The 72,089-nt window shown below is 36.0% G+C and overlaps 5 protein-coding genes across 5 annotated transcripts in view; all 5 read right to left on the minus strand.

Moving 5' to 3' along the window:
• Positions 1–712: 712 nt before the first annotated feature.
• LOC105443028 lies at positions 713–7,868 on the minus strand. Its single transcript, XM_030974485.1, has 5 exons — positions 7,828–7,868; positions 7,207–7,300; positions 6,107–6,310; positions 5,498–5,662; positions 713–2,388 (listed from the first exon to the last, which is right to left on the minus strand). The coding sequence occupies exons 1-5, from the start codon at positions 7,866–7,868 to the stop codon at positions 2,065–2,067; spliced, it is 828 nt and encodes a 275-aa protein (XP_030830345.1). The 3' UTR covers positions 713–2,064.
• A 3,894-nt stretch (positions 7,869–11,762) lies between these two features.
• Positions 11,763–25,676, minus strand: LOC105444971. Its single transcript, XM_030974486.1, has 9 exons — positions 25,305–25,676; positions 19,723–19,874; positions 18,994–19,047; positions 18,372–18,511; positions 17,739–17,832; positions 15,116–15,286; positions 14,146–14,293; positions 13,476–13,561; positions 11,763–13,065 (listed from the first exon to the last, which is right to left on the minus strand). Exons 1-9 carry the CDS (start codon positions 25,378–25,380, stop codon positions 12,742–12,744), a joined length of 1,245 nt encoding a protein of 414 aa, XP_030830346.1. The 5' UTR covers positions 25,381–25,676; the 3' UTR covers positions 11,763–12,741.
• Positions 25,677–35,873: 10,197 nt separating this feature from the next.
• Positions 35,874–42,232, minus strand: LOC115919989. The gene is made up of 6 exons (XM_030974774.1): positions 42,118–42,232; positions 41,835–41,954; positions 41,547–41,666; positions 40,849–40,962; positions 40,475–40,552; positions 35,874–36,595 (listed from the first exon to the last, which is right to left on the minus strand). The coding sequence occupies exons 1-6, from the start codon at positions 42,122–42,124 to the stop codon at positions 36,552–36,554; spliced, it is 483 nt and encodes a 160-aa protein (XP_030830634.1). The 5' UTR covers positions 42,125–42,232; the 3' UTR covers positions 35,874–36,551.
• An 8,814-nt stretch (positions 42,233–51,046) lies between these two features.
• LOC105438264 (jerky protein homolog-like) lies at positions 51,047–51,808 on the minus strand. The gene has a single exon (XM_011665873.1). It carries the CDS (start codon positions 51,806–51,808, stop codon positions 51,047–51,049), a length of 762 nt encoding a protein of 253 aa, XP_011664175.1.
• Positions 51,809–64,308: 12,500 nt separating this feature from the next.
• Positions 64,309–72,089, minus strand: part of LOC586157 (dipeptidyl peptidase 1) — a 16,991-nt gene continuing 9,210 nt past the window's right edge. Inside the window, exons 5-6 of the mRNA XM_785950.5 lie at positions 67,692–67,934; positions 64,309–67,377 (exon numbers count right to left, since the gene is read on the minus strand). Of these exons, the coding sequence (XP_791043.2) occupies positions 66,905–67,377; positions 67,692–67,934 (716 nt within the window). The 3' untranslated portion in view covers positions 64,309–66,904. The remainder of the gene's footprint in view (positions 67,378–67,691; positions 67,935–72,089) is intronic.

Here is a 72,089-nt window from a genome sequence, read left to right on the forward strand (position 1 = left end):
TTTGATTGCAGCTCCATAACAATCACATTAAATGACATTCAAACATAATATCATAATAATTGCAAGTGTCAAATGCAGAAATAGAAACCTTATTAAGGTGTATGGTTGATTCCAACTCAAAATGTGCAATTTATTCAGGCAAACATTAATTTATTTGATTGCAGCTCCATAACAATCACATTAAATGACATTCAAACATAATATCATAATAATTGCAAGTGTCAAATGTAGAAATAGAAACCTTATTAAGGTGTATGGTTGATTCCTACTCAAAATGTGCAATTTATTCAGGCAAACATTAATCTATTTGATTGCAGCTCCATAACAAACACATTAAATGACATTCAACAATAATATCATAATAATTGCAAGTGTCAAATGCAGAAATAGAAACCTTATTAAGGTGTATACATGGTTGATTCCAACGAATAGTGTATACACGGCAATGTCCCAGCTTATGTGAAAAACACTAATCATCTGGCTCGATGCAGTTATGTGTCGTGATAGACGCTTCACACCATATAGACGCCACCCTGTGAAATCATGATGTAGAGAACATGAAACTTTTTATCTATTTCAGGGGAAAAAAACCCTTATTTCTTGAAAGCAGTGGTGTAGCTGTCTATACATTCAATGGGTAAAGGAAAACAAATCAGGCATTTTTCACCTAAAAAAAAAATCACTTCTCGCTGGAATCAACATCGATACAGTGTTAGTAATCCATTAGTTACAAACATTCTACAATATTTTTCCCTAAATGCGGGTGGCACATGTATTGCAACACATTACACACCATTTATTCATTGCCATTTTGCAATTTACTAAAATTGACCAATTTATAATGAGGTCATCTAGGGAGCTAGGTACTCCCAAACTATACCAATAAGTTTGAAGTGAATGCGATTTGTGTTTCGCCTGCAGAGTGGATTACTCGTGTTCCCGGCAGATATAGTCAGTTGGTCAACTGCACCATAACATAAGCATCCACAACATGTTTTGTGAGGGATACCAAAAATTATGGATCTTTAAATATCAAAATACATGCTATAAGGCTTTAAAAAAAAATGTATATGTCTCAAAGCTGCCGCACGCATTTGTTTTACCGTGCACATTTGATTCTGTAAAAGTCAGACTTTTATTTTTTCCAGTTGTTTATTTTTTTCATTTTCATTTTTAAAAGAAAGTTTGCTGTTTTGAACGAATTGAAGCAGTGGGAGGTCAAAAAACCTATGGAATGCTATGTGGTTTCCAAAAAATATGAACATGGAAGCTTTTCAGTCATTTTTGGTTACGGATGTGTGTGGAGGCGGAACTCAGTTGAAATTTGAAGAGTAAAAAAAGAAATCGCATTCTGCATCAGATCTAAAAATTCTCACAAGCTTTGAGACAGTATTTTTATTTTTTTTTAGCCTAATACCACCACTTTACAGGACATTTTACATTCACAATAACTTTACAATGCATCCATTTCAATTCAATATGCAATTAACTGCCACATTTCAGAGATATCTATTATCACAAAACAATGTGCTTACAGTTCAAGTAAAAAGTGTCCCAAGAACAATGTAAACTTTACATTGTTGAAACAATTAACACAGCAAAATTGGGAAAACACCAACACAACCAGAGTGTCAAATTTAAATTACAGAATGGGTCAAATATTTTGTGTTCTAGTTTTTGCATTATTTTGGCTTACTATACTGACAGAATTTTGAGAATGAGAGATGCATAGGTTTTGTAAAATGTTTTTCCCTGCATTCATGATTAGATCAGAAGTATGTCCACATGGTGTCCAAGAATGATCTATATCCTCAGAAAAATGTGAGTATCTAAGGGTCCAAGAAGTCAAATTTTTTAAAATAAAAAAGGCACACAAAGCTGATAAAGTACACTTTCATATTAGCTGCTTGTATCTACATCTACAGGTATATTATAATGAAATGTATTGTATTTTATCGGGAAGGTACATGGCCTAAATCTTAAGGTTCAACTACACTGAAATGTATTTTAACATGTCAAGTACATTCCAAGGATAAAGTTTACCCTTGTCTATAATGCTTAGTTTCAGATCTCTCCCATATTTCTTATGTTTGCTGCCAACGATCTAATACTAGCTGCCACCTGGGATGGCGGCAAGACCGCGTAGACAAATGCAGCCATGAAAGTGTAAAACGGCATCAATGGGGAAGCATACTCTACTTTAAAAGCAAAGTGGGACTTGAAGACCATATCAAAACTTTCCACTGTAGTTGTTGCTGCTGGTATTGGAATTTTGTCCACAACCAAGAAGTACTGACTTGGCTTCATCTCTTCCCCCAGGCTTAACAGAAACGGTTGCCGATATATGGACTCTTTGCCCTGTACTGCAGCTTCCACATCAGTTCCAACCTGAAAAAGGATAACACAAAATAAAGTTGAAAAGGCGATATGCCATACATTACCACTTCCTTCAGCACAAATTTTCTTCTGAATTGTGTTAATTAATTATGTATGAAGCATAAATTGCCTTAAAATGGGCTCAAAATACAGAGTTTTAAGGTTCAATGTAAAAAATTATACTATCCCCTCCTTTCCCCTTGGATAGATAATTTTGATGACAAAGTTTGACAAAATGCATGGAGTGTGCAGGTCGATATTCCGACGTGTCATTTCTCCGACCAGTTTTTATTCTGAATATACGTGTCATTTCTCTAAACAGTTTTTATTTCAAATGGTTTTCTAACCCTAACCCTAACCCAGAAACAACCTTTCGGGATAAAAACCGTTCGGAGAAATGACACGTATATTCGGAATAAAAACATTTGGAATAAAAACCATTCAGAGAAATAACACCTCGAAATATAGGACTGTTCCCATGCATGCATGCGTCCCTTTTGAGTAGATGCCGAAAAATACCTCCACATCAAACCAGCCTTGCAAAGAAAAAGTGTTTAACACGCAATGGTGAGGAATAAACCTCAAAACTTCCATCTAAAAAGTAAATGCGAGGCTTCAAAATTTACCTAGGGGCAAATACAACTGGAAGGGGCTGCAATTTCATCCAATTTTAGGAATTAAATCAATAATGCAGCACACATCTTCCAGTTTATGAATATAAATAAAATTAAGACCAGAATTAAAACCCACAATTAGAGCTCCATTGCTAACACAGCCATAACACCAGGCAGTATGAGTTTTGGAATCTCTGGTTTGTCTATACATGAACATAAGCAGATAAATGCAATGCACATTAATCAGCTATTGGCCCGACTGCTAACTTGAGGCAGTGTGAAATATACTTACCGGCAGATTTTGAATCAGATACATCAGTGCACCTGGCCTTGAACAGGCCATCTCTTTACCCTTCCTTCGAGACGTTGGTCGATGAAGCATGAACAGGAGGGCAGTTAGGCCACACACATCCACTGCAGAAATTTTTAAAAAATGGAGATAATTTGATAAATTTATATTTATTCATTTTTTGTTTGTTTTATTTCTTCCTTTGAATTAAAACCTGTTGGACAAACATTGCAGAAGGAATTTAGCCATATTCATGTCACATGATTGCATCTTGCATCTCTCAGGTCAAAACGCCAGCCTTTTTCTCCATCAACTTCTGTCTGATATGGTTACGATCATGTTGCAATACAGCCTGCTGTCTTGCATGCTTGCTAGCCTCATACATAAATGAGTTGACATAAACCCATGCACCCCATGTATTTTGAAGTAAGGAAGGACCAAGGAAGTTTAAAGGGGAAATCTGGTCTCTTTTTGACCACTGTGTAACGCTATATAGCTGCGGTCGCCATTTTGACGGTCCCGCATAGAGGGCGAGTTTCTGTACCTCCGCATTGTTTTGGCGCAAATTTCCATTGCTGTGCATTTTCCGCACGATAACATAAATGTGTGCGTGATGTAAATTTGCGCATGCGTGATTTAAGTTCTCGCGAAGAAAGGAACACACGCAGAAAAAAAATTGTAATTGCCGAACCCAGAAACCAAAAAAAATGCGGAGGTACAGAAACTCCCCTCCATGTGTGACGGCAAAATGACGGGAGGAACAGATTTCCCATTTTAACTTCCTTGGGAAGGACTTACTGTCTCCATTGGATTCTTCAATTAAAGTCTGCAATAACCTGCTGAACTGTTGGGAAGTCTCGTTTAGCCAGTGCTATGATGCGAGGACGATAAAACGTTCCCCACTTCTTTACAAAGTTGTCACACACATCACCATAAAGCAAACTAAACTCGATGCCGATCTGGGGAAGAAGGAAAAACAAAGAGTGAATTGTATTAAGTTCTCACGTATTAAGTTCTTTTTCTGAGCCTACACTGTAGGGGTCAATAGCCAGGTAAATTCCAAAATGCAGAAATGTGCACGATCAATTGAAGAACATGTGTTAGAAGAATACAGGTACGGATTTAGGGGGGGCACCCGGCACGCACCCCCTCTATTTTTGCAGAGATAGGGCACCTGACTTCGTGGGCAGGCAAAAAGAATGCACCAAATCATGCGAATTGACTTTGGAAACTAGAGCACTCAGGGTACCTGTCCGAGCACATGTATCTCCCGAACCCGTCCCACAACCCAAACCAAAAATGATAGGTGTCTTCCTTTATCATAACGCACCTTCATGCCAAATTTGAAGATGATCCGAGAAGAACTGCAGCCAGTAGAGTGCGCAAGAAAATGTGTGGTTGCCATAGCAATGCTTGGCGTGGCAGTTCCAAAAATTCCATTTTTAACAACCCCATGTTATATCGGTCCTGTTTGCCAAATTTCATGACAATCGGGTAAAAACAGGAGAAGTTACATGTTGTAGAATATTTCCACACAAAAATGTTGTCACCATGGTAAGGATGACTCCACCGACACCAAAAATGATAGGCGTTTTCCCTTTATCATAACGCACCTTCATGCCAAATTTTACAATGATCCAAAAAGAACTGCAGCCGGTAGAGCGCTCACAAGAAAATCTCTCTGGCGGCGGACGGACAAGACCAAATCCATAGTATCCTCCCAACTCTGTTCGGGGGATACAATTACAATTTTTATCTGATTCTGAGGGGGCACATCCCCCTCAGACACCCACTGTGCCCACAAGTGCTACAGCTCTATCAGTCCTTAATTTTGGCACCCCCTCTTTTAAAAAATCTTTGATCCACCCTTGGAATAAGTGTAACAATAACAAGAGCAGTTTCACTTAACTTTATCAGCACTTGATAGTCTAGTAAAAAAGCAAACTGTGACAGTAAAAATTGCTTAAAACAAGAACTTCTGAACCTTGTGTTATTTTGATCTCACAAGCAGACCCGTCAATGTCAATTCAGTGTACAACAATTTAAGTGCTGCATGAAGTGCACTGTAATATTTTCGCCTTTGAGGCAAAATCAGAAGAAACTAGAGGGGGAAAAAGGGAAGAAAGAAAGAAGAAAAAAGAAAAATCATGCTGTCAAAAGAATGTTAAGGCCACAATGGTTTAACTTTTCTCATTGTAAGACAACAAGAAATACTTACCAACTGGGGCATATCTCTATAACGAGGAAACTGATTTACAATATCAGTAATGGTCATTTCTTGTTGAGTGATCAGGGCCTGTCTGTATTTATGTGTATCCACAAAGACTTCTGTTAATTGGGCTTTTGTTTGCTGTCTGGGGGCTGTATACTTCATCCACTCAACCTGTAAATGGTCACATTTAATATAATGGTCTGTTAAATATGGTGGAGCTGTTACTTTTTAGGTTTTTTTTCATGTTTCATGTAAAATATTTTTAGGAAGAATCAAACATTTTTGTGTAAGTTTAGCATTTGCTGTAAGCTTAATTTCATCCTCTTTCTAATGCAAAAAGTCCCATATTATTTGAGTAATAATGAAGTTATGACTTAATTTCCAAGTACGTCAGGGTCGGGAGCCGGAGGCGGAGGAGCCCCATAGACTTACACATAACAAATTGAAAATATGCCCAACTTCTGACCTTTGTATCTGAAAAAGTACAAGTTTGCAAAAGGAAATTGTTCTTTCTCATAGGCAATGTTAAATACTTAAAGATCAATTTAAACCATCCTGGGGTTGGCGGTTTAAATTTTTTGAACTCAGGCATACAAACATGATATAATGGTTTACCTTTTCAAGTGTTTGTTGATTTACTACACCATCTAGTTCTGGCTCGTCTTCCTCCCCATCTTGCAAATGCTCTTCATGATCATCAGGAAGGCTTGGTCTCTTGCTACCATCATGACCACGCTTTCTCACCTTCTGGGAGCTTCTGATGTTTTTCAGTCTTGACTGGATAAAACTTGACCCATTACCTTCACTATAAAAGTGTTCCTGGGAAAAGGGTAATATACAGAGTAAAATTCCATGCGTTTACCTTGTCTGGAATTTTTTTTTATTTTCCCTGTTTTACAGAGTGGCTGGGAACCCTGCAAATTACATACAAAGTTATTTCTATAACCACCAAACAATATATGGCATGTTTCATGAGAGTAGGTCCAAATTATCCCATTTTTTTCCACAAAAATGGCAATATGAAGTGTCAGATATGATTCAGGGGGTTATGTTACCTCGTACATTAATAGGTTCATGGAAAAACAAACTCCAAAATCAAGTTTTTCCCAAGAAATCTTAATATTTGGTAAAATATTCACTGTTTTTCATTGAAAACGTCACATAAAATTTATAGACATAGACTACTTTGCATTTTTTGATTATTTTCACTGATATCAATGATATCCAGTGATCATTATTGTATAGAATATAGCAAATGTCCAAAATAGCGAAAATCCTTAATCCTTCCAAACCAAAGACCGCTTAAATTCACATCGACGATGGCCTTTGCCTTAACGTCGCCGACGGTGGATGAGGTTATTGTTAAATATTCAACACTGGTTCATTGACCAATAGAATTCCAAGAATCTTGATGATGTAGGAATGTATTTTTTGTGGGACTCTTTCACTTAACATAGGGAACACAAAGCACACAAATAAATGTCATATTGCTCTATTTTTGTCTATAAATGTTTTAATTGAAATATGAAAATTAGTTTATTAGAAAATTCACTTTCAAAAGTTGCAGATACAGGACTCTTCACCATGTTCTCACTTTATTAAAATAATTCACTGCCATGCATAGCCCATACCACGCGCAAAACGCAGTGCACTCATTGGATCTGCAACTTTTTGAAGTGAATTAAAAAATCTTTTATATAATTTTCTGTACTTACATGGCCCTGTAACCCTGGTGTTGCATCTTTTGTTGCAGGCCAAGTTTGTACAATCTCCTTGGCAAGTGCAGTTTTTTCGTCAGTTCTTGGATACCTGAAGTATTACACGCAAAAAAAAACCCCATAAAGATACAATATCAGGGAATGTGCAGTGTATAAGCAGTGTAACCATGCAGCTCAACAAATCATTATAGGTAATGAATAAAATCTTTCCAATCCTTAATTTCATGTAGTCCCCCAGGGCTTCTTCATAAATTGTGTATTTTTGTTCTTCCTGCTGATCACCTGTTCCCCCCCCCTCCCCCCCCAAATAACCACATTTTCTTCCTGGGTTTTTTAAAGAATAAGATCAAACTTTACCCACTAGACCCTCCACACGCCCACACCCACCCACACATGCATGAAAAAATATTGTAACATGCATCATACCAATATTTTTCAAGGTGCAGTATTTAGGTTTGTAATGATTATGTTATCTACTCCAAATACACCAAAAGACTTGAAGTTACAATACGCCTACCCCCAAAGAATTTTGTTGTTACAATTGTTGCTACTCTTACAATTATATCATACTTACAAGTCACCACAATTCTCTGTCAGATGAGAAACGCTCAGCCGTACCAATAACTGCCTTTGAGGTATTGATAGTGTCCCACCCGCATTTAGATTTATTTATTTATGCAAATCAAATTCATGAATAATGATTTTTATTAACAATTACATAAATAAAGCTTTTACAGAGTTGATTTTGTGGCAAAAAGTTTCTAAAAAGCCTATCGGGCATTATCACATAAAAAAATTGTCCATGTCTATTTCAATTCTTATGTATTTCATTGTTTTATGAACTTCTTTTGTATTCTATTGTTATTCATTCTTAATCTTATGTATTGTATTGTTTTAGGACTTCTGATACTTGAGGTTGTTACGTATCAATATTTTGCTTGAATAAATGATAACTAAACTCTAAAGAGTAAAATTATGCTGATTTATAGACCAAACTAGAAACTTCACTTTGCCATTCATTTTGTACACAAAATGACAAATTTCTCAATTTTCGGCTTGACCTTAGGTCACAATAGGTCAAGTAACTCTCTAGCTGAATGTCTGATTTTCAAAAACTTGGTGTCAAAAGATCCGTAAGACTTGAAAGAAAAAACTCATGAAGCAGCATCGCCGAAAACATGGCGGTTCATGCGCAACAAAATTTGTTTGGGGGGGGGGGCCTCCGAGGCTCCCTCCTCCCTCCCCCCCCCCCCAGTTAAGTAAGGGTTAAAAACTTTTTTAAAATATGATAGTGTGTATCACCTTAGGAAGATCATCTGATTTAATTTTGAAGTGTCTAGGTCAGAGGTCAACTGACAAAATTTTAGGTACATATAGCTTTTTTAATGCAAAACCTCAAGAACTGTTTGATATATTTCCTTCAAACGTGATGATAGTGTGTATACCCATAGGAATACAATCCGATTTAATTTTGTAGTAACTTGCTCAGGGGTCATAGGTCACAGAAGTCGACTCATAGAATGAATTTCCAGGTGTTGGCTTTTTTAAAGTTAAAATCTCTCTAACCACCTACACTCTAAATTACAGGGATTTAAATTTAAATCTATAGGATTTATTTTTAAATATTTCATGTACTGTAGGTAGGGACCAATCGATGTGGATTTAAAATTAATCTTCGCTAGGATTAAAAAGTTTTAATCTGTAAAGGATTAAAAAATAACTTCAAAAGATTTATATTATAAATCTTTCTAGATTAAAATTAACCCTGATAAAGATTTAAAAGCAATACTTTTTGGGACTTCTTTTTTTTAAATCCTCATAAGGATTTAAATTATAGTATCTCCATTCTAGATATGCTGAAGCAATGAAATTGAATACTAAACACTCCAAAATCAAAGTTTGGTAAGTTTGATTTATTAATATCATTGAATCTCAAATATATACATAACAAAACGTTTCAAAATGAAAAATACACAATTTGCTTAACATTTTTTTGGCAAACGTGGTCTCAAAAAATGCGAGACATTACCGTTATACGGCAGTCGTGGATTTTGTACAGGGGGTTTAAAATGACCCCCCTCCCCCAGTCAGACAAGGGTTAAAGCTCAATTCTAGTTCTGGTAGTGAAAGGTAAATGGGAATGAATGTTATCATATATGTCCTCATATTATTCCATTCATATATAAATATACCTGTGCGAAATATTGTTATGGTCTATGCATGATTGCCAACGAATTTAGTGTAAATATCTGGTGGGTTTGATGAAACCAAGGTTACTATTGGTAAGCTATTCAGCAAGTGCTGTGGGCAAGGCAAATCACTGCGGTTCGGTGCGAATAGCGGGCATGCAGCTCGTTCATTTGTTTTGCGTGTGGTCGGCGCCAAGTGGTAAAAGGCACTGGCCCAGATCGAAATGATTTCTCAGTGCTATTGCTGATCAAATTCGGTCTTAGAATATATTTGATGGCAAATCCTTTTGTTCACTGGGGTTTATTGAGAAAATCTTCCATATCATTGTAAAATGGAAGCAAAATACAACATTTTTTTTTCTGTTTCCCAAAACTTGAATTGAGCTTTAAAGAGATGAATGGCTTGAAAAATTGTACAGTGTATATACATGAAATATCATGGTAAATAGAGACCTAAAGAAGCAACCAGATACAGGTATGTTTAGATTTACTAGTATACATTGGCAGAAATATTACAAATAAGTATACAGAGGCAAAACAGGTACCATTTCTAATACAACACTGCAAAAAGACAGAACACTTTAACATTTTAAAGCATTTTACCCACATTTTGTGGTTTGGCTCAATAACTTTTGATACAGAGCCCTGAAAAATATATCAGATGCATGACCAGAAAGAGCAAAAATTTCGGCTCACAGTGTATCTGTGTTTAATGCGTTACCACAAGGTGTTTTACACCAGGAATTTAAAATGGAAATTAAGCATGAAAACCCTTGAATTGGCAATGTTTTGAAAAGTTCAAAATCAGTGTTTTTCAATGCAAATTGGTAATATTTTTACTGTGAAACATAGTATTAATCTTTGTACATTTATTTCAGATACATGATTTTTTGTTTCAAGTATATAGTAATAAAAGAAAAATACCAGTGTTGCCAATTTGAAGAAGAAAAGCTGATCAATTTAGCCCTTAAATAATTCCTGTCCTGAATGAGTTAAACCAGCAATGCTTTTCATGGAAAGTTCAATGACCTTTAGACCTCTGTCGAAAGTGACCCATATTGGAATATTCTTCTTTCTTTTTTTGTTGTTGCAAAATAGAGAATTAAACATGCACATACAGTATAACGCTTCTGCAAACTAGAAAATTAAGCACACACATACATTTTTGTTGGTTGCTTTTATCACTGACCATCACAAACGTGTATAGGCTTTTATAACTGACCATCACGTACATCTATAGGCTATGTTGAAAACCCACTTTGCACAGACTGTACACTGGAAGAAAAGGGAATTAGGCAGTTGAACCTACCCTGCCTGAGATCGGTGAATTAAATAAGACCATGCTCAAATTGTGGTCATAAGATTTAATAACAATGACTGCAACAATGTACATTGAGAAAAAAGTTATTATACCCAAAATTATGGTTTGTTTTCCAATTTCCTGTATTCAACCTGTATTCCCGACAATTTCAAGCATAGTTAACAAGTTACCAACAACACCTTTTCTACTGTTATTCACAATACAATCTTTTAAAATCAATATTCTAGGTTTTCTTTTTTCGGTTTTGGAAATAGAACAAGGCAATAGCCATAATGTGTTTCGCAATCATTCTAGTAAATTGATTCTGATTATTAGTGAAATACCAAGAATAGCTTATTTGTGTGAATAGAGAGGGGAAAAAAATGGTTGCAGTTATTCAAGACCATATTTGACCTTTGATCTACATACATGACCTTTGAACCCCAAATAACGGACGGACGGACGCCGCCAAGGATCCCTTAGTCTCGTTCCACCTCGGTGGCTCAACAAGAACTAAATTATTTGCATATACCTCGATTCATATTAGTCTAGTCAAAATATGAAACAAGTCAACGCAAAGCGTAGCATCCCCTCGCAGGGTACAAATGGCCTATATACGTCAGAACAAGTTACCTCCATTAGACTATACTATTATATTACTAGGGAAGGTAGTTAACCACATTTAATGAGCTATGACCTTTTACCTTTGACCTACATACCCGGAAATCGAACTTAGGCTGTATTTTGATACCATGTACCTTCATATTAAATTTCATTAAAATTCATCAAACATTACTAAAGTTATCGATCAGAAACCAGATTCGCATATTTAATAAGCTATGACCTTTGACCTACATACTCCGAAATCGAACTTAGGCTGTGTTTTGATACCATGTACCTTCATATCAAATTTCATTAAAATCCGTCAAACATTACTAAAGTTATCGATCGGAAACCAGATGTGTATTTTTTCGCATATTTAATGAGCTATGACCTTTGACCTTTGACCTACATACTCCGAAATCGAACTTGGCCTGTATTTTGATACAATGTACCTTCATATCAAACTTCATTAAAATTCGTCAAATATTACTAAAGTTATTGATCGGAAACCAAATTTGTTACGGACGCACGGACGCACGCACAGACGCACGGAAGGACGGACAGCAGCGTTTCTATATCCCCTCTGACTTTGTCGGCGAGGGGATAATAACCCAAAACAAATCGCAACAGAAACGATTTTACCACCATTTACTTAAAATAGCTACCAGAACAACGTACTCTAAAAGTTTAGGAAACTTGAAGAAGTGGAAAGTAGTAAAATTTGCATAATATGCAAATAATGATCACACTATTGGTTCGAAAATATGTCTATCATTTTCACAGACATTGAACACACTGGCTTTAACACATTTAATAGGCAACTGAGATCCAAATTAAAGATGAAAATCAAAATTATGATGAAAATATGAATTTGTTCATTTCTATTGTTGGAAGCCTATTTGCATATTCAACAAAAAAATGAATTATTTTCAAAATGTGTTTGTCGTGTTTTGTCGTGTTTGCTGAACTTCAAAACAGATCGGACAAATTATTTGTTCTAATAAAAAAATAAATGCAATTTTACAGAGAAAATAATAATTTCAACAAAGGAATCTTATTTGAATATTTAAAAATGTTCCCATCATGTTTATTCGCATATTTTTTTTACACTTGAATTATTTTAATATGGTACCCATATGCAAATATATGAAAAATATGAATATCCTTTGTTCGCTGATGTTAATTTGAATATTGGGCAAATAATTTTCATGTTATAAAGCTAAAAATGTGGTCGATGGAAACATGAATATAATCATTATCATCGTTTTATTGTGGCACTTTCATGGAAATCTATAGGGAAAAGAATTTTCTCATACGGAAGATGCTAATTCTAAATTTTACTGCTTTAAATTTCTTAAACTTTTAGTATGTTCTGGTAGCTATTCTAAATAAATGATGGTAAAGTCTATCTTGACCATAAGATCTATAGATAAAAGTAAACTAAGAGGATTTTACGGCACATGCAAATGAACGTACCATAGGCTTCACCTTATGGGTTGGCCAAATTTCATAGACAAATGAGGCAAAATAATCATAGAAATGGGAGAGGATGTCGGGATAATTAACACCAAAGATAAAGAAACATTTGAATAACTTGTCAAATGCTTCTACTACTGTTGAACCGGCGCTCACAGGAATGCTGTCAAGGCACAAGAAGTACTGCTTCTGTCTCCCGTCTCCCGTCTCCTTTCCGAGGGCCACTATGAGGGGCTGCCTGTATTCCTTCTTGATCTGGTTTATAGCTTCCTCGATGTTTGTTCCTGCCTGTAATTAGAATTTGAAAACATATATATATGTAGAAGTGAATGACAACATTATCCTGCATCCTGCTAAATTCAAAGACATCAGCATTTTTAAAGAGGATTTTTTTTTTCAGGGTGGGTGTATTTTAGTGTGGGTGGCATTTCTGTCCACAATAACAATGATTGTATAGTTACATGTATAGCGCAAAGGGACAGTTACCAAGACCCATAAAAAGGTAAATTTACCTTATCACAACTCACAAATGACTCTTGACCTCAATGTGGCTATTACTATGAGAGAGGCTAACATATGTATGACAGAATCATCTACATGTAGTTTTAAAGTACCCCAGATCATATATCCTAGAACCATGTCTAATAATGTAGTAGTGCAAAATTTTCAGAATCGAAAGGAAACTAACAATTACTCACTGGCACATGCTGTATCAGGTACTGCACTGCAGCAGACCTGCTACAGTTGACCTTCGATTTTGTCACCAGAAGTGCACAAAGATCTCCTGAAACATGAATAAATGAAAATGAATAAAGTAGAATATTTTTAAGACCTTTATACCTTAGGAGAATTTAACAAGGTGATCTGTGGATCACATGTCACCCTTTGCATAGAAAACAAAATCCATGCTGCCACTGGCGTACAGGTGGGGGAGCTTGGGGGGGGCGGGCAGCCCCCCCCCCCCCCCCCCAAAAAAAAAAAAAAAAAAATTTCCATGACAAAATTTGATGCTAAAAGTAAATACAGATGCCGGAAGTGACTGAAATGCCATTAGATAGGGTTTATATAATTGGAGCAGCTTAAAACTCGAGGACATTCCAGACCCAGAAGTAACCAAACATTAAAGGTCTACCAAAGAACATAAAATCCAGTAAATTTTTCATGACTTTCAATAAAATTACGAAGGATAAATTCGGTGAAAAATACAACATTACTGTGCATGAATTACTATTTCTTTTTGAATACATTGTGATTTTTGAAAATATTTCCAAGAACTTCCAGGGACCTATGATAAGTTCAACGATGTATGATGTCTTAAAACCATGAGTTGATTCAGATTCAAGAAATGAAGTAAAATCATGAACCTACTGTCCGTATCTTGGTAACGCTCTATCACTTGCTTGACGCTATGATATTCCTCCTGGCCCAGGAGTATGATTTTCTCTCTCAAGGTTGACCATTGGGTAATGAACTTTTCCGATTCAGCTTTGTGCATCATTGAGAAATCAATTCCAATCTGGGGAAACAATGGAAATGGATAACAAAATAATGTTATCAAAAACAATTAAAATACTTATATAATATTGGATGGACTTTAGGGGGATATCAGACATTTTTGACAGAGCTACAATCAAGAGAAGGCAAGTACAATATCATATCAAGGGCAATATATTCCATATCCCTTAAGAGTAACACAAGCCAGTATTTTATTATCACTTCATCACCCACAGATTTAATCTATACACATAAATGTATATTAAACAAGATGTAATGAAAGCATTATTGCCCAAAAAGTGCAGACACTTTCAAATGATAAGGCGCGGTAGTCATCACAATTATATTTCTAATGCTCCCGATGATTTGGGTAATAATATTTTGGTTCTAAATTTGCAAATTAACTAGAGCACTCGGGGTACCGGTCCGAGCACATGTATCCCCCGAAACCGTCCCACCACCACACCAAAATTGATAGGTGTCTTCCCTTTATCATAACGCACCTTCATGCAGAGCGCTCACAAGAAAATGTGGTTGCCATGGCAACGCTTTGGCGTGGCACTTCTGAAAATTCCATTTTTAACAACTCCATGTTATATCGGTCCTGTTTGCCAAATTTCATGACAGTTGGGCAAAAACAGCAGAAGTTAAAGGTTGTAGAATATTTCCACAAATAAATTTGTTACCATGGCAACGATGACCCCACCCACACCAAAAACTCTGTTCGGGGGATACAATTAAGCCCAAATTTCTTTCCTGACCACCTCTAGAAAGTAAAAGAAATTCAAAAGTATCAATGATGTGGGAGTACTGACATGATAATTTCATAACACAAATAACTTACCAACTGGGGAATATCTTGATATCTAGGAAACAAAGTCAACACTTCTGTAATAGTGATAGGATTACCACTATCCATAATGATGTGCCGTCTGTACTTGTGCGTGTCCTGGAAATACTCTGTGTGCGTAGACATATATCCACGATGAGGTGGTGAAAACTTTATCCAATCAATCTGAAACAAGAATAAGATACTGCAAGTGAAAATGTGACATGCTCCTAGCAGGGTTATAAAATAATGAAAAGAAACCATAAAATGCTATTTCCTCATAAAGTGCATGTAATTCCTAAATCAACGTCAGTAATCTGTAAGATGGTCAGGAAATGTGCATATCCTCAGATCATGAAATTATTGTCCAGGTTTATCCCCATATTTGGGACCCTCTTTGAAAAATGACAGCCTCAACCACAAATTGTCCACATTTCAACTGACACACTCGCCTACAATGCACACAGACACATACAAAGGGAGAATGGCAGACAAACTGAACCCTGAACTGTTACTGCAGAATTGAGATTGAATCCAATGACCAGGGTAATACACGGCAAGGTTTTTGGTCAGTTACTTATAACTTGTAAAGTGCTCTATAAGGAGATGATGAACAGAATGAAAACATGGCAGTAAGCACATGCAAAAGCGAAAAACAATGAGGAGGAGCTTCATCTGCTGAGGCTTCATTCATTTCTCTCTCAGGCTTCTTTTTTGGTGTCTTCATTCTTTCATTTTGAGATGTTCTTACATTTTTTAGTCTGTACTGGATGAATCCAGACCCATCATGTGAGAAGAAATGTTCCTTCATTGAAGAAGAAGAAAAAAACAAGACAAATGCGACTGCGTCTCCTATATGCCTCCGCCTTAAATGCAGTGCAGATGGATGGAATTACAGGGATAAAACCTGTAATTTCAAAAATTGACATCTATGACCTTTGACCACTGACCTACCTAATAAAAGTCTAATCAGACTGTCTTCCCATGATGGGATACATATTATCATCAAGTTTGATCTTCATATCTCTTGTGGTTCTTGAGGTATCTTGATAACAAGGCTAAAATCTGTAATTTCAGAAATTGACCTCAGTGACATTTGACCTTTGACATATTTCACCCAAATCTGGTCAGATCATCTTCCCACGGTCATACATAATATTTTGAGCCTCATATCTTCAGTGGTTCTTGAGATATTGCAATAACAAAGTCCATGCCAGGAATTTCATAAGTTGATCCCTGTGACCTTTGACCTTTGACCAAATTACTCCAAAATCTAATCAGTTCGTCTTCCTATGGTGGTACATACTATTATTAAGTTTGAAGTTGATATCTCAATTAGTTCTTGAGATATCGCGTTAACGAGCAAGCGGGACGGACGTACGGACGGACAACCCGAAAACATAATGCCTCCGGCACCACCTTCGGTGGGCGGAGGCATAAAAAAAGAACTTCCAGTATTAGGATGTAATAGCAACACACCAAAATTAATTTTTAAAAATACATTTTTTTGTTTCTTTGTTCGAGAATAAATACCTGTATAGTTAGCCAAACAGACATCATTCATGAACAACAGTAATAAATTCAAATTTGTAAGTGAATTTTGCTTATTCTGCTCATGTGTTCTGTCTGACTCATAGCATTTTAGATTAAAAAATCACTAAAAGAAGGTCACACCTACATGGGAGAAATAAGCCTAGGGTCTTTACAAGTGAAAGCACATTACGGTGTATGTGCGTTGTATTGCAAAATTAGTCTTGTCTTAAATTCACCACTCTTTTATCATTATTTTTGATTTTTTTTTTTTTTTTTTTAATGTGAGGTTTCTATAATGGATTGTCACAAGAGCATCCAATGCTGGTTACTGTACATAGGGCATATTACCGAGTGTTCACCAGATAAGAACATCACATACAGAAATCCTGGTATTTTTAACTCAAAGGATGGGTTTGAATGTTTAGAGATTCAATTACACATTTTGTGGTTTTTTAAGAAGAACCAGGAGGGATTTGAACCTGCACCATCTACTGTTATCTGGACAGCGACTATACCACCAGGCCATCTCTGGTCTGTGGAATAAACACAATGAATTAGAATCAAATATCTCTGAGTCTCTTAATTTTGACTTATTAATATTCAGGGTCTCCAGTAGGACAATAGGCTATGAATGTTAGTAGGATTCATATTGTCCTACTGGGGACCATGGATATTAATAAATCAGAATTAAGAGACTCGGGATATTTGATTCTAATTCATCGTGTCTATTCCATGGACCAGAGATGGCCTGGTGGTATAGTTGCTGCCCGGATAGCAGATGTTGCAGGTTCGAATCCGTCCTGGTTCCAAGATTATCTCTGACTTGTTTTTCATTCATATGCAGATAGTGCATTCGATCTAACACACTGAGAGTTACACTAAAAATTCTTTTAAGAAATCCTCCCATGAAGCCTAAAATTCATAGTTTGTGTTTTTTTGTTTTAATTTTTACAATATAAAATCATCTATAGAACAAAAAATATTTGGCACATTGTTCTCTTAATACATATTTTATGAGACTATATTAACTAAGTACAAACATGCACATGAACATGTATGTCACCATTTCAAATTTTTCTATATGTAACATTTAATGTTTACTTACATGCCCTTCCATTCCAGGTGTGGTATCTTTGGTTGAAGGCCATGTACTAACTATCTCTTTAGCCAACAAGGTCTTCTGTTTAGATGGTGGCCACCTTCATGAATGTTTGAAAGAAAAAAGAAAAAAAAATTATACAAGCAGCCATTGACTGTTTACTGACATATGGTAGTAAGATGAGTTTGACATGGACAGTCTTATGGTCTGGAATTTCGAAAATTTGCAAAACAAACTTTTCCAAACATCTCTATCTCATTTTCATGACTTTAGCGCCTAGAGTAATACACATATTTTTATACAAATTTAGGAAGTCTTGACCATCAGGTACCATGCTATGCGTGGCCAAAATGAGCCTATAATTTGAAGTTCAAAAATCATTTGAGATAAAGGTATAAACTTTAACAGGCTTATTCATTATTGGATGTTTTTTCTACATGACCAGTTTTGGTCAATCCAAGGCAAAGATTCCCCCTCCCCCCCCCCCACTGATAGTTCACCAAAATAGCCTAGCCTTTTTACCTTTGAGGTCGTATATAAAGCTGCATGTACAAAGTATGAACAACAGTAAGGACATTCATTCAATGTAGTTTTCATGGGCAGTTTATGTGTAATTTACATCGAGTGTTCACTACTTACAAGCCATGTAGGTCCACAAGATGTCCAACAGCCATCTTCACTAGTGCCTTCCTTTGCTTGGTAGACAATGTAGAACCACCATCAAGATGCTTCACTAGCTCTCGTCCTTCAGATGAATTATTCATTGCTTCTTTGAGATTCTGTAAAAGTAACACCGGGTGTTAATTCATTGATGATATATTGACAATTATTATCTGAACTAAAAGTGTGATTTTATCATATTAAAGATACTGTACAAATTTAAAACACCATGTAAGCATTCCATTGTATTTTTTCAAGTGGCATTATTCATGGCCAAAAAAGAAACATAAACTTATTTCATTACATTTAGGAATCAAAATATGTTCTTATTTGCTAATATTAAAGTACATTTAGCCCAAGCAGTTTTAGTTCCATTCTATTTATGTTAAAATGCCAAAAACTTTAATTCACTTGAAAACTTTTTCGATTTTTCTTTTATACCAAACAAATGAATGTTTTCAAATTTGGATGACTGACCTGGAATGGGTACCAATAAATTTAAACAAGGACATTTTCACCATCATACAGAGTTAATTTTTTCATGGTTTTATTTCAAATTTGAAGACATATCTTGTAAATAGCATTAGGGAATACAGCTTACCATCACACTTTTCAATTTCTTGGGAACTGGGCTATCAGAACTTGCTGGAACATCCCATGGGTAAAAGTGACAAAATAAAAAATGTAAAAAAAATACAAATACAAATTAATCACAAAAAAAAAAAAGTTACTCTGGATTGACATTCATTCATGACATTCCTTCAAATAAAACTTGATAAAATGATGTTGGAATATTTAATGAGTTTTTCACTTGTTGAAAAACCAAGACAAAAAAAAATCCAAAAAAAATGTTTGTATAAGTAATCAATTCAGAACACAACAACACCATTGTGTATTGCAGGTGAAATTCCAGATCATCTCTTTAAACCAAGAGCCATGAATTATTAACATTGGGTAGCAAAAGTAATTTCATGAAATGTACATGTAATTGAAAAAAATTATCATCCTTCCAAGTTTATAGTGTCAAAATTTGAGCTTGATAAACAGTTCACTTTTGAGTTATTAGAGATCATAAGTGTCAAATTGTTTTTTTTTTTACACCTACATGTAGTATAATGCAATAAAGACAATCAAAATGTAACCATCTTCTATAGCTCAACCTTTGCACAACCGCGCTTGACATCAATACATGACAGCATTAAAGGCAACTGAAACTAATCTAAATCATCCATCTTTACAAAAAAATAACACATTCTTCATTTATAACATTTCATATTTTGACATACATTTATTCAAAATACATAATCGGACTACAAAAGAAAATACTTACATGTATAACGACTTCATCAGTGGTACTCTCCAGTTGTTTTTGTGACTTTCTAATTGCCAGAGTCAATTTTCGTCTCAACCCAAACGATATTCCGAGTTTCTCAAGATCCCCCTCTGACATTGTGCGTAGAACCTCTAGGTCAACATCATTCTCTATACGGGGAAAAAGGAGAGATGCACAAGTGAAATTTAGGAAATACTGTACATGTACAATGTATATATATTATGTACATGTATTAACCAAAAATGTGCAGGGGAGGGGGGGGGGGGCAAAAGGCAAATTTTGATGAGTAATCCTCCACGTTTTCAGCAGTGCAATTTCACCCTTTTCTTTCAAGTTTTTACTTTCTTTGGACACTACATTTTTAAAATCAGACATCATTTGATAGAGGTACATGCAATTATGCATGTGATCGTTCATGACCAAAGACCAACCCGAACAAAAATATAAATTTCTTTTGGATATTTTGTGTACGAAAGAAAAAGCTAATTAAGTGAGATATACATGTAAACTTTGGTTGTAAGTCAGTCAGGTCTCCCTCTTGATTTATAATTTATTCAAACTGAAAATTGATCCAGATGATGAACTATACATGTACATGTAAGAAATTTATAGACATGAACAACTTGAAAATGTCCAAAAGCCTTTTTTAAAAAATTCCCTGAAAAAGCTTGATTACTATTATCATTTTTTTGTTGCATATAATTTGAACATTTTTTCATAGATGAGGTCTAAAATTCTCTTTGTGCAAATTCTCGTGTGCATGCTAACTTTGGTTTGCGAGGCCCCCGCCCCCCCCCCCCCAAGTTATATTAATACAAAACTCAAAATAGGCCAGTTCATTAAGGGGGCAGGAGCATACATGTATAATCACATTATTGAATTTATATGTACCTATGTTGTATTAGACTATGTCGAGGGCACAGGTACACTCTTGAACTGTTGTTCTCGTAGGATGATAATGCAGTCAAAGGCACATGGTCAATAAGGTCATCAAGCGTCACCAAACTGTACTCAAACATCTCCATTTTTTGGACACAGAAGGCATGGAAATGGCGGAAAAACCCTCTATTCCAACACTTTCTTACAACAAATTTGATGTCTCCTGCTGTTGTCCCTGGGACCAAAATAACCACTATTCGACTAAACTGTGGTTCATCATCATCAATGGCTGTTGCCAAGTAGAGGTTAGGAATGTACTCAATTCCATACACTGTAACTTTACTGGCTGAAAATATTTCAGTGTCCTCATGAAGGTGAAGGCTTTCAATGATACACTGACTTCCTTCCAATGATGAAACTGTAACAACACTTCCACTAATGCCTTCCAAATCTTCTCTTAGACCTTTTCCCATCCAAACAGCACATTGAATCACCTGGTGCTTGGCAGCGATGCTTTTGCAAATGTTTTTGAAATTACAATTAATTGCTGCCAATCTCTTGCCGAAATTGTGCTTAATTTCAAACCGTAGACATTGTGAAAGTACTAGTGGTCCACACATTCTCATGCACATCGGGTAGTGCACCATATGATGGTGCTTGTTTATCATTCGGCTTTCAGGAAAAACGAGCTTGAAATGACTATGATGATCGCAAATCAGGTATTTCAGTATTACAGTCTGAGGTATAGAAACTACTGGTGAATAAATTATATCCAAGCACTGTAACAGCAACAGTAGTAGTTCATAGTGCATGTTGTCCTGAGGAATAAGATCCCCAATCAGCAGAGGCAACATCCTTGTTAGACACCACATTTGGGATGCCTTTTCACCCATTTTGTGGTCTTGTGCATTCCTTATTCGTTCCATTGAAAGGCAAGTTGGCTTGTTTTTCTTATCGTTGAAAGCATAATGAAAAGATGATAAGCGCTGATTAAGTGCAGTCAATGTTAAGAAGTGATCAACAAAGAGAAGTTGGTTAAGTATGAGTTTAATCTCATACTGACACACTCCCTCAAGTAGGTCATGCATAACATCAAAGTTAAAATTATTCACACAGTGGAAAGACCTCAACCTATTCAATGGGCATTCATTTCTTATGCCACTATCTGAATCACCACGTCCCCTGTTGGCAGCAAGCTGAGCTATTTCATCATGTTCATCCATTTCACGCAGTTGAAAGTCCTCTTCTGAAAACTTAGTTTGGGCTTCTTCTCGAGTCGCTTTGCACAACCTGCACAGCTTTCTTGCTGATGGGCTTAGAAAACCCAAAATATCATGTGCTGCAAGTGAGTCTCCGACAAATGAGACCAACGTACCATGAACCTCTATCATGTTATCATTAATGAGGATCTCTACGCCGATTTCACTTTCAAGTCTTTTCATTTCATCAAGAAATGGTCGCAAAATAGCATTGAGCCATATTTCTTCACGTCTGAGCTGTAACATACTGCTAGAAGAAATATACTGTTCATAGTGGAATTGTAACATGGTGGGAAATTTTGAATGCTGTAATAAAACAGGCCCAATTTGTGGAGGCCCTTTTTGCTCCCAAGAGGGTTAACGACTTCCACATCGTCATAGTAGAGTACAATTCTAAGAGCATGTGGGTGATTATGCAACACTTCATGCTGATGATATTGTGTGCCATCCATATATCCCCGTAAGATGCCTTCTGGTGATCTAATTTCTGAGTCAATGAGGGCTCTTACATCTGGTTTCAGTACAAGTTTGAGAACTTCTAGCATAGGTAGGTACTGGAATGTCTCTGTGACAACTACTTGGTTTGTTTGGCCAGTTTTTCTGTCCAACTTGTGATCAATTCTTGTTCCCAATGCCCGCTCAACTGGAGGAACCAACATTAAGTTTTCAATTATGTATTTCATCTGCTGACCTGGTGTTTCAATACCCGTATAAGGATTTTCAAGCTCTTGAAATTGAAGATTAAGCTCCTGTACATCAGGTGAGTTGGTGTCAATTCCATGATGCTGCATTACAGTTATCATTCTTTGCCGTAGAGATGAAAGTGTTTCTTGAAACATGTTTTTCGTACAAGTGATGACACTTTGAATGGTAGAGTATGTGGTTGATGTTGAAGACCTTAATTTTATGACCAAATTCATAGCCAGCTTCTTCAATGAACCTAGATTGAAATCTTCCGGTTCATAAACGTGCTCAGCATCTTCTACATCCTCATCATAGTTTGCTTGGTCATCCTCTCCTTCATCATCATCCTCTTCATGAGCAAAGTCACCATGTAAAGGGTCATTATGTGCAACTGGCATGCGGGCATGGTGTCGACGTATGTGACGTAACAGTGAGTTCATGAGGGTGAATGTTCGCATACAACCATTTTGACCACAAACAAGTGTCTCTCCATTCCCAAAGACTGCATGGGACATACGTAAATGACGAGCATACTCTCTCACTGTATCAGCATGAATAAGTCTTCCACATTTCAAGCATAACAATTCCATGATCTAATTCAAACATCACATTTCCTGAATACTGAAATGCAATGTAATTCTAAAACACCAAATGCGTATTTTTGGGTCCAGAATCTGATCCGTATCACAACTGGGACGGGACTATCAAAGTGAAGCAATTATGACAGAATGTGTGTCTCCTTTGGGAAGTGTTGCCAAAGTTCTCTGAAACAAAAATATATTGAAAATATAGATTTATTTTCAAAATTTTAAAGAATTCTGTGATAACTCTTTTAAAGGGGAAGTCGACCCTGATATCAAGTTGGTTTTAACAAAAGCAGAAAAATGAGAGAAATAGATCAGTGAAGGTTTGACAAGAAATCGATGAAGGATAAAAAAAAATTATGATTTTTAAAAGTTGCAATCGATCAAACGCAAACTGGCAACTCTGTGACGTCACATGCGAGCAGCTCTCATTTTGTGTACTAAATATTCCATAAATTTCCATTTTTCTCAGAAGGAAATAATTAATTTTCCCTGTGCATACAATATATTATTAAACATGTGTGTTTATAACTACAGCAATGCTTTGATTAGGAAAATGATCGCATTCGGAGAGTCTCGGGTGTTCGTTTGGTGTTTTTTTCCAGCCATACCATCACCTTCGTGACTTGCAACAAACAAAAAAATTATAGCTGGTTTTAAGTGACCCCATTTTTAAGACCTTTGAAAATATTGAGCCGAAATCGCAATTTTGATAATGAAAATCAGCTTTTTAAATATATTTTGGGAGTTTAAATACTGAATTTGGATGTGGTCAGTGACTTTGTGTGTGAGCGATGTTTTGATTCCTGTGTGTTTATTTATAATTTAGTGTTCTAGTGTGTGAAATTATAATTTTTAGTCGAATCACGGGCACTCCAGACTAGAATCTAAGAGTAGGACTAGGTCCAGAAGATCTACTGAAATATTACAAAATTTATGACACGAGTCGCGGCGAAGAGTGCGTAACTCTCCGTAACTCCTTCAATATTTGATAATCCATAATCATTACAGGAATGTTTGGCAGGAATGCCCATTAATGCATAGCGCCCATGTCTGCGAAGATGCGTACCTGCGTTAGATCTAGAGAGTCTAACATAAGACCTAGACCTATCTAGATCTAGATAGTCTACAACAAAACATGCAATAAATATCATTTTACATGCAGTTCGGGGCTTGCAAATTAAACTGCTCAAATGATATCAGGACTTTTCTCAATATTTTTGCGTTGTTTTTGCATCAAATAAACTTTGTAGATAGACTAAAAATTGATATCCGTTGGCGTTGCGTGTTTTAATTGTTCTAGACCTAGAGGTCTAGGTCTAGATCTATTTGAATTGTGCAGTTATGCGAATTCGCAGACATGGGCACTAATCTCTACAATGAATAATGTTAAAACAACACAGGTCATGGCCCTCTTTTAATTCTTGTTAAAATGACAATTCTAACTCAGTGTTCTTGCTCCAATTTTCATGAGATTTTAGCATGATTATTCATTAGAATTAAGGAATAACATGAAAGTAATAATTACAGGAAAACAAAAAATTTTCTTGCTCAAGACATAGCCATAGGTCTAGATCTAGCTAGGGACAACCATCATGCTTTATCCCTGGCCTTAGTTCAACCCACCTCACCCTGGGGCTGGACTCTAACTACGCCTGTCTAAGCAAGGCGTACATGTATGAATGTAGTATGATGGTAGGACTAGTTCTTGGTACTCAGTAGGAGTGCCCATGATGACTGCGCAGCGCCCTGGCCTTGTGGCTTGTCTCGGAACGGGCTTGCAATTTTAGAATGACACGGGCGTCTTTTCTTGTTAAAATTAAAAATGTTAAAATGTTCTTGCTCAAATTTTCATAAGATTTTGGAATGCTCACTCTTTAGAATATCAGGGTTAGCATGAGAGTAATGATTACATGAATGCAAACCTATTTTTTGCTCTTTTTCAAGTCAAATTTTAAGGTTGCAGACATCGGGACTGGCACCATCGTACAGCTACTACTAGCTAGCTTGATCACGACACGTCGCGATCGCAGGCGTTAGTTACGTACGTGTAGTAAAACTAAAAGTTAGAGACCGTTCCGGGACTGTTCCCTACTTGTGAAAACACTCGTTCTGCTGTCATAAAATTAGTTATTCCAATACAGATAGCCTAGATAATACAAAATGTACTTACCCTCTAATATTCGCTCTGTCTCCCCTGCCTTTGGGCCTAGCGTTTCCTCTAAAAACGCCTTTAGCATGTCAGCCATTTTCAAACGTCGACGGTAGCTCAGATCGCAGATCGAAAAGTATTCCCGCTCGCATGATGTCACATGTCATGTGACAAAATCTTATCGCCAGGATTGGTCAATTTGCCGTTAATTTTCGGAACTTTTTTTAATCTTTTGGGATTGAAAAAAATATATTTGAAACTCGGATTAAGAACCAGTTTAGCAATCTTTTAAGATTAAAAATCAATCTTTATGGATTTAATTTCATTCAAATCCGGCTTAAGATTTAAATTTTAAATCCCTGTAATTTAGAGTGTAGACGCTCTTCGATGTACCCGGTAGCGGTATGCCTTCCAATACTCTTTGTGAAGAAAGCTTCCTTCAATCATAAAGCAAACAAATAAATCTTAAGAATGAATATTGAGTCAAGTGATTTGCCCATTAAAAAAAGGGAAAAATACACTTTAAAAGTTGCAGGATTCATAAATATTACCAAATTTTACAAATAATTCCTACTCGATTTTCATGGGCAATTCCGGAAAAAGTGCAGATTAACTTACACTAATAGTAGTGCACATCTCAACATCCTCTAATGAAATTCCTTGAAATTGACATATAAAATTTATAAGAATTTCATTGAACAGTTGTCAAGATATGCACTGCTGTTATCATAATGGACCTGACACTTTTTCATGGAAAAAGTAACCACCTATGGTGAATTACCTTACAAAGGAAAGTGGAGGAAAAAAAAACTTACGTAGCCTTCTCCCTCAGAATCACGCAGAAATGGGAATGTTTCCACTATTGCCTTCGCCAAGCCGGTCTTGATCTCAGTTGGGGGCCTGAAAAACCACAGAGAGACCCGACATTAAATCTCAAAATAATCATATTCCTGTCATAGGCCTATCAAATGAAAATTCTGTTCAATAATGAAAATGTCATATTGCAGAGTCAAAAGCAATTCACCCTTAATTATAAATATTCACTTAATCATGTAAATTTCTGAAACATATTAAAATCATGGTTACTCCTAAACAGAAACATTGGACAATATGTGTTTGAATTGGATCTGTCAAATGATTCTGTAGATCAATGTGAGAACAGATAAGGGCAGACAAGCAGAAATAAGTACCTCACCTTGATCCATGAAGTTTGATCATTCCTGATACAAGAATCCTGACCATTTTGCACCTCGTCTTGGCCGTGCAGCCATCTCTTCGCCTTAGGGCTTGGACTATTTCGTGACCATCTGACTCTTCAAGCATCTCAATCACATTCTGCAAATGTGGTTTCAACAAAACAAATAATAGAACACAAAAGAACACTATATCAGTCCAAAATTACCTGTAATTAAAATGTGACCTAAAATTTTAATCAAATGATAAATTCTAAAATTTCCTTGAGCAAATTTAAGGTGTTTCATACTGTAAAGGCCTAATATCTGGCCTACATCGCCCAAACAAAATGACAGCAAACAAAATTTACTATCATTATCTTAATGATTCTGATGCAACGTACATAGGTTTGATCTTTTGTAATGCAGGCTTATCTGTCTGCAGCTTGTACAAAAGTGGCATCTTTTCTATTCTTGTTCGCCAACATTTTAAAGAAATGTGTGGTACTACAGGCTTACTTCTTTGGAAAAATCCATCGCTGCTGGAGTCCATATGAATTACAGGTTTCATTTAGTAATGCGTTATTATCAACTGAAACATCAACTTTAGTACACTTACCATGTGATGTTTTCCTTTCTTAGATACATTGTGTACTGTGTCTTGCATCACCAACTCATCCTGAAACAGAATAATTCATATGATTAATAAATGTGAGGAATGCATCATGCAGTAATAAACATATTCAGAAAAAAATGCATATATGTCTGATCTGAATCAGATCACACAGTCAACTTCTAAAGGCTTACATGTAAATATAAGTTTTATACTTTTAATCAGATTGTCACTCTCATATGCATGCATAAACCAAGAGTAAGAACTTGTTAATCTGTTTGTGAAAATGAGCAGCAATGAGCTTTAATTTTGTGACCCCAACATCGGATCAGATAAGTCACCGTCATTATATGCAAACCAAGTTTGAGTGAACTGATATATTCAATGAATTCTTGTTAAATTAAGAAAACATTTTTCAAGCATTCAATTAACTATGATCTATGACCCCATTCACCCCAAAAATCTGATCATATCATTATCCCTCCCACTTGCGTGTACACATGAGCAAAGTTTGGAAATAATATGTTATATACTGTTCTTCATTAATTGCAAGAATTAGCAAATTTCATGCAAATAACCTATGTCATAACCACTCCCTTTCCCTTTCGTTATCACAAAAATAAGCTATTTTCATGATATCATCTCTGTGATCTAAATTTGTACCCCCAAAATCTAATCAAACATCATCAGTCCTGCATGCATAGGACATGTCTGAAATTGAAACACTGTACCTCAAATTTTTCTTGAACAAAAGATTGCATGGGCTCATGACCCTTGATAATAGCCAACTGCTGTTATTCTCAGTCATGGGCCCATCAACTAACCAAATACATGCTCATTTCTATATTCCCCCTTCAAACTTTGTTTGGCGGGGGAATAAATGAAAAAAGAAAAAGAAAGAAAAAAAAAACGGGATCGAACGATAAACAGATGGATGGACAACTAGAAAACGACCATGTACAGTCTGTGGGCGGAGGCATTAAAGAGAGAGGGAGAATCATGGCAGAATTTGGTGCATGATGAACATCCTATTTTAGTTATCCCCTAACCTAGTAGCACATTAAATACACCCTTTAAAAATGGTAATTTAAAATATCTGTTAAGATATCTAAAAAAAATCAAAAATAATCACCCAGTGCATGTGTAAATGACTGTGTAAAACAAACTTAGCTACATGTATCCTGACAATGAATATTTACCGCATTTTTCTTTCTTTTGGCTGGTAAAGGAAATGGGCATCCTTCTTGGCCTCCTGCTTGCACACGTACTTCAGGAACATCAACCATTTCTTCCTGTGAGAGAGATCAATTATAAAATAATGGTACTTATGAAATGTTAATTACATGCTGTAAAACAAAATGTAAGGCAGTACTCTTTCAACAAATAATACCAATACAAATTAATATTCCTCGCCTATTACACTTGATAAGTGATCTCAAAATCTTTGGATGTCAGTTTCTATTCAGGGTACAAAGATACCCCACATGTCTACCTGGACAAAAAACAACAAAAATTCATTCAATTTGGCAAGAGTTTCTTTGTGTACCAGAGGTAATTTTTCTTGTTGATCAATACCATAAATAATCAATGTCTGTAGATAAAGAAATGTTTGAGGCCGGGCGTCATTTATGTACTAATCTACCATCGTTAACAATCCATTATTGCTTTGCTAATCATGACATAAATTTTCCCTAGAAATCAAGTGCTTTCCATGATGATGAGTAGTTTCAGCACCGATATCTTTTGTAAGAATTTCACTGTATGTAAATTACATAAGCAGCAATTTTGTAAGATTTTATGACACACTTGCGGGACAAAATTTCAAAGAAAGGAGCAGGAGGAAATAAACAAGTTTGAGAAATCCTGCTACCAGGGTCACATTTAATAGCCTATTGATATATTGGCAGGGAAATGTGTGACACAATGAGAATGATTACTGTACCTCAGGGCTCAAGCAACCTTGGATCTAGGGCTGATGTACCACATCTGGTCATTTAGGTAAGCCTTGGTTGCATGAAGAGGCACAAAATCAAGTAGATCATCTATGCCATACGCCTTGAGTTCCTTTGGGTCACTTGGTGTCACTGCATATGCATGCAAATGTCTTGAGAAATACTCAGTACACCATTGGTGAACAACTAGCTGTACATTTGAAGGATCATTGTCAATCAGGAGCACATATATGATCTTGCCAAAGGTAGATTCCAATTCTTCCGTTTTTCCAATCGTCACCATCATACCTGGCCTGTAGATAGTACCATACTCCTTTGCCCACTTGGCAATGAAAACATCATCATAAACAGGGTAGCCACCTAATGATTGCGCAATATCTTCAGAGTCTTCAAGAGATGAGAGCAGAACTGATGTTCCAGGGCCTACTTCACATCTGTCATTACACAGACTTGCAGTGGTCAGAAATCGGTGACACAATTGAATCTGATGTTTGAAAGCTAGTGATTTTTGTATGTTCTTGAAGTTACGAAGACAAAATTGCATTCACTTTACATTACGATTTTCCTCACTGCCGTCACTTCGTGAAAACAAGGACGATGTGATATGCGCTTAAAGAAGTTATGCTTCGCTTCAAACCTAATTGTCCAATATTGGCGAAGAGGTCCCAACTTGCGGCATGCCTCTGGATAATGGATCATGTGGTGGTGTTTAGGACGCAGGTGTTCATCAAACACATTACGATACAGCTCATGATGATCTTCAATCAAACGCTTAAGAAAGTATGTATCCTCATTTGTAATCCCTTGTGAGAAAATAAAATCCATACACTCAAGCAAAAGGATATATACCTCCCAAAATGGATTATCCTCCTCAACAAGGTCCCCAAAGATCAAACAAAAATGCCTTGCAAGACACCACATTTGTGATGCATTTTGTCCTGATGCTCCAAAAGGATTTCTCAAGTCATTCTCTGTTATGCATGATGGCTTATTGGGAGCATCTACAAAGCCATAGTCGTAACTTGTAATCCTGTCATTAACCTGTTGTAACGTAAGTTCACTTGATGCTATCAACTCTCTTATGACTAATTTTATTTCCCATGCACAAACCCCTTCCAAAAGGTCGTGCATAACATCTGGAGAGAAATTGTTAGTCACATGAAATGCTTGAAGCTCATTAAGAGAGCATGCTCTCTTTATCCCAGTTGCAGCAAGATTGTTCAATTGCAAATCCTCTTCATAGTTCTGTTTATTTCTTTGTAGATCTGCATTAGCAACACTCTGTATTTTTCTCAATGGTTTGTCTGCTTTACACAGTCTGCATGCATAATTTGCTGAAAAAGATTCTGAAAATCCCAGGAGGCTATGTACTCCTAAATTATCACCAACCACTTGTGCAAGTCCTACTGGAAGATTCCCATTATAAATAGGTGTGACAACATCAATACCATTAACCTCCAAATCCTTCAGGTAATCCACAATAAATAGTACTATGCTTTCAAGTCCATAGTGTTTTGCGTCAGCTGTGTTGTAAAGTGCCACCAAATAACACTGATCCAATGTTGACAAATATTTCAATGGTAAGCTTTTGATGGTCATATACATACATCCAAGTTTATGTGTTCCAGCTTTTCCACTAAGTGGATTGGTTACTTCCACATCATCTATATAGAGTAGAATACGTACTACATAACGGGTGAAGAACTCATGAGCTTTGTAATACTGGCCGTCTTGAAAATCTATTAACAATCCATCATTTCTTTGCTGTTCATGGTGATAGAATATCTGCTCCAGACATCCAGGGGTCTCAAGGATAAGTTTAAGAACTGATCGCAAAGGAATATATTGAAAAGTCTTCTGAATTGGGGTCTGTTCTACAGCACCTGTCACAGGATTAGTTCTCTGCTTGTATTCGACACCGAGGCGTACAGCTACTGGCACCACAAATTTTTCAGATTCTGTTAAGAATTTTTTGAACTTGTGATCAGAATCAACTTCTCTAAAAGGATTTTCTAGTTCATGTAGATCTTGGAAAAGCGACTGAATTTCCACTTCATTCTGAGGATCAAATCCTAGGTTAATAAATGTGTCTTTGGCTTTGGATCTAAAAAAGTTCACAACATCTGCCAATATATCTTTTGTTAGATCTGTTACCAAGTTAGCTGCAGTTGTTGTAATGCTTGATGATGACCTCAAATTGCATATATGTTGCAAGCATTTGTCTTTGATATCCCTCAAAGAGATTACATCTAATTCCTCTTCATGTCTTTCTCCAATAGTTCCGTCATCTGAATCTTCTGATTCTGAATCTAAAATAGCATTAGCTGCTGCTCCATTTACATAAAATGGAACTTGATGAACATGATCACGGTCAAATAAATCACTGTGTGCAGAGTTCAAATGCCTCTTCAAGGACCAAGTGTACTGAAATGTTCTAAGACACCCTCTTTGAAAACACGGAACAACTCCACAGTTAAACAATCCACCTTTTACTAATGTATGAAATAATCTGTAATGACATACCAATTCAGTGCTTCCCCCGTGTACACTCTCATGACAACGAAAGCATAAGAGCCCCATTCATGCTTAATTTTCAGTTATGAAGAATACCTCTTTGAGTGTGACAGTAGTGTCATCCTGTATGGATTTGTTGAACTCCTTGTATCGCTTGGAGAACTTCAATTTATCCCCAAGTTTGGGAAACAGTTGAGTGATTCCATTATCTACAAGAAAAGAAGAAGGAAAAAAAAAAATGTGAATCAGCTCAGCAAATCAGACAACTGTTGCTAACCTGTATATTTTGTATGCGACCCTATGTTCTACATGATTATACAGTATTACAAGTCAAGTCACTCCCAAAAAGTTGTGTACCTATGTATTTAATGGCAAAGCTACCCCTGTCAGTAAATGAGAAAAATGAAATGAACAAACTTAAAACTTGAGCAAGATTTGACAATACGTTCAAAAGTTACGTGTTTTCAAAGTTTCAATGATCCTCTGATGGGGATCTTAACCCTAATCCCATTAGGGGGGGGCCTTTTAGGCCCCCCCCCCCCCTGTCGGTTTTTTTGACGTGCATCTAGAGCGATTGGAATTTCTCGTTCAAACTTCATGACATTTTTCTCTCAAGTCTCCCGCATGTTTTGATATATAATTCACCCCGGTCGGACCTGTAGAACTGATTTTACAGGTCGATAAATTGCTCGTCCGTCACAAAAAAAATGTAATTTTTGTACAGGTTTCTATGTAATTCCTATATCCGATGCCATGTAAACTCAGTCCAAATCTGTTATTATTGTTAATTTGAATTATAATTTGGATTATTTCTTTGTTATTAGTTGAATTTTGAGCGATAAATTCTTCTTTAAACAAAATTCAAACAACAACAAAAAAACAATAGAATACATAAGAATGAAAACAATGTGTATAAATCCGGGAATACTAATTTGCATATTTATGCAAATTAGTGACATATTTCAACAGCATAAAAAACTTGGATAATGATAGATAACATCATTTGAAAGTACTTTTGCAGAAAACCTGAAGAAATCCTGTAATTTCTTTTGATTTTAGACGAAAATCCCAATTTTCTCCCAATTTCGTCAAAAATTTGCATATTCAAAATTTTAATTAATTAAAAAAATAATAATAATGCTCAATTTTTTATTTTTTTAAAAATTCTCATTCTACTCGACTTGTTTGTTTTACGTATGTGCCAATTTTCCAGTCAATCGGTCCATTCGTTGCCGAGATTTTAGGGGGGCCAAAAAGGCCCCCCCCCCCCCTAATGGTCTCGAGTGATCAAAATAACCCAATGGGATTAGGGTTAAAGTTGGCAACTTTGACAAAATCTGTGACGTCACGGCAAATAAGTCTCCATTGATTTTGTATACCAAATTTCACATTTGTTTTTATGATAAGTAAGTAGGTATATAACACAGCCTTATTAGCATTTTGGAAAGAATCATATTGATTCCTTATTTTAGACGTGATATTACCAGTAATTCATTTTTAAATTTGTTATATACAGTATACAAAGTGAATAGAGAGTTGTTCACTATTACAACACTGATTCTGCCAACTCGAGGATCCAAACAAGAGGACATCACTAAAACTTTGAAAATTGTATAATCTTCAACAGTCATTCAGAAATTGCTAAAATTCCTACAGTTTGTTCATCCCAATTTTCTTCATTCAGTGACAGCACACTTTCCACCAGAATGGTTTTCCACCAAGGGATAATTCCATGCCAAATCACCCAAAATTTTTACAATTAAACCCAACTTTTTTTCAGAATTTGTTGAAAAAAAATTAGGCACATAATTTAAAGCTTTATAAGCATAATGCAAAAAGATGTTTTGTCAAAGAGGGGTGTGGCCACCAGTTTTCAAAAGGGTTATTACTCTGCAGTCGCTGGGTCAAATATCATGAAACAAATGTCATTTGAAAGGAAATTGAGTGAAAATTCCATCAAGAGCATAAAAAGTACATATGCAACTCAAGAGCATGAAAAAAAAAAGTAATGACCTTGAAAAACAATCTTTGGCCTTGGATTTGACCTTGAGCCCCACCTTAAATGACCTTGATTTTGAAGTATGTTAATCAGTAAGATAATCTGTACAACATATGTCAGGGACAACAAAAGTATTTAACTCCTTCACTGTCTAAATTTCCAAAGAAGTTGTTCAGAATACTGAACTGTTGTCCCATATATTGATATTTGTGTTTGTATATTTCCTGTATATAGTAGTACCAAAAGATTGCATTTTAAAATAGCTCACATTTTACTAACACCAAAATTAGTATATGGGGCAAAAGTAGTGTATTCTAGCAGCTTCTTTGTAGAATTAGACAGTGGGAAGGAGTATAATACTCTTTTTGCCCCTGACATATTTTGTACAGATTATCTCGCTGATAAACATACTTGGAAAACAAGATCATTGAATGTGGGGCTCAAGGTCAAATCTGAGGTCAAAGATTGTTTTTCAAATTTCAAGGTCATTATTATTTTTCATGCTCTTGAGTTGCATGTACTTTTTATGCTCTTGTTGGATTCTTCACTCAATTTCTTTTCAAATATTACTTGTTTCATGATATTTGACCCAGCGAATGCCGAGTAATGGCCGTCTGAAAAATGGTGGCCACGCCCCTTTTTGATAAAACATTAAAAATTTGACGGGCCATAGAATTAGGCCGATTTTGACAATTCTTTTTGCATTATGCTAAGAAAACTTCAAATTTTGTGTCTAATTTTTTTCAACACATTTTGAAAAAGTTGGGTTTAACCTGTTGGGTGAATCCACATGGAATGACCCCAAGTCATTGTCAAAGTTAAGAATGAATTTAAGAATGAATGGAACCTGATATTGAGTGCTATATTAGGGCCAGAAATGATACATGGGTGGCCTTTCACCAAGTGTTTCGTAAAGTTAAAGGCTAACTCCACTCCAGAAAAAGCTTGTTTTGATTAAAAGCAGAAAAATCAAAGAGATAACAAAAAGTTTGAAGGAAATCGGACAATAAATAAGAAAGTTATGAATATTTGCAAGACATTACAAAATCTATTTAAAGTTCTATTTTGTGAAACACTCTCAGTCACGTGTTATGACGTATGTCACGCACTACTCTCAGCTTATTATATCTTATTGTTTTTTAAAAGCCATTTTATAACAATTGAACACAAAAAAAATCTATCTTTCTCGATGAATAGATATGAACATGTAAGTTGAAATGTGTTTTTCATTATAGATGAGGAAAATGGATTTTATAGCTTAATATGATTTTTAGTTTTCTAGAGGTGAATATATTGTACTAGTTTATTGAAAGTAAATTTTCACACATTTATTATATTTTGTTGGATAATCACAACCTCTGATTTTGGCGCGCATCCTCCTTAGCAACGGCACAAAGAAATCTTTCTTCTCTGGGTGTTGCCCTTTTCCTCTGCCCTTGTATTGGTACCTTATGGCCATTATTTCTTTGCGAAAAATACAAACGAAACCTGTAAACAGTTTTGGGAGAAATATGAAACAGTTTCATGATTTCGCTCACTGATAATCCCCACCTCCCCCCAATTTTTTTTTTTTGTTTGCCTTTGTTCTGTTATCCTCCCCTTTGTTTAAAAAATGACCGGGTCTGATCATTTACTGCTCTCATGAATGAAATGGGACAAGTTTTCCCTTTCAAAATATACACAAATTGTCGACAACACTATGGTTATGAATGAAATATAACAATATACAGAAAGGCTTGTAAAATAAAAAAAAAAATGCATGCATTTTAGCTATGTTGCAATACTAATGACCAGGGAGGGTAGCAGTGTTTTTTTCTTCTTCAAAATATTGTATATTTTGTTACAGAGCAATTCTTCAAAGTTGGCTTTTGACTCCATAACCAAGTCAACGAATTGTAGTCCTGTGCTAAAGTGCCAAACATTAGTGTGCAAGTTAATATATAAGCAGTGTTATTTTAAAAATATTGTATATTTTGCTACAGAGCAATTCTTCAAAGTTGGCTTGTGACTCCATAACCGAGTCAACAAATTCTAGTCCTGTGCTAAAGTGCAAAACATTAGTGTGCAAGTTAATATATAGCAGTGTTATTTTCAAAAAATTATATATTTTGTTGCAGAGCAATTCTTCAAAGTTGGCTTTTGACTCCATAACCGAGTCAACGAATTGTAGTCCTGTGCTAATTAAAGTGGAAAACATTAGTGTGCAAGTTAATATATAAACAGTGTTACAGAGCAATTCTTCAAAGTTGGCTTGTGACTCCTTAACCAAGTCAACAAATTCTAGTCCTGTGCTAAAGTGCAAAACATTATTGTGCAAGTTAATATATAAGCAGTGTTATTTTCAAAATATTGCATATTTTGTTACAGAGCAATTCTTCAAAGTTGGTTTTTGACTCCATAACCGAGTCAACGAATTGTAGTCCTGTGCTAATTAAAGTGCAAAACATTAGTGTGCAAGTTAATATATAAGCAGTGTTATTTTCAAAATATTGCATATTTTGTTACAGAGCAATTCTTCAAGGTTGGTTTTTGACTCCATAACCGAGTCAACGAATTGTATTCCTGTACTAAAGTGCAAAACATTAGTGTGCAAGTTAATATATAAGCAGTGGTATTTTCAAAATATCGTATATTTTGCGGCAGAGCAATTCTTCAAAGTTGGCTTGTGACTCCATAACCAAGTCAACGAATTGTAGTCCTGTGCCAAAGTGCAAAAATATTAGTGTGCAAGATGACAAAAGCAGTGATAGTTAATAGAAGCAGTGATAGTTAATAGAAGCAGTGATATAAGCAGTGATACTGAGTTGACTCTAGATCCCATAACTGTGTAAAAGAATTCCAGCCCTGTGCTAGTAACATGGCTAAGGTGCAAAATATTAGTGTGCAGCCTTGCATTGCAATACTATTGGAATTTTAGTTTGGACATCAGCCTAAGCATTAATAATTTAAAACAAATCAAAACAAATCTATAGAGCATTCCCTTAAACCATATGATACAAACCAGCAGTCATCGAAAGTCTATACATGTAGATGATTGTCCAACTCACGTAGTGATCCTCGTCCTGCAAAAACAAAAACAACTAGACTTTAATTCGTCACAAAGACGAATAAGGTGGTCTGTCTAAGTCTTATGATAGATTTGAGAATGGGAGAAGTTATATAGACATGTAAACAATGATGATGATGATGATGATGATCTTGATAGTAATGGTGATGACGATGATGACGATGATAATGATAATGTTGATGATGACGATGATGATGTTGATAATCATGATCATGATCATGATGATATTGATGATGATGATGATCATGCTGACATCTGATTGAAAAAATGAGGGAGATGTAGATAGCATATAGTTTCAGCTACATTATACTAAAAAATCAACAAAAAACAAGCGGAAATAACGGCGATATTGCTCGCAAAAGACAGGAATGTAGAATCCAGATTTGAGAAAAAGTCATCTCCCACAAGGATAACATGCAAAAAGTAATGGATCAAGTGATAATAGGGTAATAATAAAGTAAATATGGTTGTTTATTACATTATTTGCGATTCTACGTGTTTTAATATTCAAAGGAGATGGTACAGTGAAAGGTCAAAAAGAAAAAAAAAAGTGAAGAAAAAAAATTGTTGGAGACGCCCGGACTCGAACCAGGGACCTCGAGGTCGGAAGTCAAGTACGTTACCGATATACCAAAACATTTCCCATAGAGATTACACGTAAAGGGAAATAAGAATTCTCAAATCCCACCTCGCAAGTGAAATATGAGCATGATCCCGGCATCTGATCAAAAAATAAAGGGCACACTTGTGATAGCTTACTGTCTCAGCTACAACATACTCAAAGCTCAGCGTAAACAAAGATAAAACGACGGAGATATTGCTCGCCAAAGACGAGAATGTAGAATCCAGTTTTGAGAAAAAGTCATGTCCCATAGAGAATACACGCAAAAAGTGAAAAATTGACATGCCTCCTTTAATCGCAAAAATACGCCATGATACCTTTGTCAAAATGAACAATCGTGATAACCGCATTTGTAGAGAATATTCTCGGGTAGAACATATCAAAATTTGGAAGAAAATTGATCAACATTTACAAAGATACAATCAATTTTCCAAAAATATTCTGACGGCATAATATGCAAATTGAAATTATGAGTTTGGAGGCCATTATGATGACGTCATGAGTTAATTGAGGGTCAAATGACACATGAAATCATATCTTCAACTCATGCTTTTTCCAACCATGATATAAAAGTTGGGGTCAATTGACTTTCTGAAGAGCTATTTTGATTTTTAAAATGGGATGTTTTTGATCAAATTTGCATTATATTGCCCATAGCAGCCCGCGCGGATTTTGAACTTTGACGCGCGCTCACGGCCTTATAAAAGGTCAAGAGTGACTGAAATTAATGTAAATTGTCATTTACGGTAAGAGGAATCTAAATCATGTAAAAAAAAATGAATTTGACCTTTTCCGCGCGTTGTGAGCGCGCGCAACGCGCGCGTGGACACATACGGACGGAAAATTTTGAAATGCTTAAAATGACCTAATTCGTACTCTCCTTTAATAGTAAAGTGATTTTGAGCATTTTTAAATTTTGACGCGCACGTACGCGCGCGTCATGACCTTTATGTGACCTATGATGACATGACCTTTTGACCCTTGACCTGAAATATATGTGATATGGATATGAATGACCTTTGCTTATGCATCATGAAGATATGATGGATAACGTGATTTCACAAAATGGCGCCTGGATGACGTCACGATGACGTGATGACCTTGAAAAGGTTCCTGCCACGTCTCATGACAATGACCTATGACTGTGCCAAAATTGAATGAAATTGACGAAACCGAACTTGAGTTATCCTAGGCACAAAAAAGTGTAGGAAATAAATAAAAATAAAGAATAATAATAAAGAAAGAAAATTCTGACGAAAACAATAGGTGATCTGTCGTTGACAGACCACCTAAAAAGTAGAGTTAAAAGGTGGACATGGTAGTGACTGTAATCTATTCATGAGGTAGATTAATATAGTAATCAACTAGTTCCGGTTGAGAAATGACAGGATATGTGCCTCTGCATAGACTGACAAGATCGCTATACTTCCCAGCAGATAGTTTGGGTCTGCTTTGGTAGAGCTGGGAAGGAGGATCAATGTGAACTGCAGGAGTGGTAGAACGCAGGCTGCGGGATCTGCCTAGTGAAAGAATACTGAAATCATTAGTATTATGTGATGTTTTGAAAAGAATTGAGGTAGGAAGTTCTTTGCTTATTCTAATCTGCTTGAAGGTCGTCCAATCAATTGCCTCACCAGTATCCGCCTGTCTGCACTTCAGGATACCTAAATTATGGCCATATGTCTTCCAGTCCAAAATGTCATTGGTTTGAACATGTCTGACTGTGTATGGGCATGGATCTTTTCTTGCCTCCTTGATTATAGAAGAGAGCTGGCAAGGATGGAAAACTTCTTCAGAGCGAGCAAGACATTTTTCAATGGTGGAATGCATGCTATCACCCTCGCTCTGGCCATGATTGGTTTTAAAGTAGTAGCATGTTACCACTTGCACACTTTTGGCCTCGGATACAAACCTATGTACCATCGATGGGACAATTGAGTTTTTGTTTTGGCCAACACAGCCATCACAAAAGAAGTCAACTGACGTCTTTCCTTCCTTATCACAATTGCTGAGGTAGTCAAGGACGTATGTCGATATACCTCACAAGCTCCCCTTCTTGTTACTGTTTCATTTGAAAGGTAACAACTTCCTGCATGATTAGCCAAATTGTAAATAGTAAAATTGTAGCATGCTAATCTTCTCTTGTAGAACAACTCACCCCTATTTGATTTTGGTAAGTACATGTTTTGCTGCAGATCAAACACAGCAGCAGCATGCTTGTCATCATGCTGGGCACGAGTTTTGCTCTCTGACTTTATCTGTCTTACTTTTGAAATTTCTTGTCTGTGCATGTTGTATTTCACTTTGATCTGGTCTCTTTCAACCTCATTAGACTTGCGGAAAGTTTCACAAATCCCACACTTGTCCTTTTTGGGTCGATGAAATTTGAGTTTGAGCTCTCTCATAACCTCTTTGTACAGGGAGTAAGAGGCACACCCTGGGTTTTCATTTTCAAACATATTGAACATCCTTCGTTTTGTCAGTTCCCCAGAAAGATACTGGCATGTTGTGGAAGAGCGACAGTAATGAGACTCCACTCGTGGGAAGCACTGTAGGTGTTCAATGATTTTTTTTGTCGCTTTTGGATTTGAGGTTTCTGTGTCCCACCTCTTCTTTCCCTCCCCAGGACACCAGTGCCAGATTTTGTTTTTCCAAGTACAGTTCGCACTTGCCTTTCGGCAATTCCCAAAGTGTTCAGGAACATCTTACGACAAACAGTGACAATTTCTCCAGGATAAGAAAATGAAGAAGGTCGAGGAAGAGTATACCTCATTGTCTTGTTTCTTACGACTTTTCACATGTGAATGGGCCTTGTGAGATACATGTCGTGCAATCCATTCTCTCTGCAGAGCTAGATTGCCCATTCCATAATAGTCATACCTTATTTCACGCCTGTCTTCCTCAGTGAAGATACCACATGAAACCTTTTTGTGATTTCGTGACAAGTCACACTTGTTGTACTCTACAAATTTTCGCCCTCCCACAAACTTGTCAGATTTTTCAGAGAAATAGGATTTACCTTTGTTCCTAGCATCTTTAACAAGGCGATTTTTTGACTTAGGAGTCTTGACTGGTACATTTTGGGATGTATCCAACAAAGATTGATGTCATTTCCAACTGATTCCTCTATGACAAAACTTTCAGGGGGGTTTTCCCTTTCAAATTGAGCATGAAATTTACACTCTTCACCTTTGTCAAAGTGTTCAAAACACATCAAAGTCTGACACCTGATGCATGCTGCAAACACATTACCTTTGCAATGCAGACTGCCGCAACACTGGTCACCGGGATGCTTGTCAACTTCCCCCAAAGACTCGATAACTTGGAGATCTTTAAAACAAATATAAGATTTTTAAAATGTGAACAAGATGAAAGGTGTTTGCAAAGATAGAAATGCAATAAATTAAAACCATTGAACAAAGTATCAAAATGCAAATTAATACTTCACTAATAAAGCAATGATATTCAGTTGTTAACAAATTAAAATCAATCTGGTGCTTATTAATTATCAAAAGTACTTGCCTGAATCTTTACACACTATATGCAGATTGTATAGTAAGGTTTGATGATAATTGATTATTCATACATGACACACATTTATGGTTTTCCCCAGTATATCCATTTACCTGTGTCTGATTCTGTATCAACTGACATGGCGTCATCCTGGCTGGCGTCATCATCACCTGGCATGTCTGGTATAGACATAAATGTCTCAAGTTCAATCAGATCTTGTGATAACTCTGTAATCACAAACATATCAATCTCATTATATAACTTGCCATGTGAAATTAAAAGAGTAAAACATTTTTTCAAGAGCTCATATTTGTCATGTCCAAATCTGAGTAAAAAGCTCTCTAACATCTCTGCAATATGTAATATATATATAAAAGTGCGTATCATAATAAAGATAGTCCAATTTTTCAGGGGCCATATTCCAAGCTCATTTATTCTGGCAATTTAAATGTAACATAATTAAGGAGGAACTTCTCACCTTTGCAATGATACTTTTCCTGCATCATAAATGTCACGCATAACTGAGTACATTGCAAGTGAAGGTGACGGGTAAAAAAGAAAGTTTTTGCCAGTTTTTGTAAGAGGATGAAAGACTGAGAAAATGCTTTCACTGCTGTCACACACTATCGAACACAATCCTATTATGTGACTGCAGTGATAGCATTCTGTTTCAAAGCATATTTGTGGACATATAACTAATTTCATTTCAATGATTTTTTTTTTTCTTTTTCTTTTTTTGTGTGATTCATCTGTGCTATCCTTATTTGAGGCTTGAAACAATAATCAAATTGAAAATAAGAACGTTTCTTACCAAGTATTGTCATAGGAAGATCATCTTCGTCCTCACCATCATTTGCAGAGTCCCTGTGACCTTTTTGGAGCACTCCAGTAGAATCACTTGGACCTATGGGACCTTGATTTCGTTCTGGCACTGTGAATGTAGAATATTGTAAAGCAAAGTCCCATAGATGTTAATCATTCAGATATTTCATTTCATACATTTCGCTTCTTTCTTTTTTGTTGTTGTTGCGATTCATCTATGCTTTCCTTATTTGAGGCTTGAAACTATAATCAAATTGAAAATAAGAACGTTTCTTACCAAGCATTGTCAAAGAAAGATCATCTTCGTCCTCACCATCATTTGCAGAGTCCCCGGGACCTTGTGGTAGCACTCCAGTAGAACCACTTGAACCTATGGGACCTCGATTTTGTTTTGGCTCTGTGAATGTAAAATAATGTAAATCAAAGTCCTAAAAATGTTAAGTTTTCAGCTATTTCATTTTATACATTTCTCTTTTTCCTTTTTTTGTGATTCATCTGTGCTATCCTTCTTATTTGAGGCTTGAAACTGTTATCAAATTGAAAATAAGAACGTTTCTTACCAAGCATTGTCAGAGGAAGATCATCTTCGTCCTCACCGTCATTTGCAGAGTCCTTGGGACCTTGTGGGAGCACTCCAGTAGAATCACTTGGACCTATGGGACCTTGATTTCGTTCTCGCACTGTGAATGTAATGTATATCATACATATTTCATTTAATACATTCCTATCCTTTTTTTTTAATTATTAACATGTGCTGTCCTTCTTATTTATAAACAATAATCAAATTGGAGCTAAAAATGATTTGTTCCCAGTCATTGTGGTAAATGATGTATCGTCATCAGAAATTGGGTCATCACCATTCGTAGCATCACTTGACATTAATCCTAATTACTATACTTCATTCTCTCACACTGTCAATTCTTTTTCATATAAATTGTTTATGCAAAATAGATCTGTTTTCATGGTATTTTAAATCATCTTACATTTCGCAACTGATTTTCATATTAATTTCATATTTTGTCTAATACAAAAGAATTATTCATACTAATAATTTCACCAATTCTCTGAAATATGGAGATGACCGTCCCTTTCCACCAAGAATACTTCCCCCTCATCTGAACAGTTGCACCCTTCTTAATTGAGCGCTTCCCATCCAGATGCAGGTCTTCAGCACTGACAATATTCTGGCTCCCATCTTTCTTCCACTTTACCAACACATCCATTTCTGAAAATAAGGGAACAGCAGAAAGAAAAAAAATTCATAACATAACAGTTAAACCTGACATTTTACCAAGGCAAGAGTTGACCATACATCTAACGTTAGATCTATGACTAGATCTATGTCACAAAAAAATCACTTGAAATAAAAAAACAAATAGACCAGAGTCTCATAGATCTAGAGCCCGTAGAGGTTTAACTTTCTAGATCTATATTCTGGGTCTAACTTAAATTAGATCAGATCTCCAAGCAAATAGATACAATTCTTTTTATTAGATACAACGTCGATACAACATTGACATTTAACTTAAATGTCTCGATGTTATTGTTGTAAATCTATCTATGATATTAAATTTTAAGCGGGAACTAACTTAACAGTTAGATCTAACAGATCTAAATTAGATATAGATCTAACGTTAGTTAGTAAGATCTAAATCTATTCACAGTACTTTGACTAACGAAGCTAACTTAGATCTAACTTAGATTTAACGTTAGATTATTGTTCATCTGGAATCTATGTTAGGTTGCACTAGATGATCTAAGTTAGATTTAAACCCTAACTTTTGTTAGTCAATCGCCCTCTTTTAAATATTTCAAATTAAATTGAATTCACCCATGCCATTTTGTCATAGATGTAGATCTAGGATCTTTGGTAGATGTTAAGTTAACATAGATCTAACGTTAGATCTACGTGAGTAACTGTTAATGTTAACGTTACATCCATCTCCTGTCCCTTGCCCTGGCTTAAACTTAACTCAAGTAGACTCTAGAGTCTAACTTAGGCTAAACTAGATCGAACTTGAGAACTAGACTAACGCTAGATCTACTTAGAATCTAACTAACTTAACACTTTTAACCTTAGTCTAACGTTAGATCCATACAAAAAACAATGTAAAATTGTATTTCTAGAAAAATCGGCGGCCCCAGGCCAGGCTCAGACTTGAACTTCAAACTTAGAATAGATCCAAGTTAGATCTAGATCTAAGTTAGGGTTAGAGTTAAGATTACATAAGGCTACCTAATGTAACGTAAGGTTACCCTTACCCTAACCATAAACTTAGATCTATATATCTAAACTCAACCCTAAGTTAAGTAATTAATCTGTCGCCGGATGTCAATGCGAAACAGCATTAGCGCCGATTGCTTGCACCTACTAACATAAATTAAGGCATCTGGGACCATGCTACAAACATTGTTTCAATCAGCGAAGAAAATATTATATTTTAGTCTTAATAGTGTTGAAATTTGGAATGTGAGGTTAATCAAAACTATAATAATGTGACATAATCATTTAAAGCTCACCCTTTTTACAATGACGAACTTATTCCAGGCAATTCCGATGAAATAACAGAAAATAATAACTAGAATTTAAATCGTCACGAGGACGATTAAGGTGGTCTGTCTTCAAGTCTTATGATAGATTATAATATTTACTATATTGAGAAAGGGAGAAGTTATATAGACATGTAAACAATGATGATCATGATGATGATGATCTTGATAGTAATGGTGATTACGATGATGATGATGATGATGATGATGTTGATGATTATCATCAACAGACCATGATGACATCAGACTGAAAAAAATGAGAGAACATTTCGTCCTTGTTTTCACGAGGTGACAGTAGTGAGGAAAATCGTAACGCAAAGTGAATGCAATTCTTTTTCACTACCGTCACTTCGTGAAAACAGCAACGATATTTTAGATATTATATAGTCTCAGCTACAACATACTAAAAAATCAACAAAAATCAAGCCGAAATAACGGCGATGTTGCTCGCAAAAGACAAGAATGTAGAATCCAGATTTGAGAAAAAGTCATCTCCCATAAGGATTACACGCAAAAAATATTGGATCAAGTGATAATAGGGTAATAATAAAGTAAATATAGTTGTTTATTACATTATTAGCGATTCTACGTGTTTTAATGAGCAAAGGAGATGGTATAGTGAAAGGTCAAAAAGAAAAAAAAGTGAAGAAAACAAATTGTTGGAGACGCCCGGACTCGAACCAGGGACCTCGAGGTCGGAAGTCAAGTGCGTTACGGATATACCAAAACATTTCCCATAGAGATTACATGTAAACGGGAAATGGAATTCTCAAATCCCACTTTGGAAGTGAAATATGAGCATGATCCCGGCATCTGAATGAAAAATAAAGGGCACACTTATGATAGCTTATTGTCTCAGCTACAACAAACTCAAAGCTCAGCGTAAATAAAGATAAAACGACGGAGATATTGCTCGCGAAAGACGAGAATGTAGAATCCAGTTTTGAGAAAAAGTCATGTCCCATAGAGAATACACGCAAAATGTGAAAAATTGACATGCCACCTTTCATCGCAAAAATACGCCATGATACCTTTGTCAAAATGAAATATTGTTTTGACTGCATTTGTAGAGAATTGTCTAAGCTAGATCATATCAAAATTTGGAAGAAAATTGATCATTGTTTACAGAGATACAGTCAATTTTCCAGAAATATGCTGACGTCATAATATGCAAATTGAAATTTTGAGTTCGGAGGCCATTATGATGACGTCATGAGTTAATTGAGGGTCAAATGAGACATGAAATCATACCTCCAACTCATAATCTATTTAAATATGAAAGAAATTGGGGGTTATCTATCAATTCTGAAGAGTTAAAATGAATTTTGTATAGGCATGTTTTTGCCCATGTATTGTGGATACAGATAGCGCAGGTCGGCGCGTGCGTTCAACTTTGACAGCTGCTAATTGCGGTATTACTGGTCGGAAACAGGTAAACAAGGTATCAAAATGCTTGGAAAAATGTAATAAATATGATAACAGAAAAAATTTGGCGATTCTATGTTGCAAAATGCCAGGACGCGCGGATACGCGCGGAAACGCGTGCGCATAATTACGCGCACGCAAATTTTGACAATGCTTAAAATGGCCTGAAACGTATGCAAAATTAATTTTAAACGAATCGGAGCATTATACAATTTTGATGCGCGCGTACGTGCGCGTCGAGGTGCGCGCGCGAAATTTGTTGACATTTTTAGTTGAACTTTGACCTGAAGTTGATGTATATTAAATATGGTTGATTTTTGATGACTCGTTATCGAGATATGATAATGACCTGACTTTTACAAAATGGCGCCTGGATGACGTCACAATGACCTAGTGACCTTGAAAAAGTTAATTTGACTTGAAATCATAGGGCTTGATGACTGACAGAAATTTGAAGGCAATTGACCATGTTGATTTCGAGTAAACGTGTGGACAAAAAAGTGTATGGAAGAAATAAAAATAAAGAATAAAGAAAGAATAAAGAAAGAATAAAGAAAGAAAATTCTAACGAAATCAATAGGTGATCTGTCGTTGACAGACCACCTAAAAATGTTTCATGCTCTGCAGACGATACAGTAACGAAATACTGTATTTTCGTCGCTTCGTAAAACCCGCGAGTTTTTCTAGTTAAGTGTAGTCGATAACGCATAGTACACTACAGCGCCGCGCATCCCATCGGTTTTTACGAACCGACGAATATTTTATTCGCCGGTTCGTAAAACCCCTTTTTTCACTTTTGGTAAATTTAGGACATGGTCAATATACAAAAACATTGATAATTTCAGTAATATTCACTGTTATGTCCTGAAATTTGGCATTTTGAAACATCCTTGTAAGCACTATCAAAATATGTAAAAATTACATTGAAATTTGACTATTCGCCGGTTCGCGTAAAGTCCGCGACGATATCTGAGAACATGCCAGAATAATAGAAAAATGTCACCCAACCATGCATGAGTTGCATAAAAAACTGGCCTTTTCTTAGGCCCTAATTCGTACATCATGATTCTAATCTTTGGTCAGTCAACGACTACTTATACCTCCGAAAGTCAAGCTTCCAATACAGCCCTTTGGAAATTGTCAACATGTTTTTCTATAAGCGGCTTGTTATTATGGAAGGTGTTCTCCGATGACCAGCCGGCCATCAACATAATATCACAGATGGGGACATGCCTCACTTCTGCTGCGGACGTTGAAGCTGCTCTTGTAGAATGAGGCTTGTATTTCGCAATGTTAATTCCTGAACGCACCAAACCCTCCTTTGCCCAACGGGCTATAGTGTCTTTTGATACTGAACGGTGAGGTCTCTTGTAACTTATGAAAAGGCGTTTCTCTTCTCGAAGCGATCCTGTCTTTGTCAAATACAGCCTTTAAGTCTGCACTACACACAGTCGCTTATCAAACGGGTACTCTTTCAAGCAGATCGTTACACCACAGTTTCCCGGGCGACTCTGCTTCAACAAATCTGTTACATTGAATCTTGCGCTGTCGTCCAGCAAGTCTAAGTTGTCTATTCTCAAGAGGTGAAGCGTTTGTACGCGCTGTGCTGATAACAAAAGTATCAGCATACAGAGTTTCAGAGTTAAATCTTGTAGTGAAATGTCAGCATCTACTGGAATAGAGCGAATGTAGTCCAACACTTGTCCAACATCCCAAATGTCAGAATACCGAGGTCTTGGTGGTTTCAGATTTAAAACTCCCTTCATGAACCTTGCCACCATTTGGTTGTCCTTCAAGGATTGCCCTTCTTGAAAAAGAGCATAGCTATCAATAGCACATTTAGCTGTGTTTATAGCACTATATCCAATTCCACTCTCCATCAGGTTTGTTAAGAAATCTAAAACCTCACCGACATGCGTCTGCAACGGATCAGTCGACCGTCTGTGACAAAAGTGAATCCATTGCCTAATGTAGGAGATGTACTGTTTTCTGGTGGATTGCCTCCAGCATGACGCCAATATGATGGGTCGAGCTGATTCCGGAATGCCTCTTGCCTGGAGCGATTCCATGATAATCTGCAAGCAAGTAGGAACAGTTTGTTGCATAGGGGGTGAATTTTCCCGGTTTCTGTTTGGATTAATGTATGCTCACTCTGCGGCAAAACAGTAGGCACATCAATTAATAATTGTAATAACCTCGGGAACCACGATTGTGACGCCCATTTTGGGACTATCAATATCCCTTCTGCCTCATCCTCCACAACTTTCTGGAGACACTTATTAATGATACAGAACGGGGGAAAAGCATAAAACTCAAGTCCCCCCCCCCCCCCCCCCCAATCTTCCGACCTCGAGGTCCCTGGTTCGAGTCGGGGCGTCTCCAACAATTTTTTTTCTTCACTTTTTTTTTCTTTTTGACCTTTCACTGTACCTTTTCCTTTGCTTATTAAAACATGTAGAATCACAAATAATGTTATAAACAACCATATTTACTTTATTATTCCCCTATTATCACTTGATCCATTACTTTTTGCGTGTAGTCCCTATGGGAGATGACTTTTTCTCAAATCTGGATTCTACATTCCTGTCTTTTGCGAGCAATATTGCCGTTATTTCGGCTTGGTTTTTGTTGATTTTGGAGTATGTTGTAGCTGAGACTATATGCTATCTAAATGTCCCCTCATTTTTTTCAATCAGATGTCATCATGGTCTGTTGATGATCATCATCATCATCAACATCGTCATCACCATTATTATCAAGATCATCCTCATCATGATCATCATCATGATCGTCATTGTTTACATGTCTATATAACTTCTCCCTTTTTCAATATAGTAAATATTATAATCTATTATAAGACTTGAAGACAGACTACCTTATTCGTCCTCGTGACGAATTAAATTCTAGTTTTTTTTTAAATTTTTTAAAATGTTGTGTATTTCCCCCTTTGTGATCTGATTAAAGCCCCAACTTACAGAGTTAATTTACAGTGTACTGATATAGACTAATGACATAGAATAATAAATAAGGTAACGGTTAACAAATGATTTAAAAGAATACATATTTTCATTAATTTTGGTAACGGCTCCAGGTCCTGGAAAACGGCTCCTGGTTCTTTAAAAAAAATTAAGGACCGGGAGTTGCTTTTTCAGGTATTTGGCTCCTGTTCTGCTTTGTCTTAATAAAAAGCTTGCCTTTCACCCTATAAAAGATGGAACACTGAAGGCAGCACCACAAAAAATAATATAGCTTATAAAATCTACCAAAGCACACCTTCATACTAAACTATAAACAAATCCAAACTGAGGATACCAAAATTACGTATGTCAATCAAAAGTAAAAAATTCCACCTCTCACCCTGTAAAAGACACATTGCAAACAATACCACCAAATACGATAGGAATATATGTATTTAACCAAGATACACCATCATACCAAATTTCAAATAAAACTATTCAAAAATGTAGCTGTTAAAGCACACACAACCATATCACACATCAGCAGCAGATACATGTACAGCAACAGCAACATAACACTGCTATATCCATCATATTCTCTAGCAGTACCTGCCTCAATAAAAAAAGATTAAAAAAGATTTTGACCACAAAATCCCACTTGTTTTTATTAATCAGGAAAAGACTTTCTGTACAAACCACAAATAAACAATCGCATCAAGGTATAATTACCTGCAACAAGTTCAATAATATCCACAAATCTCTCTTTCAAACATAGTACCCCCAAAATACAAAAATTTACATTTATACTTGCACAAACTTCATAATTATAATTCAACATTGAACTCAAAATAAAACCAATTTACATTACTGTTTAAATATTCATACTTACTTCTTTCACAACCCCTGAAACGGAAACCCACCGTTTCTTTGGGCTCGTCCGTATGTCACCAAATGGAACCACCTCTGGATTGGTGTACCCTTGAATTGCGTGTTGATCGACATCAAATTCCCCACATTTCTTCATAATCTGCCATAACGCATAAAAATATATATGATAGGTAAAAAAAAAAAAAAAAAAAATTTCAATTTCAAACAAGGATAGTATTCCTATACTATTAAAAATGCAGAAACAATAACTCAACAACAAATGTAACAAAAACAAAAAAAATGTCTTGAAAGGGTTAAAAACCATTTTATGTTTCAAAATCATGTCATACATATCCACAAATGCCTTTTCAACATGTACACAATATAAAAATCCTGTCTTTGTAAATGACTTCCTTTCTGAATATTTGTAAAACATTTCCCATTGAACTAGAGTCCTTATGGAAAAACAATAATCTTGCACAGGCAAATCATATTTAAAATCTGCCACACCCTTTAGGCACATCACATAAAGTAAAGGAAAGGAAAAACATTCACACTAATGAATATATCTTGGCAATATGTTGTTTAAAGAATTAACTTTTAAATACAAAAGAGGTAATAATAATAAATCACTTACCACAGTGTCATTTGTAACATTCAAGTCACCTTTGCCCTTAAAAGGGCCCCCAGCAAAACTGGTACCTGCCTCCAGACTTGATAACTTCCTCACTGATGTCTCACATTGTGCTTGACAATAAAGCTCATGTACCGAATCGCCATTCTTCTCAATTACTGCCATGCGGTAAAACTTTTCTCCACTTCTTAAGTTTCGCATCATCATCACCTCGACTACCTGGAACTTACGTGGTGCAGACATCTACAAATAAAAAAACCAAAACACAATATCAAATAAGCAATATGATACATTTATGGTCAACTACTATCAATATCAAAAACACACACTAAGGCCGAATAAAAAAAAAAAAAACATGTTTAGCGTCCTGTTTTTTTTTTCTTTGCTTCTTTGACTCGTCGTAGTTCTTCAATGTAATGTTCCTTGGCTTCTGCAGAAGTAAGGATGCGGGCTTTGCTTCTTCCCCTCACAGCGACCTTTCTACCAGCTGGAATTACTTCCTCTGCAGGGTAGAAGACTTCAGCGACCTCGGGTGAAACTACACCAAACTTTACAAGGGGGTTCTCATATACATCGCTGCGTGCAGGACGCTCTACCTGAATTTCCTCATGTTCTGGTTCTGGTTGTTCGTGTTGCTCTTGTTCTGTTTGGTCATCTAAGTCTTCTTGATTTTGACCCCTGTGTACTTCTGCAACTACAAGCTGTCTGCCTTGTCTTCGCACTGGAACTTGTTCTGGCTTTTCTACTGGCACTTGTACTGGTACTTGCACTGCCGGATCACCTACCTCAACCTGAGTGGCAGCATCCGCATACCTGTACACAGGAGGGGCCGCCAAATCCACATCTGTCGAGGGTATCAACCTAGATCTCACGAGCTGATCCTTGTCGATAGCATTAGGGTTGAACGGGTAAATTCCACATTTCCTGAAACCCTGCTTTATGTTGTGGATGGTCATCGACTTCTCAAATGGCGTTCTCAGCAGCCTTGGGAACTCCTTCTTCGGGATCCAAAGCGATCCTCGCAGAGCCTGTCCAATCTTAATGAAGCGCCCGATGTTACTCTTTAAGGACTTGTATGAGGATGAGCAGCGGGTCATGATGCGAGGCGTGGCCGTCTTGAATCAGTAGCACTGGGTTATCTTCACTTCGGTCCTGTGGGTAGTGTTTGAGGAATACTTTTTGAAACCAGCCTCTCATCAACTCCCCGTCAATGAACCCGCTGTCCGACTTGGAGTATAGACAGTTGTCAGGCCCGTCTCTCGTATAGTCTCCACCTGGGAAAGCATCCTTGAATATAATATTAGGTGGCATAACTGCACCTGATGCAGAAACACAACACATCATTGAAACATGCTGGCTTCCAGCCACAGTCGTTGAATGAGCATGCCTGTGTCTTGAAGGCACCACCACCCTCTGCGTTGATTTGTTCAGATCTACCATCGTTTCATCAGCGTTGTAGATCCTCTCGGGCTTGTCCATTAAATTATACTGATGCAAAATGCCCTTTAGAAGCTGGAAGTACTCCCGGAGATTGTCTACCGTTGAGCTTGTGATCCTTGCCCTGTCTAGCCTATCGGGCCTCCTCAGCTTGAGGGCAGTCTCTGGATATGCCTTTCTAAATCGAATCCACCAGTTGTAACTTGGGCCGTTCACGCCAAACTTTTTTCCATCGCACTTCTTATCAAGTACCCATGCCTGTAGCATGATTTGATTTATTGTCATCGGTATGGCCTTTGATGCCATGTAGTCGATGACAGTAATCAAATCCCTTTCTAACGCTTCGGGCAATTTCGTAGCTGCTCCCATTCTGGCATCCATCTTTACTTTTCCGTGCACCCTGTCGCCAAGAGACCTTCTAGGAACATTATTGTCCCTTGCCGCGACAGAAATGGGGATTCCATGCTGTGTAACGTCATCATATGCAATTTGCATGTCCTCGGCTGACCATGACCTGTACTTAGAAGTCCTTTTGCCAGGCATGGCTGAAGGTTTAAGTATGCAATCACCAGCAAAAATAAATTGTATGTTGAAAGGGTATCAGCCAAATAGAGAAATAATAAACGGTGAAACTCAATATAATAAAAAGGTGAATTTTTTTTTCAAAATAATATATTGAAAAGCATATAGAAATAAAAATATATTCATGAAAGAAAAGATTGAGACGAAAAAGAAAGAACACAGAATGCGTTAAAGACATGCAGCTGAAAGAGAAAAATAATGCATTTTGACATTTTAACTTAACAGCAATATGATTATGGGATAGAATTCGAAACAAAATGAGAGAATAGTACAGACACTTCAGGGAAAGGTGCGTGTACAGTCATCTGTAATAATATATCAAAGAGGAAAGATACATCTACCACAATGAGACTAGTTTAGACAACTGTAGTCACGTGCTGCCCAACACAGTATAGTAAAGGCAAAGAGGGTATAATCCTCTAACCTAACCAGTAACTAAATTCCTCAAAGTGATGCGATGGTCAGCTTGAGCATATTTCTACACCCATCAATCACCAATGTCTCAACGGTCTCTCATACGATATGTGTCAAATACAAGATTTCATCAAAAAAATACCAGATGAAAATTAAATTAGTTCTATTTGTTTTTATTCATGTTATGAAACAAACATTATAGTATGGATAATAACTACATGATTGAACATTAAGATTTTCTTCTTACGGAATTGAATATGAAAATTATATTGATAAATGTATCTAGACCAAGTTTAACAAAATTGCCAACTGTAACAGGCACAATTACAGGAAAGACAATTTTGTATATGACGTATGAAATGAGGAGCTTATTAAAAAGATTAAATTATAAGGTTAAGCTTGTCTAGTTAATAACTATTCATATAAATTGAAAATTAATTACATGATGTATAATATTGATAGAAGAGTATATTTTGTAGAATTTGAATGCATTTCATCCAGTTCCAAAATAATTAAATTGATATGGACGAGTCTCGTGACTCAATCTAATGATGGTGGAAAATTAGAAACCGAATATGAATTTTGGAAGCAAGTGGGTAAATCATTTTCCATTTAGCAGCAATATACTGAAATATGTATGGCATACTCCATCCTACCTGAAAGGGGAAATGTGAAATCCAATCAATGAGGGTCTATCAACTGGCTTTAATACTTGGCATAAAGACCTAACAGTTACGCCAAAGGAAAAGGCCAGACGCCTGTAAGGGTTACAGCTTCACCTGTACAGAAGACAATATTATACTTGCATTATTAATATCCATTTGTAACTTTCATAATTCCCTTTCCCTAAAAAAAAACCTTTCACGCACATATTTTTTATAATTCCATCACTATCTGCGTCCTGAAATATAATTAATCCACATCTAAAACCTGTCCTTGAAGATAAACTAGTAATCACACGCTTTCACCAAGTTCCACTGTTGTAAAAAAAAATACCCTACCTATACCCCGCCCCCTCCCCCGCCCCCCCCCCCCATTAATCCCTCATTCGATATCATCACCGATCACACGCACATTCACAGAGTTCACTTCTGTATTAACACAATTTTATAAACTTCCAATTATGAGGCACAAATTTATTCCATTCAGTCGTCTATAATATCCATATTTCTTTATTATTCACACAAATCGTGAGATGGACATTAAATTAGGCCCAATAATATTTGACTTAATATCATTGAAATGGATAAAAACATTCTATAAATTACGTGAGCACCCCATACAAAAATAGGCAAGCTCAAATGCCCAACATATACTGCACTGCATGAATGACTACAACGTAATAGAGATAGAGATAGGGATAGAGCAACGTCGATCTGGCGCTGCTCAGTGGCTGCCGGGCTCACGATAAATTGGGCAAAAAGAATTTCCGTTTCGGTTTAATAAAATTTGGAGTGGACTATTAGGCTATTATTATTATTATTATTATTATTATTATTATTATTAATGCATAGTAAATGCACGCAGATCAGCATTCGCCAACACTATCGTTGATTCGCCAATGACTGAAGCACGAGCCATTGTTAATCTGCCACTCCCACTTTCTCCTTATTTGGGAGGTCTCAGTAATCAAGAATGGAATAAAAACCGTGCCAGGGGTATTCAATTATAATATGATAATAGGTATTCAGTACTCACATTGGAATATGGGGTTCACGGCTGTGAGAGACCGGAAGTCGTCTAGACTGTCGCCCAGCGCCCGTTGTGTGTGTCGTATGTGTGTATGCATAATACACAAACGGTACCCGCCTACGGCATAAATTATTCCCGCCCACTAAAAAAGGACGAGGCACCAAGGCGTAGCGATATTTCTTAACTTTTTACTTACCTAGTCTTTGAGACCTACGCGGCTCTTAATTTTGTGTGGATAGGTGTCGAGTGTATATGACGTAGCATGTGGCGAATCAATGGAGTGGCGACTAAACGGTAGGTGACGTTAGATCTAGACCAAATTTTCTGTCTCTTTCGTTCGTTAAGCCTCTTATTTGGGTAGACCTAGAGCCGACCCTACCCACATAAGACTAGGTCTAGAGTCTAGATCTCTAAGCTGACTAAGAGGCTTAACGAACGAAAGAGACGGAAAATTCCGTCTAGCCTAGATCCAGACTCTAGATCTAGGTCTAGGATGGGTATAGATCTAGATCTAGGCCTAGAATCTAGATCTAGACCTAGATCTATGGCAAAATCATGCGTCCGGTAATTACCGGAAAGCATGATTTGCCATGCACCCGGTAAATTTGTAAAATAACAGATTTTTGTATTTTTGACGATTTTGGGGGCCCCATTTTATAAAACAGATGATGCACAGGTTTAATTCGTGGGTCAGTGAAATTGTGTGCACGTGGTACCTTTGAATTTGATCTAAAACCCACTTGGCTGCGCCTCGTGGGTTTAAACCATTCAAAGGTACCTAATTGTGCACACATTTCCTACCAACGCACTCAAATACCTGTGCACATTTGTATATTGGCACCCAAAACTGAGTGCGCGATCAGACACCCCAGGCCTAATTGAATAACAAAAAGAAAATTGAATCTCAGACTCAAAAATACATGACTTCAGCTTTCCTATATTAACTGATTTTGACTTCTATGTCCATGATTTTATAATGCATTTTGCATTTCACAAAAAAAACATTAAAATTCACAAATATTTAACTTCACTTACTACTGACTCTCAAGAGAACACAGTAGGCTAACATGCAGTTATTGAAGCATGAGCGCCAAACAAACGTCTAGTTATAGATTGCAAACTTTGCACAAACACGTACCGTATATGGCGCGCCGTTTAACCAATAACTCAGATAAACACTGTTTAACTCCGAAAAACAATATATATCAAGCGATAAACACTGTTTATCGAGAAAAACTATGTTTATCACTCGATAAAAATAGTTTCTCTCGATAAATTAAACACTGAATATCGGCGATAAACAGAGTTTATATCAAAAAGCAGATATTAATTTCGCCGGGAGTGGGCGTTTTTCTAACTTGCACTCAAAGAGATTCGATCATACATACTCTGTCCTCCGAATGAGGACTAGAGGGGCAACTTGTTAACTTTGACATCCATATAGGTTTTGCATGGGATGCATTATTATTTGTGCCATTTGAACGATATATTGGAGGGTCAATGTTTTTTCATGAGCAATGACTTACAAAATATGCTAATTACTCTTTGTTGATTGGCCATCAACAGAAATTTTTACAATAATGATAACGATAATTAAAATGATGAAAGCTGATAACAACAATAACAATAATAGTATTACTACTTACAACAATAATATGCTAAAAATGGCCCAAAGGCCTATGAATTATGAACCTTTTCTTAAATTCTGAATAGCGATTTCACCTTGACTTGTCATTTTGGCATCAACTTATTTTTCATATAACTTTGCTCCACCCCTCCCCCACCCCTCCTCTCTATTGTACAACATTTTTGCATAAACTTTTGCCCTGCTTACTCTCTTAATATATATTTCCTCCACCTCCCACATTAGAAAAGATCAGTGATCAAATCTATCTCGCTGCTGCCAGATCTAAAAAATTACAAGGTCGAAAACCAATTACTCAATCACATATAAGATGCACCAGCACCATCACACTTCAGTCATACAGCATTATGATAACAGAGTGCCATCATAATCACCACCATCATCACATATCTTTCACAAATTAAAACAAATAAAAAGAAACGAATTAAGCAGCAGTACTCTTTTTAGCAACATTGATAAACTCATTATCAACATATTTTTTTTTTATAATGAACTTTCTAAATGCAACACAACATTATATTAAATCAAGACAAGAAAAAAAACATGAATAGGGGCGGTGGCTGCTTTTCTTTAATAAATTTAGAAATTTGAATGTTTTAAAAATAAAATCCATATGATTAATTCAATTATCAACATATTTATGCAAAGCACAGTTATTTACTGAATTTTATGAGTACTTTTTAACATGACATTATTGTTATTGTTGTTATTACTACTATTACTTTATACCATTATTATTGTTAATGCTAAATATATTACTCATTGCAGATTAAGTATCGAAAATAATATCGCAAGTGATATTCGTTTGTGTCTAAAATGTCATTATTTTTTATATTATTATTGTTGTTCATCAGCTATTATCATTATAATCATTCATAATGTATCGTTATTAGTGCTGTAAAACGTTTTGTGATGGCTAACTAACAAACAGTAATAAATATTGACCCTCCAAAATCGTTCAAATAATAATTAATGCATTCCATTCAAACCTATAAAATGTCAAAGGTCACAATTCAGCTGCCCCTCTAGATCTCCTCCAGAGGACATACTATGTATGATCGAATCTCTTTGAGTGCGACTTGGAAAAAGCGCCCACTCCCGACAAAATACAAATAACTCTGCTTTTCGACAAACAACTTGTTTAACGAAAAGCAGAGTTCATCGCCGCGCCGTTTGACCAATAATTCACATTAACACTGTTATCGAGCGATAACAAGTGTTTATCACTCGATAAACATAGTTTCTCTCGATAAACAGTGTTTTTCGGCGATAAACAGTGTTATCTGAATTATTGGTCAAACGGCGCGCCATACACAAACACACGTTTCGTGCAAAACTAGGCCGCACTGCGTCGCCGAATCAGCGTGCGAGCCGCCAAGGTCCATTACTTAAACGGTAAAAACATGCATTTTTGTGAACACAGGCTATTGTTACGTAAAAGGCAGCATTCACAGACCTTATAAAATTTTATTTTCAAGTGGGTCTTGAGTGAAGTTTATAACATGCATGATGCTCTGTCAATTCAAAGTTGGAAAAACTACTGCCTCTCTTGTAGTCTTGTAGTCTTCAAATTCACACCAATTGTAGCATGATTCCACAAACCGGGCTTATGCACCTACAAACTAAGTCCGTGCAATTGGGCATACAACATATCACTTCAATGAACATAATTAACATCGTAACCAACAACATCATTACCATCATTATAATCATTATCGTCAATAAGATTATCATTACTGTCATGATGATCATCACTATCGTCATAATCCTCATCATCAGCTATAGCAATATTAACATCATCATCACTTATCATTATGATCATCAACATCGTCATCATTTATTCATCATCATGATCACCATGATAATAATGATGATGATGATCATCATCATGGTCTAAAATCTAGATACATAGATACATAGCATATATGCATGGGTAAAAACATGCCTATACAAAATCCATTGTAGCTCTTAAGGATGAAAGATGACCCCATTTTTTTTTCATATCTTAATAAAGTATGAATCGGAAATATGATTTCATGTCTCATTTGACCCTCAATTGACTCATGACGTCATCATAATGGCCTCCGAACTCAAAATTTCAATTTGCATATTATGACGTCAGCAGATTTTTGGAAAATTGATAGTATCTCTGTAAATATTGATCAATTTTCTTTCAAATTTTGATATGTTCTACCTGAGAATATTCTCTACAAATGCAGTCGCCAAGAATTTCATTTTGACGAAAGCATCATGTCAATTTTTTTACATTTTGCGTGTATTCTCTACGAGACATGACTTTTTCTGAAAACTGGGTTCTACATTCCCATCTTTCATGAGCAATATCTCCGTCGTCTTAGCTTCGTTTTCCCTGAGCATTAAGTATGTTGTAGCTCAGACAATAAGCTATCACAAGTGTGCCATTTATTCCTCGATCAGATGCCGGGATCATGCTCATATTTCACTTGCAAAGTGGGATTTGAGAATTTCATTTTCCGTTTACGTGTAATCGCTATGGCACATGTTTTGGTATATCGGTAACGCACTTGACTTCCAACCTGAGGTCCCTGGTTCGAGTCCGGGCGTCTCCAATAATCTTTTTTTTTTCTTTTTGACCTTTCACTGTACCATCTCCTTTGAATACTTAAACACATAGAATCGCAAATCGCGTAATAAACAGCCATATTTACTTTATTATAACCCTATTTTCACTTGATCCATTACTTTTTACGTGTAATTCCTAAGGGACATTCCTATATTTTGCGAGCAATATCGACATTATTTCTGCTTGGATTATGTTGATTTTCGAGTATGTTGTAGCGGAGACTATATGCTATCTAAATGTTCCCCCATTTTTTCAATCAGATGTCATCATGGTCTGTTGATGATCATCAAGATCATTATCATCATGATCATCATCATGATCATCATTGTTTACATGTCTATATAACTTCAAGGCAGACCACCTTATTCGTCCTCGTGACGAATTAAATTCTAGTATTATAATTAGGTTTAGGTTTAGCAAGAAGACAGTTAAGTAGGCCTATATATACCCTGAGCCCTAGATAGATTTAAAGTTAGTAAAGTAGGCTGTACGCCTACTAGGTAAAAGCAACCATAGCTCACTCACCTAATGGCCTTGAGGGAAATGCGTCCTCCTAAGGTCCGGAAAAGGTGCCTGATAACTGGTTGCTTGACTGTGCTGAAGAGACTCGATTCCCCCGCTGCACCCATACATGTACAGTTGTAAGTGTCGCACGAGAGGATCTCCGTGTGCAGCTGGCTCAGCTGGGCTTAGAAGTGCAGTGCCGTCCTCTAGTGGTGAGGGCGGCACCTGTCGTCTGCTAGCTCTGGCTGCTCTGCTCTGTCGTCTGCTAGCTTTACATATTATATTTATGGCCTAATACATTAGATTTGTCTAATTAGATCCAACTTTTAACATTAACGTAGTAACATTAACTCACTCACTAAGTACTAGAATCTAGTCACTGTTTATAATTTATTATATTATCATCTATTCCAGACAAAATTACATTTGAGAAGGAAAATAACTTTATGAAAAGAAATGAAAGAAAAGGAACAAGAAGCATAAGTGTAAGGGAAATGTCATTAATCAATATCAATATGAAGAATAAAGTGTGAATTTGTGTTTCAAACCACTCTTATTCCGCATTTTCATAAATAACACAAAAACCAACGAGTGGGGCTTTCTCGGTTCAAAATAGATTAAAAATGGACAAAAATGAACACCAAATTACCCCCCACAACCCAATATAACTTACAAACAGATCTTACCCATTTATTTTTCACATATGTTCCCTTCCACGTTTCTTTCCTAATCATGATGACTGAAAAACGGATGTTTTGGGAGGACATCCAAAGAATGACAACACGACAAACGATAGTGTGCGTGTCACTTTGTGGAATTTATAGACTAAAAAAAATTCGCGCGCAACTGCGGTTACGCGCAGTGACACAATTAAGCGTGTCACGATCGTGAAAACAAACATCCGCCTTTTGGCGTTTGTGTCATTTTTTAAATCAGCAGTATTAGCATAATTAGTTAGAATTGAGTCTTAAAAATTGGTGAGATGATAGACAATGGCCTAACTAGTAAAAGTATAGGTCATAACAATCTCAAATCCATACAAAACCGCAATTTTGCCCGTTTGTGCCACTTCGTCAAATCACCGACGATATTAACATGCAATGGAGGGAATTGGACGTATTAACCAACCACTTGCGCGCAGCGCGTAAACCAACATAAATTGTTAACCATTTTTTCTTTTTAATACATTATTGGTAAATTTTTTAACCAACTAGTTTTAATATGTTTTTTTTACCAGTGTTCTGAGAGTGTGGTCATGTACTCCAGTTAAGGTGTAAAAATACATATTTTCGAACTGCAATTCACTCGACTATGAGTTTGTTAAGGGTTTTACTCGAAACAGTGAGTTCTTGTTTTTTTTTTGTGTAGGTATAAGTTCACATCTACTCCTGATTCTCAAAAACTTTCGAGGTTTATTCAAGCAGGTACTGTTTAGGTTGAGAGTGTACAGTATGTGTGTACGTATGATTATAATGATAATGTATTGTTGTTGTGTATTGTTATAATTGTTAAAAGTGTATATTCGAATGTTTGTGTGTGTGTGTGTGTGTGAATAGCTTTTGCATAAATCTCCTTGAAGTTATTTGAGGAGAACCACAGGCTAAACTAAGTTCACATCTACTCATGATTAAAAACTGTTGATGGTCCATCCAAACACTAGAAGTACTGTTTGAGTTGAGAAAGAGAGAGAGTGTGTGTGTGTTTGCGCACGTGTGTTTGGGTGGGTGTGTATATTGGGGTTAGGCTGTATGCGTGTGTGCTCGTGGTATATGAGATGAGTGAGCAGCTCATAACATGAAAACTCTGATTGTATTGACAATTATAGATTGAATCAATAAAATTTTCGACGAAAAATTCTAGTATCTAAAATAGAATTTACAAAGTTAATGAAATAGAATTTCTGGTAATATGCAGGAACAAGATAAAACATCAATAGTTTCAGCTTTTAAAAATTGGCATTGTCCCAAATCCATATTTATCATTGTGTACCATGAAAACCATTTTTTCTTTTTCTTTTTCGTGTCATGGATTGTCAAAGAAGCATATAACTTGTTCACATATTTGTCTTACAAAATTTATAATAGTTGACTTGGTCAGTGTGCGCTCATTTTTCCACATGTTATGAAAGATTAATGAAAGTGTACTGATTGATAAACTACATTACTATTATTATAAAAGATTGAGGTTTTCAGCGTTAGCTCACTGAAAAGAAAGACATTGTAATCAGTTCCTACATCTGTATTGATTTTTCTTTCGGTTTATATTCCATATTATTTGTTTTATTACTTATGTTATTACTGTTGTATGTCTTGATATAGTTTTGTGTATAGTGTTTTGCATTATGAAGCAGTGCCCTCGGTGATACAAATTTGTTAGTTAATGAATTGGTAATGTGGATGTTGTCAAAAGGATAAATGCGTAGAATACATTGAATTTAACAAGATTGCTAGACATAGCATGATCTATACATCATTTGAATCAGTATCACATATTAGCCCTCCCCCTTTCATCTCATTAAAATAAGAACTTGAACATTGTCTCTGAATATTATTTTAACCTATCCTTTATTAAAACGGAATTCTGGTCCTAGTATAACTTGTTTTTAATACAAGCAAACAATTATTCCGGAAATAAAATTTAATGTTTTTGCTTTAAAAACTAGAAACGAAAGTAATGACTTTTAGCCAGAAATGCCATGTCATTTCACTTCTTAATAATTGCCTAAATATTTCTATTCACCAATTTTCTATCTTTATCCCCCTAGAAATGATATCCTCGTACCTTTTCTCATTTTATATTGATGTATATAATATTGCAAAAGTCGTATCAAATCGCAACAGAACAATATTTTCTCTAATTAGGGCATTGTATGAAAAACATGTTACTTATTACAGCATAACTTGGGTAAAGGTTATGAAAATATCAGACTCGTGGGGGACGAGGAACTTATATCATTATTAAATATGTAATCGGGGATAGTAAAGGAATGAAGTGAAATTCTCGTATTGACTTGCCAATTTGTAAAGTGATTTTTCATGTCATTAAATGATTTGAAGCAGATTTAGTCCGATTTGTTTTCAACTCTGTTTTTTTTTTATTGTTTCTTCTGTGTTTGATCTTTCTGCTTCTATTGAATGAAACACGTAATTTTTAGACCAGGACTTCACGTATTTAAATAGTCAATCGAAGAACTACCTATTAATTAATTTTTCTTTATTTTGTTCACATGCTGAGAATAACAGTTCACCTTGCACCCTTAAAATGTCAGAATAAAAGGACATTTTGCGGGTGCAATACTATCTCATTCCATCCTTTTAAACATGTTAATAGCACCCATTTATGGGCGAAAAGGAGAGTAGAAAATAGACTTTATGAAGTCCCAACCCACGCCCTCCTCCCTCGGCCCGATTCTTGGCCATTAAGGGTAATGTAATTATCTTTTCTTGGTTAGTTGTCAGTATGGCATCGGTCTGTTTGGTGTGACCGCGGTATTGGGTTTAGGACTAACTGAGATTTAGGTTAGTTTTAGGGCTAGAGTTAGGATTTGTTATAGAGCTTTAGCCAAAGTTGAGATAAGATATTCGGAGCACTTTCGTAGCCGATGCATGTGTTGTAGAACATGTTATGCGTCCATTTTTAATGTTCAGAGTGACACCATGTAGTCCTTCCCGCATTTGTGTCTAGAGATACTTCATACTTGAATAAATACTTGTAAAATCATCAACATTTCAAATATTATTACGTGTTCGATTGAAATTAACATCACATGAACCAGTGAATCCAAGTTGTGTTGTGTCTTTGCATTTGGATTTTCTTTTCCTGTTACATTTACAGGATAAATATGAACTTCATGTTTAATGAATGTTATCATAATTATGTTGTGTTGTTTCTTTCGAAATGTATGTCTTGAACGATACCATGATAATTATGTTATTATACTTCGTTGTTGTTATTGTTTTGTGATTATTCCATCTTTCATGTGAATATTGTTGTATTACAGTGTGTTATAATTTTAATAGAGTCTTCGCTGGAACCCTTGCCCATGGAAAGAATCATAGAAACGCCTCTATGTGTAGCTTTGCTACATATTTATATTTTAAACACGACCGCAACTATTTTCAAAAAATCAACGTAGGACAATTTCTATAGCCTTGTGCCGCGTCACCTATTAAAATTAGGTATTTAGTAATCCCAACATTGATTCATATGGGATGTACAATAGGTGTAGGTATGAAATTGCCCTAGAGTTAATATTTCGAAAATATTTATCTCGTTCTGAGCTGGCTATAATTTTAATAGCAAGTCTAATTTTGCTCAGAATTGAGCCCCCATAGATATTGTTTATAAAAGAAACAAGGTTCCGGTGTTCTTTCTCGATTTATCTTTTGACGCCTTTAATTGTTACTTGAAAATTATATGATTATCATGAATTTTATAATATGAATCGGAATTGCTTCATTTATATATAAAATTATATTTATATACATGTATGTTGGCAGATGTTTTGTAAACCACTGACTAGAATGAGTTTCCTTCTGGTGTTTCCCAGGCCTGAATCGGTGTTATTCCAGTATGTGTTTATTGTCCTGAAGTTTCATTGAAATATTTCATTGAATAAATATCGATGAGACAATAAATTATGTTATATAATCCATCCATCTATTGTTTTCGTCTTGTTTTGTTTGTGTCTTAATAAAATATCTCCGATATGAATTCCGATGTGCATTCTGTTTAGGTTTTCCCGCCCAATTCCATCAGAATTCCATCCGATTTAACGATGCGATCATTCCATTTCGAACGAATTTTAATGATCACCGAGATCAACTTTCAAAAAGCTAACTAGTTCATTCAATTTAATTGTATTAGCATGCGACTTCATGATTTACTCACATAAATGTGTAAAATAGCACGTTCAAATTAAAAAAAAATGCACGTAAATGCATTGGAATTCGCACCTGCACCGCCCTCATGACGTTTAAGTATTCAAATTCACGAATAGGCAAGCATTTATAGCATTTGGGCGGTCATATTTTTATACTCTTTGGCCCGAATTCACAAAGAAGGTTTGTCGACAAACCAGGTTTGATCAGACTCAAACCTGGCTTGTCGACAAACCTCCTTTGTGATGAGATTGGGCGGGGAAACCTATAATAATAACCCAACAACAATATGGGCTTAGACTAAAACTTTTTTTTTTTTAAATCCATGAAGATATTTTCCCCTTTCTTTTCATATTCTATTCTTCAGTATTAGTTAGTGACCTACAGACGACAAAGTTTCCTTAGAAATCATTAATTCAATAGGAGAATTAAGAATGAAAATCCCTGTTTTTCTATAAAAAGAAAGTTTTAAGTTGGATGTGCCATTGTTTTGGAACCAAACTTCTTCACTTAGTTGTAAAGATGCACACATACAAATGAAAGTCCGTTCGTTCACATCGTGTCAACAGTATAGAAATAGAGTTTATTCATAAATCGATGTTTAGAGCTGTTAACGTATGGTAACCTTTTCAACAAAATTGTGTACAAACGATAAAACTTATATTAAAACGGTAATAAAGATGAAGTAGAGATTTCCACACAGTGATATTTTTTAATTACTTTTCTCCCCTTCTTTTTTTGTTCCTCCTTTTTCAAAACACATTGATTTTAATACAATAAGACTAGTGATAAACTATTCCGAAAAATTAGACAAAGAGATTCACCAATATACGTAAAGGAACGGCAAATAGCAATAAAATACTTTTCAGCCACTATGTAGATTTATGTACAATTTCTTTCTTAACACTTCAAACGTGGCTTAAACTAAAATTCTTAAAGACAGAAATATAGTGATGATTTGTATAATAAAAGCAAAATGACTTTCATGGACAAGATACGTTTTTATCAAAATACGAATAACTTACAATATACACGTCTAATATTCCGTACATGATTATAATTTGATGAACACTGATGAATTTTCTTTTCATGAACGAACTCTAAATGTACTATAATAAAAACGAACGATGTACTACTGATATGTCGAGTATCCACCTATATACTTTGTAACATTGCCACAGTCCTAAAACGATGAGATGCGTGTCATGTACACATATTTAATATTCCGTGCTTCTTCAAACGTTACATGACGTCACAACGGGATTAAACATCATTCGCTTGGTCAGCCACATGAGAATGATGCACTCCACTCTCGAGACAGAAATTAAATATCTAACGACGGAGAAGGCAGACAGTAATATATCAAAGTTTGAATTGTATGTGGACAAGATTCAATGGAAATACATCAATATGTTGCTCTTGTCTACCATTTTTTTGTAAATGAATTAAAAACGTTAATTTGTCTGATTGGGGTTAAATGCTTAGGATATGTACATTAGTATATATAATAGAAGTGATAATGGAATATTTCATGTATTGATAGAAAGGGATATGATTGGCTACAAAATTGGTGTTTATTGGGTTATACATTGGTAAATAAAACAGAATATTGTAAAAGACACCCCTGAAATGATAACAATAATTAAGATAATCAGAAGAAAAGTAATATAAACGAAAAAAGAGCCGCTTACAATCAAATGTAGAGTTTTCGGCAATCAAAATAAATATCTTGTCCTGTAATGAATATAACACAAATTTGGAAGACACGTGAATTGTTGCTTTCATTGAGCATACATGATAAAAAGAGACGCATTATATCAATTCAATCCCAATACTTTGTAATTTAGATTAAGTCGTGATAAACCAACAGTTTGGAAGGAAAGAAATCGATCGCTTGAATCGCTGTTAATACTTATTCGAGAAATAATGGGACAAAGTCGCCTAAATGTTTTAAGTTTACGTTACAATTCATCGAGTCCCAGCTCAAAAGATAATATAAACCATAATTTGATCACCATACTGCTAAAGAACTATCAATATCGTTTAATACAGTATATACCATCTACTACGCATCGACAATAATTATAAATCACGTATATGTTCGAAAGGTTAGGGTATAATAACATTAAAAGGAAGTGATGCGTTATCATGCCAGTATCACAAATAAATCGATTTGACTATTATTTACATAGAATAACTCTTTATCACACAAAATACACATTCAACCATCACTGAAGTTAGTGCCTCACACACCTTTGCCTTCTTCCGAAAGCTGCATTTTCTCTGTTAAAACCGTAGCCAAGAATTACAATCAATTTGTGTTATACTCTTAAAAAATCCATCGATATACTAAAGTATTATTAACTCTCTTTTGGACATGTATTTTTCTAATTTGCAACGTAGATGTTTCATTTACAGTGGAAATTCGTATCCCTTACAGATTTTCTCATTTCTCATTTCCGCACAAAACACACCTAGTTCCCCTCCACCAAAATATACCGGTTTTAGTTATCATGGTTATAACAAATATTAAATGTGACTTCCAATTTATTTAACATTTGAACGGTAATATATTTCAAAATGTTAATGCATGTGTTTAATCCTAATATACTTTTGCATGTAAGTGAGTTGGGTCTATTTCTTTATCATCTTCTCCGAATATTTAACAAACGTTTGCCTGTTTCATGCGTAACACGGAAATGAAAACATGGATAGGGGATTATTTTAAAGATAGCCGTTTATTCAATGATAGGGTATACAAAAGTTTTTTTGTCAATGAATGTCTTATTAATATTAGTTGTGTGTGTGGTTACATTCTCTGTGTAAATAACTTTCCAAGGAAAATAAAAGAGTAATTCAAAATTACTGGTAAAAAGAATTTAAAACAAATCTCGGTAACGAAGATATAAATTTATCACAACTTTTTCCTTACGTTACAAATATGCTATCATAAAATTGTATAGGATTTATTTTTGTATGCCAAATGCAGATGTCCTTTTTTTTTTTTTTTTTTTTTTCGCCAAATTTTTCCAGAAGTATTCCTCGTAATGGTAATGAAAATGGTTTTAAGATGTTCAGTCAAACCCATACATTTCCATCTTCTGTATTCAGACCCAAATACACATGTAAATCGGGGTTGTTACAACTATTGTTTGGGTCTAATTTGTTAGTGGAGTTGTGGCAACTGCTAGAGTTTCGATATTGCACTCATTATCGCCTCTCCTGATCCTAAAGTAGCCCCTCTCTCCCCACTCCGATCCCCAGGTGTTTTGAACGATCCAGTACTTTTCACCCTTCTTCGGATTGTTGCCTTTGTGGCCATACCCTACGATGGTGACAACGTGGTTAGTGGTCTCCCAAGGGTTGAATCGGTCGTACATCGGGACGTGGTGGTAAATACCCCCGCGGTAGAAGAGGAAATCATCGTAAACCTCGAAGCTGATAGCGAGAGGTCCGCTGCGGAGGAGCTCCAGGCGCATTAAGTCTTCGTTGCAAGCTCCGTAAAAGCCCCCGATGTAATGGTATTCACTGGTGCGGAATCTCCTGCAGGAGACCTGGCGGCAAGGTGCGTCGCGTTCACGGTATGGATAGCAAGTCTCGTCTACCAAGCCAAAGTCCTGACCGTACTTCCCTGTGAATAATGCAATTGGAGAATCGGTTGAATTGGTTAAGTACCGAAATGACCAATTCTGTCATTATTTCTTTGAAGGTACCTACAAGGATCGTTATTACATCAAATTAAAAAAGAGCCTTTAACACTTTCAAAAAAGCGGCAATCGAGACATATACATAATGAATAACGTATTTTTTTAGACGTATTCAACTCGTCATTTATTTCATTCACACTCCTTCAGCCAGCTACCCGGCTCTTCTGTCCTCTAAAGTATTTCCATCTCATGTCGTGTGATATACACTGATAAGATCAAACAATTATCCTTCACTGACCTGCAATTAGGTACGGGAACCCGCCCTCGCACCCTTGGGCATACTCGGAGCAGCTGACCACTTCTTGAGGGGACATCACCACCTTGACATTGTTATTGGTCATCACCCTCAGCCTGGACTCCTGTGTGGCTGTAGAGGCGAAGGCATAGCAGCTTCCGCATATTCCCTGATCACGGACAGGAGACACGTAGTCGATGCCGCCTACGTCACGCCAGTCAAATTTCTCAGGGAGATTAGAGGCCGCTGCAGGACGATAGGAGAGGTGCTAGTTTAAAATGTTAGCTTCAATTTACGTTTGAAATACATGTAGGCCTGGATCTTGAAACTTTGTGTATGAAAACTGTAAAAAGACTGGTAGCAGCATCGTGCAAATGATTGATTTTTTATGGGATATTTCGCATTCGCAGTGGACTTGGACTTTTTTCTTCTGACAAACGTCCCTTGTTATACCGGGTATTCAAACAAAAATACGAGTGACTTCTTTTCTCTCTTTTTTTGTATCTCTTCCTTCGCTATCTTTAGATACGTTTTAATTTTTGCCTTGCATTGCTTACATTTTAAAAATTAATTCAAATATATAACATACGGTGAAAAAAGGTTGCTATATTATTATTTTTACCGGAAGAAACATTTCTTTTCATAACCCTCGATGATCTAGAACTTTCCTTACTAAATGGCGGCGTTCCCGTAAACATAAGACATCTTGAGATTATGAGTGTCGCCAAGATATAGACAGCTAAGTAATCGTGATCCGACAACCATGACGTTAACAACAGTTTCCATCCTAACACAAGTAAGTCAAGTATGGAAGAAAAGAGCCCTGAAGCATTATTAAGTGATCGATAATGTTGAAAATGTTGCAGGTCCATCATTCTGACAAGGTCGTAATTAGTTTAAATGTCATGGAATTCGGTTGGCATTGGCTGTCGAACAAAGGGTGACGAGTTTTCTTTTTCTTCTTCTACTTCCTCTTTGTCGTTCCTTTCCAAAAACAATTATGCAAGACATGGAAGAGATGTTAGAGTGTAAATGAGAACTCTAGACCAAGGACCTACATGTCTAAACCAACATAAGTTACTCTTCCTAAAATCAGAAAGAGATTCATTTAGAAAATGTAATAAGAAAAATCAGGCTAGATTAAAATTAGACAGTTAATAAAACAGCCATATATTTCTAAAAACTCATTTAGAGATATGAAGATAACGACGGAGAGCAAGTGGGCAGCTTGTTCATTAGCTTGAGAAATCCTTGCCTCAATACCATTAGATCGTTCATATATTAAGGTATTCTATATAAACATGTACGGTATACTGATATGAGGCTTTTCAAGTTTTAAGATCTAATAATTTCCCCCTAAGTTATTTTGGCGTTTCAGGCGTTGCCTAATGTTTTGCTTGTGTATGGGTGTGTGTGTGTGTTTGCTCATATTCTTCCCTTGCTTCTTCCAAGTCGTGAAGTCGGTAAAACATGCCCAATCAAAGATTTCCAGGAATGTAGGATACTTCAGGATTATCTCAAGCCGATTTTCCAAGCAGTAGATGGATGTCAATCAGCCCTATGAGGATTGAGCATGACATAATTAGTAGTCATTTCTCAGTAAGAATTAGCAGGTATCATAAGAGCAATCCACCTCCGGACTAAAAAGTTCATTTACTCGGAATCAGCGGCTGAATTGGATAATGGTAAAATCAAGCTTGTACAGAGAGAGAGACTAAGGTTTCTTTTTTCTTTGTTTTTAAGAGAAGGGGAGATGCCTTTCCAAAACTACAAAGTTCTTTACACTTTGTAACTATTGGGATGTATATGTATCTTTCGTCGATGCCATACCTTTTGTTATGCAAAAAATGATTTGTATTAATATACATGTGGGGCTTTAAAGAAGGAGATATTTCATTAACTCACTTTAGCTTTTGTTTCCTTTTTAAAGTTTTTTAATTGTGAATCTTAAATGTCCTTAATTAACTAGATATCCTTTCGAATCTTCTATATCACTCTTCATCAATACGTGCCTGCATCGATAACAATGTTCTGGTGTTTTGATTCCAACGATGAATATTTTCGATGCTTTTTCATATTCGTACTAGATCATTTTCAACGCCACTTCGAAAAGAAGACTACAATGATCTTTCCTGCATTTCCCTTTTTCAGTGAGGAAACATAACCGTGATTATGAAAGTCATATCCAGGCATGATTAGAGCGAATACCCTCGCAAAGCTGTCACATGACCCTTTCCCCACCATGAGCCCATAATTCCTTCCTGGCTGCGCATCGCAGGTTTCAATATTAAAACGTACGCTGCTTGCCCATGCGTCAGGCGCACCAATGATGGTTAATCAAAAAAAACCTCAAGCATGGCGTGACCACTGCCCCTTCCGTCCCGTCCCAGCCAGCCAGTCAGTCAGACAACGTGAGTTCACTTTTCTTTTCTTTTTCCTTTCAAATCCGCTGGTACATTATTTCTCTGTAGTGTTACTTCTGCTGACTGTTATGTGACACGTGTATGACTCTTTCTTTTGATATTCCCAGTGGTTACGATGGAGCGAAACAGAAATTCCAAATGCTTGAAGATGCGCCCTAAATATTGTCGTTATTGTAAAGTTACAATAATATACATTACACCATACAATATACGCTTTAATAAAGTAATATGTGTTGATATATCCCCGTAGGGTTCCCAATTTGGCCTAAATACTACTTTAACATCATATTCACAATTAATGACGCATAGAGGTTGGCTCTCAAGGGAGAATTCGACACCATTCGGGTGTTTACCCAATAACATTTGTTGTCAGTCACCAGGATTGGCTTCATTTTTATGACCAACAGGCATTATGTAATGCTTTACATTTGTCAGCCATACCCCCACATGGTAAAGTCATTATCTTGCAAAATCAGTATCAATGCATTTTTTTCTGAGAGCCTATTATAATTAAATCTGGTAATAGTTATACCCTCATCTAAAAGTTAAACTAATAATGGAAAATGTAGCCCTGACAGCTCCAAACGTTTAAAATAAATGAGATAGAAATTGAAATAAACTTTAAAAAATATACCCAATATTCCCTAAAACTTCAAAAGCTCCTCATGTCTTTGATCTTAGCTATCGGAAAGCAGCTCAGTGAAGCTCTGCACTGATTTCCATATTTTTTTATTTTAAAAGTGGAGAATTACACAAACGATGATGAGTAAGATATTATGCAGAACCATGCAGACCGTAAAAATGGACTACCTCTGACTTTACGTTTATGCCAAGCTTAAACTTAAACAAAAATGATTCATAATGTTATCTCTTAAACCCAAACTATTCCACTATTAAGGTACCTAAACAAAACAAAACGTTTACATTGAATGATTATAGATGAAATCTTTGATTCATTTATGAAGGGGATACTAAACATTGCAAAACATTGTAAGTTCATACTGGCAATGAATTATGGGTTCATGCAACTAGCGCAATAATGATGACTTTGTTATAATTATGTAAACTTTTGGAATATATGAGCTGTATATGAAACCATTACGGAACCGTTAATGCATTAATAAGGTCCATCGTAAGAGAATTTCGGACATAATATTCATTGATACACCACAGACTTTTACTGAGTAAATTTATTTATTTCCAGAATAAGAAGGTAACGATCGAGATTTTGTGATATCATGATTAATGGGTAAAATGCATATGTCTGGAGCCAGAAGGGCGTTAACGTATATTACTGTATACAGAGTTAAAACTCTTGGGGCTCCAAAAAAGAAATGACGCAAGAAAAAAAATCCTAGTGAAACCGAATTGATAACTCATTTTCAATGTTATTGTTTTAACCAAAAGAGTTCAACCTTTTGTGCTTCAGTACTTTGGCTTGTCTATGATAGATTTAGTTATCTTCATTTGCGAGTTACCTTGGAATTTTCTGGAATATATGAAGTCACGCCGATCAAAATCATTATAACCATATCTGGAAAACCCATTTTGTGGAGAATTTGATGGGTGGCGATTAATACGAATTGTAATTCCCCTCACGCCCTACCGCCCATGGTTGCCAGTGCACAAGCGTTTTGAAATTAAAACTCGATTCCAATGTCTCGCCAAGGCACTATAATGGGTCATGAAATACTTCCGTTGGCGCTGTAATTTCATTAAAGTTAATGGTGCCCTATTTCTCTGCTTTGTGCCAGACATGTCGGACACAGCAAAACACAAATTAAAAAATCACAATTTTCACTTTTCCTCCTTATAGGCGTTCATTTTTAATGAATTAATGCCACTTCCTCAGCCAATTGTTATATTCAATTTTTGGAAGGTTTCTTCGGAAGGCATTATTTGTTTGTAAGTAAGTTAGAGTGGTGTAAGGCTGACGATGACTGTCTCCCAAACGGGCAGTAGCATACCGAATAGACCA

The sequence above is a fragment of the Strongylocentrotus purpuratus genome, unplaced genomic scaffold (genome assembly GCF_000002235.5).
Source record: "Strongylocentrotus purpuratus isolate Spur 01 unplaced genomic scaffold, Spur_5.0 spur5_scaffold_7, whole genome shotgun sequence".
Classification (NCBI taxonomy): Eukaryota; Metazoa; Echinodermata; class Echinoidea; order Camarodonta; family Strongylocentrotidae; genus Strongylocentrotus; species Strongylocentrotus purpuratus.

What these genes read in the sequence shown, in the direction of transcription:
- LOC105438264 (XM_011665873.1), bottom strand. Translation starts at nt 51,808, where the DNA reads ATGGATGCCAGAATGGGAGCAGCTACGAAATTGCCCGAAGCGTTAGAA.
- LOC115919989 (XM_030974774.1), bottom strand. An exon ending in TCTTTCTTTGACAATGCTTG is followed by an intron (nt 41,667 to 41,834) that starts GTAAGAAACGTT and finishes CTACATTCACAG; the next exon opens with TGCCAGAACGAAATCAAGGT. An exon ending in TCTTCCTATGACAATACTTG is followed by an intron (nt 40,963 to 41,546) that starts GTAAGAAACGTT and finishes TTGTGATTACAG; the next exon opens with AGTTATCACAAGATCTGATT.
- LOC105444971 (XM_030974486.1), bottom strand. Translation starts at nt 25,380, where the DNA reads ATGGCTGACATGCTAAAGGCGTTTTTAGAGGAAACGCTAGGCCCAAAG. An exon ending in CTGATGAAGTCGTTATACAT is followed by an intron (nt 19,048 to 19,722) that starts GTAAGTATTTTC and finishes TTTTACCCATGG; the next exon opens with GATGTTCCAGCAAGTTCTGA. An exon ending in GCGTTACCAAGATACGGACA is followed by an intron (nt 13,562 to 14,145) that starts GTAGGTTCATGA and finishes TTCATGTTTCAG; the next exon opens with GAGATCTTTGTGCACTTCTG.
- LOC105443028 (XM_030974485.1), bottom strand. Translation starts at nt 7,868, where the DNA reads ATGCGGGTGGGACACTATCAATACCTCAAAGGCAGTTATTG. An exon ending in CACCAGGGTTACAGGGCCAT is followed by an intron (nt 6,311 to 7,206) that starts GTAAGTACAGAA and finishes CCCTTTTCCCAG; the next exon opens with GAACACTTTTATAGTGAAGG. An exon ending in ATAGAGATATGCCCCAGTTG is followed by an intron (nt 2,389 to 5,497) that starts GTAAGTATTTCT and finishes ATCCTTTTTCAG; the next exon opens with GTTGGAACTGATGTGGAAGC.